Source organism: Danio aesculapii, chromosome 22, assembly GCF_903798145.1.
Source record: "Danio aesculapii chromosome 22, fDanAes4.1, whole genome shotgun sequence".
NCBI classification, from domain to species: domain Eukaryota; kingdom Metazoa; phylum Chordata; class Actinopteri; order Cypriniformes; family Danionidae; genus Danio; species Danio aesculapii.
The window spans coordinates 33,019,791-33,091,879 of NC_079456.1; the positions used below are offsets into that span (position 1 = coordinate 33,019,791).

Consider the following 72,089-nt stretch of genomic DNA (forward strand, 5'->3'; position numbering starts at 1 on the left):
CAAACATTATTTTCTTCTACATTAATATAAAAACCACTGCCTCCATGCCTTCTTCACCTCGGGGGGGCTTTTTCAGCTTATTCATGACAGTTTGCATTAGTATAATGTTGTTGTTATTATTATTATTATTAGCAGTATTATTTATTATCTGCAAATTTCTATTTGTTTTAATAAAAACTAGTTTAGATTTGTCCACCTGTGGGGTTTTGGAGACATCTGCATCACCATATGGGGCATCAAAACAGGACGTGTGTTTGGATAGAACTCAGTTTTTTGACCATACTTAGTTACTATTGTTCATTTATTCCTTTGCTGGAAATTAGAACTGAAATTATAAATAGTTTTGAAACAAATCTTTGCTTAACAAACTAAATTAAACATGTAGGCTAATGGCTGTCTTCAGCGGAGTGAGTTTCCACTGTTTCCTTACTCCACCAAAGTAAAGGAGTAAAGTGAAGAGTTAAAGTAAAGTAAAGAGAAAGTAAAGAGGCTGAATGGAGGAGGATCGTTCTTTATCCTCACGCTGCAGATGCTCTGTTTAACTGTTTTCTCGCTAGTGAAGCGTTCAGTTTACAAAGTCCGTCATGTAAATAGCAAATGCGCCACGGCGTGACTCAACTGACTCTTAAAGGAAATGGGAGATGAGACTCTGATTGGTTTAATGCACGTTATGCTCAAAACACACTCAGAACTCATTAAGAGAATAAGCACAACCCTGTTAGACCATGCGCCGGGGCGCAGAGCATATTTTTCCCATCCTTAAAATAGCAAAAGTGGATTCAGACACGCTATTAATGCTTTTGTGCCGTGAGCTTTAGACTTTGCTTAGATCGTTAAAATAGAGCCCTAAGTGTTTTATCATTTTCCGAGACTAGTATATTCAAGTATATTAACTGAATGATAAGATAATTAAATAAAATTAATCATTACTAAACTTACGAATGGCACAATTTATTATATCCGAATGCGTTTAAGGTCATTATACAATCACAGGCATCAAAAACATGCAAATTATCAATTATAATCCAGATTCAACATTGTGTATGCTTGCAACTTGACTTGCGAATGATCACATTGCGATATCGATGCTGAAATGATACACTGTGTTAGATGCTAGTTGGATAGCTTTAAGAATATCTATAAGCTAGTGTGCTCAAAAACAGCGACAAAATTCTCATTTAAAAAATATAACACTGATACAAACATGTAAAGCTTGCAGTTTGTCACTCAGGGTCAAAGATCAGGGATTTTGCTGTCATCTCATACTTCAGTTTTTCATTAAAACTTCTGACCAATCAAATGCTCTTTAGTGTCTGACAAGCCCCGCCCCTTCTCAATGCCTGTTCATTTGATGCACTTGAGCTCAACCCCTCTCACTGGCAAAGCTATGAGAAAAACTAAACCCCTATTGGCTGTTATTTTAAAAGAGGAGGACCTTCTCTTCATGTTTCAGTTGATATTACGTCAAACATCGAATAAGAAAAACATGAGCATTTCAGAGCACTTCACAGGACCTTACATCTGCAAAATGACTAGTCCCTACTGTAGTACCTGTCGTTTAAGGGACACCAGCTCCATGTCGAGCTGCCGCAGCACAGAGTTGGCGGCGCTGGAGCTGCAGGATATGGCCACCACGTCCTCCTGCGTCAGGTACATGCCTTTAGGAGGACGGCACTTGGAGCGCTGCGTGTGATGCCGGTGCTGTAGCGTCTGGTGGTCCCGTCGACCCATCCCGATCTTAGAGCTCAGAGTCTGTGGTTCTGCTGGAGTCTATGAGAGGAAGAATAAACCAATACAGTGGTCTTCAACAGTCTGCAAATTTCTCTTCATATTTAACCCTTGTGCATTGTTCAAATTGACTCCCCTTTCATTATGCTGTTGGCCGTTTTTGACCGTTTTTGAAGTGGCAAAATGTTTTTAGTCTCTCATCAAATCTTCTGACCAATCAAATCCTCTCTAGTGTCTGACATGCCCCGGCCCCTTTTTCTCATTGGCTGTTAAATTCGAGCTTCACTGGTAGAGAAGTGATGAAAAAAAAAACCTATTGGCTGCTTTTTTAAAGGGGGAGGGGCTACTCTATGCCCCGCCCTTTCTTCATGTTTGGTTGAGATTACGTCAAAGCACTTCACGAGCCCTTTAAAAGCAGGTCAGTCCAGTACAATATGTTTTACAGTAAGAGCAATTGTGCAGCACAAACACTGAATGACGTCTTCAGCTTCGAGCAAAAAAAATCCTGAGTTAATCTTGCATGTCCAATACGACATCTTTAATGATGAACTTAGTAATTGGGCAAGTTCCCCAACACTGCTCTGGATATTGTGTGTTTGTATTGAACTCACATTTACCTCCTTCTTTGCCTCTTTTGTTGGGTCATAGTCGCTGTCGTTGGCCTCCACAGGGTTAGCCTCTTCCATCTCTTCCTCACTAATATCACAGAAATATACACACAGTGAACACCAGAAACACTACACTACCTGACAAAAGTCTTGCCGTGGTTCTCAGTGGTAGGAGCAACAAATAATAATTTGACTTCTAGTTGATCATTTGGAAAAGTGCAGAAGGTGGATTTTTCCCATGAATCATCTGTTGAACTGCATCCCAATCATCCCAAATACTGTAGAAGACCTACTGGAACCCACATGGACTCAAGATTCTCGCAGAAATCAGTCAAGTTTGGTAAAGGAAAAGTCATGGTTTGGGGGTTACATTCAGTGTACGCCCCGTGCGAGTGGATGGCAACATCAACAGCCTGAGGTATAAAGACATTTGTGCTGCCCATTACATTACAAACCACAGGAGAGGGCAAATTCTTCAACAGGATAGCGCTCCTTCTCATACTTCAGCCTCCACATCAAAGTTTCTGAAAGCAAAGAGGGTCAAGGTGCTCCAGGATTAGCCAGCCCAGTCACCAGACATCAACATTATTGAGCATAAGATAAAGGAGGAGGCATTGAAGATGAATGTCTGGGAGTCCTGCAAGAACGCTTTCTTTGCCATTCCAGATGACTTTATTAATCAGTGATTTGAGTCATTGCAGAGATGTATGGATGCAGTCCTCCAAGCTCATGATGGAGTCAGACACAATAGTTATTCTGTATCCACTGTTGCATGACTTTATATTCTATACTGGACATTATTTCTGTTCAGTGGCAAGACTTTTGTCTAAGCAAAGTCAGAACTTACTGTCATAATGAAATCATTAAAAATCAAGGCATGATCATAATTTATTGTGGTCAAATAAACGTAATCTAGAGGCCTTTGCCTTTCATGTAAGCCACTTCTGACACCAAATAATCAACTAGAAGTCAAGTTATTATTTGCGGTTCCTAAAACTTGGATAGGCAACAGGACTTTTGTTAGGTAGTGTACAAACCAATAAAAGCACTTGTTACTAGGCCTGCCATGATAAGGAATTTTTGTTGTGCGATATATTGTCACAGAAATTGTTGCAATAAGCGATATTATTGTCATTCTGAGATCATTTGTTTATATAATGATTATATAACAGCATAATAATGCAAATAGCCATAAATACTTATCATTCATTCATTTTCCTTAGGTTTAGTCATTTTATTCATCAAGGGTCACCACAGAGGATTGAACTACCAACTCAGCATATGCCCTTCCAGCCGCAACCCAGCACTGGGAAACGCCAATACACACTCACATTTGCACACACACTCATACATTACGGCCAATATAGTTAATCAATTCCCTTATAGCGCATGTGTTTGGACTGTGGAAACCGGAGCACCCGGAGGAAACCCACACCAACACGGGGAAAACACGCAAACTCCACACAGAAATGCCAACTGGCCCAGCTGGGACTCGATCCAGTGACCGTCTTGCTGTGAGGTCACAGTGCTAACCACTGAGCCACCGTGCCACAATGTCCAATTATACATATTATTAAATGTCCTATTAGGTAAATGTCCAATTATAATCTTTGACATGGGTGAGGTAGAAAGTAAAAGTCATTGTAAAATGGCTTTAACGTTATTTGTGAATTTGTAAATATATATTGCAATGCCAAATAATGATTGAGGTCATCTCCGAGTACTGCACGATGAACCCATATATTGATTACTATGACAGGCCTACTTGTTACAGTGCTCAAATATGGTCAAAAACTGCACCTTTCGTCTTGATTATTGCGGTTAGCCAGCTTTCTTGCCTGCCGGTCCATCAGGCTGGTCCTGGAGCGGGTTTTTTTCCATGAATAGTAGTACTTCACAAGACTGGATATGGATTTGTCCGGCAACTACAAATAAATTCAAATATTCAATCAACAATAAAAAAAAAATTTCCTACATACATTTATTTGAGAGTATTTAGATTCATATCAGGTGAACGGTGTAGAAAACAGTTTGCATATGTGCTTCCCACTTGTTAAGGGACCAAAAGTAATTGTACAGAATCATAAATCAAACTTTCACTTTTTAAAACTTGGTTGCAAATCCTTTGCAGTCAATTCCAGCCTGAAGCCTGGAACGCATAGACATCACCAGACGCTAGGTTTCATTCCTGTTAGTGCCCTGCCAGGCCTCTACAGCACCCGTCTTTAGTTCCTGCCTGTTCTTTTTTGCCTGTGCATTTTCCCTTCAGTTTTGACTTTAGCATGTGAAATGCATGCTCAATCGGATTCAAGTCAGGTGATTGACTTGGCCATTGCATAAAATTCCACTTCTTTCCCTTCAAAAACTCTTTGGTTGCTTTTGCAGTATGCTTTGTATCATTCTCCGTCTGCACTGTGAAGCACCGTCCTGAAGTATTTGGCTGCATATAAGCAGAAAATACTGCCTGAAACACTTCATCCTGCTGCTTTTGTCAGCAGTCACATCATTAAATACAAGAGAACCACTTCCATTGACAGCCATACATGCTCACACCATGACACTACTATTACCATGCTTCACTGCTTAGGTTCATAAGCAGTTCCTTTCCTTCTCCCTACTCTTCTCTTCCCATCACTCTGGTACAAGTTGATCTTGATCTCATCTGTCCATAGGATGTTGTTCCAGCACTGTGAAGGCTTTTTTAGAACTCTAATCTGGCCTTCCTGTTTTTGAGGCTCACCAATGGTTTACATCTTGTGGCAAACCCTTTGTATTCACTCTGATGTAGTCTTCTCTTGATTGTTGACTTTGACACACAATGACTGTATACGAGTTCACCCCTCACAAATCTCTCATTTAGATTAACATTTTCTATAGGCAGCTTTACAATATTATATTTGTGCATACATTAGCTCCAGTTTGGCTTCAGCACTGACTAATCTAATCTAACAAAAAATAAAAATAAAACTTACCATAACTTTTCAAAAATAGTAAACATTAAATAAAACATTGAAAAAACATAGCAAAATTCAAGAGAAACAAAAATGTAGCAAATTTTCTAGTTTGTAATTTTTGTCTCCAATATTTCGCACAAATTTAAATGCATTCTCTTTATGTTTTATTTCTAATGCATGATTTTGTAGCCCGCGCTGTTTCAAAAGCTTCAAAACAATGAATCATTTCACAAAGCAGTTGATTCTTTCGCTTTGAAAAGCTCCGTCTCTCCTATCAACACTTAATTCCAATCTCCCAGCAAGTCACGATTTAGTTTTCTTGATCACACAGGATGCTAATTAAGCAACATCTTACGTTTTTCACGCAAGTTAAGTCCAGTGTTGCCAATTGGGTGGGTTGACAAAATTTGGGCGGTTTTGAAACGTAAGTTTTATATGCAACTTTTTTAACAAAACATAACTTAACATAGATATTGTAATATACACAACATTAAGTGCAGTGTGTGGGAGAGAGGGGGCAGTGTTTCGATGTGATCTGGTTACGTTGTGGTTCTGTGACTGCTGGTTTGGTTTGTAAATAAACTTAAATTAAATATAAATTATATATTTTTGGTCTTTTTTTTGTGCGGGTTTTGGACAGCTTTTGGGCTGGAAAAAGTCAGCTATATCTGGCAACACTGGTTAAGTCTATAGTTTGCTACGCAACCATTGACTAACCATCTGCTGGATCCTGTGAAAACTCTTCCCGTGAAAGCTGAAGGCTTGTTCAAACAGCACCTTGTCCTCCACCGTCCATTCGTCAGGGAATGGCGTGAAGTTCGGGAGATCAGCAAGAGACTTCTCAATGTTGTGTTTATGCCAGAAGAGCATGCCGAGAGCCTGTGGAGACCAGAGACGTCCATACATTAACCTCCAGCCTATTTTTATGCACATTTTGGTATATCAGATTAATAAAAATGGTGCAAAAAAATGCACTGTTGCCTTGGTGATGCAAGCGTAATGTAAACAGAAGTAATCAATACTAAAGTGCTCAGTCATTAAGATACGTTGACAATTATAATCTGCATAATTGGTTGAGATGTTGAGTCGAGATGTAAAATAGAAAAAGGGAAAGTTTAAGCTTTTTCTCTTCATTTTTCTTAATTTATTTGAAGCCTGCACGGTTTTAAAAATACTCCTCTGTTGAGTTTTTCAGGCAAGAACGTAGTTGTTTTAACCTGAATCGGCAGTTTATTTAGATAGTGCGTCTTTGGCGATGTGCTTCAGCTTATGCAGACTCTGACCCCCAGCCTGTCAGCAGGAGCTTCGTCATCACCTCTCCCACCGAGAGCAGCTTTAATTGGCCAGTTCATCTTGAATCTACCGCTGGATTGCATCTGTCCATTGTAGTTAAAACATGATATTTAATACATCTTGTGCATATCTAATGGACAGTTTTTGGTCTTTTAAATCTATTATTTGTTCTTAGATGTATTATTTTAACAGTGTTAATAATCGTCTTTATGTTACTGTGCTATACTCTGTTTGTCTTTGTTTACCAAATTGCTTAAAGTTATCTTTATTTCCTATTGTGTACGTCATGTATTTTATACTTGTATAATATAAAATAAGGTGAATTAACTAAAACATAAGAAATATCCTGGATCCGTTTCTTCGCTCTTCTTCATTTTTTTTTATGCATTATAGAAGTATCGGATCGGGTATCGGTAGATACTCAAAATCAAATGACTCGGACTCGAGGGCAAAAAAACCTGATCGGGACATCCCTAATATATATTGTTATTGTTCAACATGAACGAAAGAATTAATCGTGATTGCATTTTTTGCCATTTCCCCCAGCCCTAATATAAACTACAATGGAAACTAAGGCTGCACGATATCGGACAAAATCTGATGTTTAGTTTGTCTGCGATATACATTGCGATATGAATATAACTTCACAAGATGACTTATAACTCTATTTGGAATGAATTATTCATTTTACATTGATTGGGATTATTTTGTAGAGTAGTATCTGCATAAAATACAATATAATTGAACAGATGCATATTAATTTTTATGGTTTTCTGTGGAATGTAACAGTATTGATGTGCAGAAATTCAATAATAATAATATGTAAAATAACACTGTATATTGCAGTCTCCATTTTATAATAGTTAAATACAATTATTTTTAGTTTATATACCATTATAAACCCTCAATTTAGATTTGCTTAAATCTTACACAGTCAAAGACCTTAAAAACACATTTAAATATGACTCTTCGGGAAGACTTTATTGTAATGGCCCCTATTGCACATTTTGTTGACTCAAAGTTACATTGCAACTACATGCCATTTAATTCTCATTTGAATATTAGTAGACTGTCTGCTTAATATCTGCTGATACTGCTCCTTCAACAGACATTTAACTGACCAAAAGAAACTTTGCAAGTACATGTCAACTTACACTAACCCTAACCCCAACCTAAAGGTATCCCCTTTAGGTATCCCAACGTTTCCCCTACCATTATATAAGGGGTCGCCCCACCCTCCCAACGGCTGGATACGTCCCCCTTGAACTCACGATAATTGTATTTTATTTATATATATATATATATATATATATATATATATATATAGTGCCAGATCAGAATTTTTTAATAAACAAGCTAAATAACCATATTTAATATCTTATTTACAGAACAGCATGTCATTGTTGTTCTACGTTCGCGTCACAGCAGCTAAAATATATACAGATGCAGACAACCCAAGTCTTCCGGAAGTTCAGAGAGTCTCCCGCAAATGCATAGAGACTCCCAGATGCCCGCAAACAAATGATAATCTCCAGAAAAACCTGTGTCTCCCACCCGGTCCTCAAATACGTTCCGCATTCCTCCCTGCTCTTTAGATACGTCGCGCACACATCCCATGCTGTGATACGAGCGGAGCTATCTCCTCTGTCTAATATCCAGTTATGACCTGCTCTGCGTGTCTTCCGCAAATTCATACCGGCTCCATGATCCCCCAAAATGTATTTAAAAGCCCGGAAATCATAGCGACGAGTGAATGAGAATGAACAGATCACTAGAGGAGCAATGATGGTCTAAGCATAACATTTGTTATGTTAAATGAATAGAGCAGTAAAGATATCGCGAGTGCAAACGCCTCTCTCTCTCTCAATAAGAGATCTGCTGTCAATAGTTGAAGATCAGCAAATTATTTGAATGGTCCTGCATTTATTTAGGCCTTTTTAACATATAACAAATAAAAGTTCTGTGTTTTGACAATATTTCAAGCTCACTAAAAGTTGGCTGGAATTATTAGATAAAACTTTAACATGAATATTTAATAATATAACTTCTTGTAATACACTTATTGCTATAATTTGTTATTTATGGGTCTATTTCCTTTTAGTAAACAAGAATTAGATTTATAGACGTGCATTTTAACTCATTTTTATCTTTCATCATTTGCAATGTTTCCAAATTGCATTGTTTGTAATTTTCTGTAGTTTTTCTGAGCCTCTTGCTTTGGGAGGTCAGAAATGGGCCAGACATTTCTGACTTTCCATACCAAGAGGCTCAGGAAATGTTCTTCCAGAAGCCCATAAAGATACATTGCAGTGACAAAAGCTGCACAGTTTGTGAATAAAAAATATATAAAATAAATGTTAACTTATAATTTACAAACGGTTGTACAGTTCAAATAGTTGTTCAGTTATTTACTGCTGTCATTAAAGATGACTCCTTGCGTCAGTGAGTCTGAACAGCCACAGCCCCGATCCCATCCCCCAGTAAACCTAGGGGAAACACTGTGAGAATTAGTTGGCATGTAGATGCGATGTAACTTAAATTCAACTAAATGCGCTAAAGGGACCATCAAAATAAAGCGATACACAATCTTTCTCTTTCTTAAGGTTAAACTTTGCGATGACCTCAAATAAATCATGTTCTGAAACTGTGCCTTGATCAACTACAATCCCTACTTGACATTGCTAATCCTGCTATGCGACTATTGCATGTTCCCACATTGCGAAAGATCAATGCTGAAACAATATATTGTGCATTTACGCCCCATTCACACAGGGCATCAGCATCAACGCTTCCCATTCACTTTGAATGGGTGACGTCAAGCGTTGCCGAACTGAATTGTGGATCTGTCGGCGCTGCTTCAATGATGTTGCTCGCTGCAGAATTTAGGACATTTCAAGTGCCAATTGACGCGTCAGCCAATCAGATGGCTATGCAAATACTCCAGCTCAAACAGTAGCCGATTGTGGACTAATTTCATTGGCTGACGCTGATAGACACGCCCTCCGTCAAGCGTTGACGCTGAAGCCCCATGTGATTGCAGTTAGTGAATAAACTCCAGCATGTGATGTGATTTAGTTTGACAGATGCTGATCAGATATAATGTGTGTGATAAGACGCATTAAATGTAGTTTGCAGATTTACATGTTTCCAGCATTTTTTGTTTTATTAGGCTGATTGTAAAAGGCCTCAACTGTCTCTCCGTCATCACAGTGCTTCAGTATCATATTCTTCTATTATTATTATTCCCTCCAGAACTGTCTTAAGCATCTGTCTGCGCTCCCAAAGAGTGTCTCATGCCTCCAAAAGCCACCGCATTCATTGCGTTTCATCTTCGTCTTCTGAGGCGCAACTTGTTTATTAGAGGAGAAAAACACCACACTGGCTTCTCCAATGCATCAAACCACACTTCTCTGACTGACTAATAGTTTCCCAGGAAGTGATCATGTTATTCTCTTTAGTTTATCATAGACTATAAACGCTGCTTTATTCAAAAATTATTTATGCCATATTACAGTTTTGCGCATAAATCTAATTCACACATTTGGATGGAAACAGAGCTATTGATGAATGACAGAGAGATCTCTGCTGTAACTCACCTGCTCAACATTGTATCCATGCTTTTCTTTCGCAATCGCAATGTACTCGTCCACTGTGGGGGGGAAGCATTAATAAAGATACATACAACACATAACGTGGTCAAAAAATAAATAAAAATACACATTAATAAATTAAATACAATCTAAATAGGGCTGCACGATGCTGGAAAAATAGGCAAATGGATATTGTGATATTGATATTTCATACAACATAACATTTCCATAGAAAATTCCGATTTTAATTAGCTATTAGCTTTTAAAATCCTTTATTTAATGTTATTAAACAGCTAAAAGAGATTTTTCAGATCTAATTAGTTAAAAGAAACTGTGTAGAGGAGTCTGTAAAACCCTTTGACTGAGTGAAAACTTGATAAACAGATTATCTGACTCTGATTGGCTGTCGTCATTTTCATCTCATCTCGACTCCGCCCATTAGTGTTTATTTTCAGCTCTGGGTTGAGCTCCAGCCAATAGCAGAACAGAAACTTCTTTAAGGGTGGGGCTAAATATAATAAGACCCCATCTGATTGACCAATGCATAAAATAAATAAGTTATCACACACATCCGTGATATGTACATTGCACTTACAATGATCACCATAACTTTGTGATAAATTGTGCAGCCCTAATACTAATACATGAAAAAGTTGTATATACTTACATTTAGAGTCAACTATTGTGTGATGCGGAGACCAAACCAACATGCCCCCACTGTCTTTATCACTGTATTTTGTGGATCCTACAAGATAACCATGCAAAAAAGTTAACTTTAAATGCAATAACACACGTATTATACACTCACCGGCCACTTTATTAGGCATGCCTGTCCAACTGCTCGTTAACGCAAGTTTCCAATGACATGGCAGCAACTCAATGCATTTAGGTCAAGACGCTCTGCTGCAGTTCAAACAGAGGATCAGAATGGGGAAGAAAGGTGATTTGAGTGACTTTAAACGTGGCATGGTTGTTGCTGCCAGACGGGCTGGTCTGAGTATTTCAGAAACTGTTGATCTACTGGGATTTTCACGCACAACCATCTCTAGGGTATACAGAGAATGGTCTAAAAAAAAAAATATCCAGTGAGTGGCAGTTCTGTGGGCGCAAATGCCTTTTTGATGCCAGAAGTCAGAGGAGAATGGCCAGACTGGTTCCAGCTGACAGAAGGGCAACAGTAGCTACATTTCCATAAACCTATTTTTATGAGCATTTTAGACATGAAAAAAATAATCAAATTAAATAAAAAAAATGGTTGATGGAACATGCGCATAACTTTTGAAAATGTGCATGAAACATATGGGAATAACTGAGTAGGATAAACTTTTTATTCAGTAAGAAAAGACCCGCATAAACTACAATGGAAACACTTTTACCAAACAAATTCCAGTATGTGCATTAAAAAGGCCATGTGGTTCTGTTATAAGAGATCATGTCATGATTAAAAGGTGTGTTCCACCTCCCACACCTTCAAACGCAACTACGCACAAATCATTTATTAAATAAGGAAAGGATTCACGCAGCTTCTCCAACTGCAGCAAATTCAATTTTTACTTTTGGTATTTGGCGCCAGATAATCAGGAAGTGGCGATTTTGTTCTCTTCGACTTGTTGGATGGAAAAGCTGCTTTGTTCGCATGTCTTTTATGTGATATTCCAGTTTTGGGCATTAAGCTAATTCACATTTTTGGATGGAAACATGGCTATTAAGTCAAATAACCACATGTTACAATGGAGGTCTCCAGAAGAGCATCTCTGAAAGCACAACATGTCCAACCATGTGGCGGATGAGCTACAGCAGCAGAAGACCACACTGGGTGCCACTCCTGTCAGCTAAGAACAGGAAACTGAAGCTACAATTCACACAGGCTCACCAAAACTGGACAATAGAAGTTTAGAAAAGCGTTGCCTGATCTGATGAGTCTTGATTTCTGCTGCCACATTCGGATGTTAGGGTGGTGTAATGGTGCGGGGGATATTTTCTTGACACACTTTGGGCCCATAAGTACCAATTGAGCATCGTGTCAACGCCACAGCCTACCTGAGTATTGCATGTGGCGTTCACTCCTGCCCTTAATTATTACTTTCAATTGATATTGTTTGTCTTTTTTCCCTTTTCAGTTTTCTATTGGTGGATTTGGTGGCATCAGGCATTTAAAACAGACGGAACCGAACTTCTCGCAATCCCTCATTCCTCCACGCCACCACAGTTTTTGACGGCTTTATTGTTGTTTTCTCCTTTATGCTTTCCTTTGGATATTTGTTTGGAGTGGGGAGTTCCAACCCGCTTCAGGTTTGTTTAGTTGTTATTTATTATGTTGTTGGGCTCCACATCTCTTGTCATATTGGATTGTTTTGCTGGTTATGTTATGTTAATAAATTATTTAGCTGAAGCACTTTGGACAATGTTTATTTATGTTACGTTGTCTTTAGTTCACGAGTCGTATTAAAAATAGGGACCATAACACCGAGTATCGTTGCTGACCATGTCCATCCCTTTATGATCACAGTGTCCACATCTGATGGCTACTTCCAGCAGAATAGCGTGCCATGTCATAAGCGCGAATCATCTCAGACTGGTTTCTTGAACATGACAATGAGTTCACTGTACTCAAATGGCCTCCACAGTCACCAGATCTCAATCCAATAGAGCACGTAGTAAGAGAAGATTCGCATCATGAATGTGCACCCGGCAAAACTGCAGCAACTGCGTGATGCTATCATGTCAAAATAGAGCAAAATCTCTAGGGAAAATTTCCAGTATCAAGTTGAATCTATGGATTTAGGCGGTCTAACCCGGTACTAGTTAGGTGTACCTAATAAAGTGGCCGGTGAGTGTTATTGTATTCACTTTTAAAACACTACATGAATTAAGAAACCTACAATTATTAGATTTTGAACTGTTAAAATAAAACATTTGAGTAAACGCAGACGTCAATAAACAACCTTTCATTCAACGCTAATGTCTAGATCTGTCAACATCGTGACGTAGATATGAGTTATTTAATTATTAATAATATTTAGTATTAAGCACTGAATGTTACATTAAGTACCTAAGGATTAAATAAAATTCAGTTTAAAAACTCAATTATAACTGACAGCGTTTAGAAAAAGAAGTGAAAACGTAGTAAATTCAGTAGTGAGTGGCGCACAAAACTGGAGTTTAAACAACTCAATTACATTGTGCTTTCTTAATATATCATTTTTTTAAATCAAGTAAGCTTGTATCTATGAGAGCATAAAAACGCGGTATTTATTAATATGTCAAATTTTCGGGGTAAATTAGCTGACGCGCGGCTAAGCGCGAAAGCTAACATTTTTACCGAAAGCTATTCATAAATACTTAAACATACATTGACATTATAAACCGATTTTAAAATAATTATTGACTATTCGATTATCAACTTTTGTTAAAAGTAACTTCAAAATATTAATAATAAAAGAAATGATTAGCGGCGATACGTGATCCGAGGCTACCCCAGTCAGTCAGTCAGGTTCTTAAAGGCGGAATGCGGTGCTTTTTCTTACCTGGATCAAATTCAGGGATGTTGGCTTGATAATCCGATCCCACACGCATGCCTACATCTTAAAAAACAACAACATCCTCGTTAGATTTGGAAAATGTTTACCTTTCGTGTTTCATTAAAGCATAAACAAGCTCCGCAGGGATGTTCGAGGCTATACCGTGCTCGTCGTCGCTGCCGCTTTCGTCTGAAAAATGTCCGTTCGAGGCGTTAGACGGGCTTTTCGTCCCATTCGAGCGACCTTTGCCCAAATATTCCGAGCCTTTGTCCATCATTCCCGGCATAATCGAGATAAGAGAGATTTTTTAGAGCAGAAATTAAATATGTCAACACTAGAGCGTATATTGTGTGTGTGCAGCGTCTCTGCGCAGCTGCGCCGCTGTGCGCTCCGGTATTCCTCCGCTACATCGCTCTCCTGTTCCCTTAGCTTTACCTATTATTATAACATCACAAACATCAGTTAAGTAATTTGATTAAACGTTTAAAATAAACGTAGAGTTTTGCGGGATTTTAATTCTTTGGTTTATGGTTAAATGAACTGCGAGGGTCCTATTTTACTCTCGGAAGGAGTTGTTACGCATGTAAACAAAGGTGGAATGCGGCTCTTGTGTGCGCCACTGTTGCATCAGTTTTGCCATTTATCTTTGTACATTATAATAAAGTAGAAAATGTTTATGCCTCGCTCAGTTATATTTATAGCTAATTAGCTTATTTGCATTTTCTGACCAAATGTATAATATATATTTCAAATATATGTTAAATATATGTTGTATCGGTGTTTGAAATAAAAAGATCAATTTATTTCAACCAAAATATGTTTCTAAATATGTTTTAGGTGAATAAAATACATTTATACATGCATATATATATATATATATATATATATATATATATATATATATATATATATATATATATATATATATAATTTTTAGTATGTTGATAGGTTTTTTGCAAATAAAGATTTTCTTAATGTTTTATTATTAATAATTTTCTTAATATTTTCTTGGATTGAACTATATCGACGGTACATATATACATATATACATATTATTTTAAAATATGTTTTTTAAAAATGGTCAAAATGTGTTTGTAAACTATATTTATGTTAGCATATTAAATATATTTTAAATATATTTATCACATCTATCTTTTGGAAAGGATACACTTCTAGATAAATGTATAAATCCTAGACTTATTTACATATTCATATTTAACATAAACATTTGAATTGAATTTAATTACATTCAATTACAACGTGATTTTGAAAAATTGTGTAATATAATTTTATTTAATAAAAGCTGCTGAAAACATAATGGTGGGATCAAGCACAGTATTTTTGCTTGTTATAGCCTTATTTGAGATGGATTATTGTGTTCTGACACACATTGTTTATGATTCACCATGACACCAAATGTCAAATGGATCCTGCATGTGTTTTTTTGGGAAAAAGATTATGATAGAAATTGTGCGAATGATTCAGTTGAATCAGAATAAGGTTTTTTTAATAGGATATTACAGTGCTTATCATATATAAGTTCACTCCTCACAAATCTATCTTTTAAATTCATATTTTTAATAGGAAGCTCTACAATATTATACAGGGTGATTCAAAAAGATGACCACAATTTTGAACTCTGCAAAGAAGAAACGGAGAGCTCTTTCTGTTGCTGATTTAAGGACGCTCTGAAGTTTTGAAAAAAAACTGTAAAGTACTCTTTACATTGATTATTTCCCCAAGGTTTCATTATGTTTCTTTGATTAAATACAAATTTTCAAAGTTGTGGTAGTCTTTTTGAATCATCCAATTGTGCATAAACATTAGATTAGTCAGTACTGAAGCCAAATCTGGAGCTTATCTTACAAAATAAGCTACGATAATGGTTCAAAAACTAGTAGACCCAAATTTATGTTATAGAAAAATATTAAATACAAATTAAAAAAGAGGAAAAATCAAGAAAGGCAAAAAAAAAAAAAAAAAAGGAAAATTTTTGCAATATTTTGCTTGAATTTATTTGTATTATCTTTCCATTTCTAAATATGTTTGGTGACAAAAATATTATTTTAATAAATATTTCTGTTTAATAAATCTGTTATGTTGAAATGCACCAAAATGCATTGCCTATATTCACTGAGAAAACTCATTTTCCAAATGGGGTGTACTCGATTATTCTGAGCACTGTATACCACAGATTACTGACCAGCAAAGATAATGTAACATGTTGATGAATTTCAACATATATTTCAAAATATTACTAAAATAACCCTTTACAGACATATTTAACCACTGGAATTACAAATATACACATTTATATGATCAAATATATTAGCTCTAATTTTATATATCTTCATATATGGCCATTTATCAGATATGATGTTCTTTTCGCAAACCTGTATAACTGCCCATGATGTTAAACTAGAACAGTTCAGACAATCATTCAGTTTTTATTTTTATATTTAGTTTTTATCTAATATTTTCAGAATCAGAATCATTTTCTAATAATAATCTGCTGTTAATATGTAAGTAAAAGCAATGCTCCTTTTGATCAGATGTCGTCGTCGTGTTTTGAATCATTGAATCGGCGAAACAACTAATTCAATTTGAATCTGAAGTCGAAAATAAATGTATATTTTATGTTTTATTGTATTAATGTAGTGTAATAAGCAGTAAAGACGATATAACATGTTGATACAGAATCCACGTTTCGAGTTTTCATGAATCCACTCTTTCACGTTCTCGTCGGAAACACCCACAAAGAACGAACAAGGTAGTCTAGAAAGTCAATAATTACTGTTTTTACATTACTGCGATAGCTGGGTTTAGGGTTGAGATAGACGTCAATAAAACACATTTAATGGACAATTAAATAAATAATATAAATAATAATTCTCGTAATTACGCATCTGTATCCCCTGTAGTAACTGCCCACAAAGAATGAACAAGGCAAAGACTAAAAGGGATACAGCTCCGGACACCATACAGCAATAATGAATATTTTTACATTACTGTAAGGGTTGGGCTTAGGGTGATGATAATTATCGTTAAAATTATTAAATTGGTTATAATCATTTAAATCATTAAATTATTAAAAATAATTAAATAATATTTGTCGTTAACTTTAGGCCGCACACAAGCAATCGCACACAAATAATGAAGAAGGCAAAGACTAGAAGGTATACAGCTCCGGATACTTCCGTCAATATAGCTTAATTTTTGTCACTTTGTATAACAATAATTAATATTTTTACATTACAGTGAGGGTTGGGCTTAGGGTTGCGGTAGAGGTAAATATCAATAAAAGACCATTTAATGGGCGATTCAATAAATAATATAAATAATACTCGCTATAATTACTGTTTTTTTACATTACTGTGACGGTTTAGGGTTGGGGTAGACGGTAATAAAATACAATTCATGGATAATTTAATAAATAATATAAATAATAATTCTCGCTAACTTTCGGCCGTTAACTGTATCCCCAGTAGCAACTGCCCATAAATAATAAACAAGGCGAAGACTAGAAGGGATACAGCTCCGGATTCGTCCGTCAATATGCCGTAATTTTCAGACCTTTTTTACAGTCATTGTTTGTGACACTGTAAAAGAATAATTAATATATGTACATTATTGTGAGGGTTGGCTTTAGGGGTAGACATTAATAAAATACAATTGATGGATAATTTAATAAATAATATAAAAAATAACTATCGTAAACTTTAGGCCGCATCTGTATCCCGTCTAGGAACCGCCCTCAAATAGCGAACCAGGCAAATACTAGAAGGGATACAGCTCCGGATACTACTGTCAATTTAGTATCATTTTTGTGACACTGTACAACAATTATTATTTTTATATTACTGTGAGGGTTGGGCTTAGGGTAGGGGTACGTGTGAATAAAATACAATTTAATGATTAGTTTAATAAATAACACAAATAATACTCTGTAATATAATGCAATTGATGGATAATTTAATAAATAACATGAATAATACTTAGAATAATTAATGTTTTTACATTACTGTGATGGTTCAGTTAGAGGTAGATGTTAATAAAATATAAGTTAACGGGTAATTTAATAAATAATATGACAAATAATCGGTATAATTACTGTTTTTACATTTCTGTGATTGTTAGGGTGGAGTAAACCTTAATAAAAATACAATTTTTATGGGTAATTTAATAAATAATGTTAACGCAATAAAATTAGTTTTGACATTACTGTGATGGTTAAGATTAGGGCCACGGCTGTATCCCTTCCAACGAACAACGCGCAGTCCGAGTTGAGCGAGTGAACCAGTGCGCATGCGCTCATCACACCTTGATCCGCATCACCTGCCGGTCCAGAAAGGTCCCGCTCCCGCGTGCTTCAGCAGCCTCTCATTGTTCAATGGCGAGCGAGCGCGCCGTCACGGAGCTCTCTGATTGGCTCATCCACATGCCAGTTTATTTAGACGCGCTTTTTCCCGCCATCGCCCCCCTTAACGTGAGAGCGCGCGCATCAGCATACGCCGTTAATTTATAAACCGAATTAAGGTAAGAAAAACGCTTTTATCCTCTCATCCATCCTTTTGATTAAGCCTTTCCCTCAGATGTTGTTGTTGTGTGAGTTATTAAGCTTGTCACGAATAAACGACACGAGGTTTCAGTTATGTCGGTTTGTTAATGGTTTTCGTCGCGATTTCTGCTCTTATTGAATGTTCAGTGTTTATAAACTATGTAGTTAAACAGCAGTTTTGCTCATTTTATTGACTCACTCCGAAGTCTAGCTTTATTTAAATGTCTGGGAGTGTTTATTTATCCGTTTACTCGCGTTTATCTGCAGTTATGAGGCTTTACACGAGTTTTACTCGAGTTTTTCGGTGTTTCTGCTTTCGCTAGCATTTAATTTAGTTGTCTTCAGGTACATTGTCCATGTTTAGTTTATATTTAGTGTTAACTGAGCGTATTGTCGTTAACTTACGTTTGAGAGCGATTGCGTGCTGTTGACCCTTGACCTTCCGGCTTTGAGGCCACGAGGTATCTGTCTGTCTATGCTATTTGTCGACTGATTTTTAATTTTCGTGTGTTCATTGGCCCTCTGATTACCTTTTTGTTTTGTTGAATGATTCATTTTGATGTCAAATTAGATATTATAATTTATTTGTATCAAATAGTATAGAATCACCGAGGCAACACTGTTGCTATTTGGGGAACAGCCACTAGATGCCACCTAATATACGTTCCAATAACACGGACAACAGCCCGGATAACTAACGTTAGACACAATTACTAAAATATTAGGCCTATAGCCAGCCTGGTGAAGGCGGTAGTTCTGTTTTTCTCAAAAAGTGGACCCTTTTTAAAGTTGTTAGCCTAATTTTCTGTTGAGTTCATATACTGCATTTTAGTAACACTTTAAGCACTATTTTTAGATTGATTATATTGTCAGATCGTCATCATAGCCATAGTTTTTGATGTACCAAAAACATTTCCTTACTGTTTAGAATGAAGAAATGGGAGCAAATACTTTTTAAAATACTAATTTATTACATGTATCATTAGAAAAAAAGGGAAACTGTTAAAGTTTTAAGTTATTGTTGTCATTTATTAAGCAAATGACAACCTGGCCAGCACATTCAGCTTTCCTCAGTCAGAATTTGGCCCTTTGAAAACATAATAATAATAATAATAAGAGTGAATTTTTTTTTTTCAGCCTGTCTTGTAAAGTACATTTGAAAATTCATGGATGACGACAACCAAATTAGTATTTAAATAATTTAATATGGGCCGCTTTTGGTACTTAACTTTTTTTTTTTTAGTAATTTTTTTTTGTTTGTTTCAAAAAATGTCCAAGAATTTGCATACAAGTTACTTGTAAAATGTTTTTTCTATTTAACAACAATATAGTTGGTCAGCAGCGAAAGGTGACGTCGCTTGCGTCAGATTGAATGTTTTCTTGCACAGCTCAATGTTGGACTCATGAAAAGAATTTTTAGCATTGATCAAGACTAGCTGAAGTTACACCGAAGCGGCAGCAAACAGGATTCCACTTGGCCTTAAGGCTGCTCGATTATGGGGAAAAATCATAATCGCGATTATTTTGGTCAATTGTAATCACGATTATTCAAAATGATTATCAGTTGAAGTCAAAATTATTCGCCCTTCTGTTTTTTTTATATATATATATATATATATATATATATATATATATATATATATCCCAAATGATGTTTAACAGAGGAATTTTTCACAGTATTTCCTAAAATATTTTTTCTTCTGGAGAAAGTATTGTTTTATTTCGGCTAGAATAAAAGCAGATTTAAATATTTTGAAACCTATTTTAATAGCTCAATATTATTAGCTCCTTTAAGCAATATATATTTTTGAAAACATCTAGTAAAATATTATGTACTGTCATAGCAAAGATAAAAGAAACCAGTTATTAGAAAATTGTTTAAACTGAGCTTTAGGCATCTTCACTGTAGGAAAAAAAACTTCTGCTACAAAAGTCCTTCAGTCAAGAGCAGTGAGGGATTTTGTCCTTTTGTTGTTTGATTAATAATTAAAACAGGCGGCAGCAGGAATATAACGTGCTGTCACTTTAAGAATAGTGTGGCTCTGATATGGTTTCTCTTTCACATGTCTTTTGATTCTCAACTTGTTTATTAGACAAATGTTTTGTAGCGACTTTCCAATTGCCGCTATTGTTGCTAGAGTGAGCAAGTTTTTAACGCGTAAAGTCAGAGTCCGTAGGCAAAATAGATGCAAGTAAAAATGTTTTTATTTTCCAATCAACAGAATTTCTTCATCTCTTTTCCTTAATCTATATGTACACTTCTCTGTTACCTTAAGTTGTTACGTTGAGTTGTTACGTTTTGTTACGGTCAAACTGTGCTTCCTACCAACGGTCTCTTGCTCCATGCAGTGAAGCCACAGTTATATACTCTCCTACTGACACCTTGTGGCCAATCGCCAATATACAATGTATGGCTTCTACATGAGGGTTAATATGAATATTCACTAAACACCGCGCTCTGCCACAAAAGTGCATGTATTTTGACCATTAAAGTGCGCTCATTAAGATGACGTTAGATGTGTGTGCTCTGCTCGTCTCCGAGCCTGTCCGAGGCGAAGCGCGGCACGCACACACACACAACAACATGCGCTTTTAAAAATATGAATGATTCGAACGTCAATCGATGAATGCTTCGCATCCCGTGCTGCAAAAGTCACATCACAGTACATGCTTTTAGTCATTTTCACGTGGAACTGAGCTTTGCAGTGCAACAAATGTGTACAACTGGAAAGGGGGCGGTATGCAATAATCGTTTATCTCGATTAATGATTTTTCATAATCGTTGAAAGCCGAATTTTTGATTAATTGCACAGCCCTACTTGGCCTTAAAGCAGGGGTCTCAAACGCCAATAGAGTGGAGGAACCATGACGTCACCTCGTATGCCAATCGGCTGCTAGCTTAAAACTGGTTCCCTCGATAAAATCCCCATAGGATTTTCCCATAGGCTTTTCGAAGATTGCAAATAATAAGCTCTGTGTTCAAACACTGTTCATTACACTTGCATGTTTTGTCCAACCGGATAATCCTCACACCAAAATACAACTTTTAGCACTTTTGGATTTTAAATGCGAACGCAAGAATTGAAAAGCTAATGTTAGGCTATAAACGGACTACAGTGCCTTCAGGGCGCTCGCCTGTGACGTCAGCACCACCCTGCGACAGACAACTTATCAAGCATAGTTTTAGAAATATGGTTCATAACAAAGATTTACCAACTCGGTTTATTATATTATAATCCACACAATATATATTATAAATAAATAAATGCACAAATGTATAGATCCTACGTGCCTTTTGGTCAGTTTTTTTATGTGGGAAATACATTTTTGTTTTGCTTAAGTTAAAATTTTTGCAAAAGCTTAAAAACAGTGTATAAATATGCCTACATAGTATTATCATAAGACATATTTAAATAAGTGTATTGCTCGCATGCACACCTCCCGCTTACTTTAAGGCTCATACATACCGGGATGCTTTTCGTTTGCGTTTATCAGCAGCGTTTTTCAAGATGTTTTTTATTTTTTTATTCAAACCCAAACAATTTTCACTGGCGTCGAGCAGAAGAGTATGCAAAATCCCTCCTTGACGTTAGATGGCGCTACTCAACTTTAAGCTTCTGACACCCGCTTGTAACACAGAAGTAGAAGAAAGTTAACACACTTGTTGTTAAAGTTACTGGCAACTCGTACAAGCATGGATGGTTCAAGTAGCAGCTCTAGCGATGATGAAATGATTATTGTTCACCAGTGCAATAAGCAGCTCCATATTCATATCACCTCTGGGCGGCTTCTTCAATGTGCGCTCACATTGACAGTTTTTGTGCTTGAGCGCCTCCAAGTACTGTTTACTGTAACCTCAGCAGTGAACAAAAGTGCTTATTTGATTGGTGGAGAAGGAGCACGAGGCGTTTCTTTAAAAATGACGCTTTTGTGCGTTGGTGTGCACAATCACATTAGCACCATTTATTTAGTCACGAGGCATCAAGCGTCGGCGAAAAACGTGAGCAAAAAGCGTCCCGGTGTGCACGGGCCTTTAGTAATAGACGACAGAAATGAGGCGTGAGGAACAAGTCCTGTATGCCCTCAAGTTCCATCATAGATGGAGAACAACATTCAATATTCTTTTTTGCCACGAAGTACAATGAAAAGCAGCCCATACAGTCAACAGTCACATCTGCTGTAAATTGAGGAGTGTAAATATTGCAGTTATGACAAAGTTAAATGTGTTCAGATGAAGAAAAAAAACGATGAAAAATCTATTGATGACGTTAAGATGACAGTTAATATGTTTGTACATGGTTTCCGCTACATTAATTCCATGGTGGGGTGCCACACCAAAATTCATCTCGGCACGGCTACATTACAGCTTCTCATTCAAAACATTCAGTCTTTGTTTTGTTTTTTTAATAGCGGGTTATAATCACATCAAAACGTATTAAAAGGTAAGTGAATTCTAACAGCGCGAACTTTTCTGTAATCGTAGTAATGCTGTGCGTTATTTGTTTAATCTTTTAAGGTGACATGCTGACTGACTGACTGGTGCGTGATGCGTGAGGCCAGCAAAAACGACGTAGCTTTCAGTTATGACGAACACAGTTTCCATAATTTTATTTATAGATCGGTCTATGGCTCTGCAAACAATGACTTTAACTTGCTGGAGTTTATAGCCGTGTCACTTTACTTCAGGATGCATCAATGCCGCTCTGTGGGTCAGTTGGACACATTCATAAATATTCCTAGCAAATCTAATAAAAGTTGGAGACATGTTACATAAACCCAGTAAATCGCACTTCAGCAGCGTTTATTTGAGAGTGCACATGAAAATCTGCACATGAGCAGGGTATATTTGAGGGCGTGCAAGAAGTTTTGTGCACGAGCAGAGGAATTCGCATGCTCGAATTACATGAATGTGATCTCGAATTGTAATAAAAAATAATGCCGCAGGTAGTAGACCTGTGTAAAAGGCCCAACAGAAACTGCCGCCACAGCTGGAAAAAAATCCTAGAAGATAGGGCTGTGCGACAACACGATATTTGATCGTGGACGATAAAAATTACTGCACGATCCACTTTTTCAGAAAAGTCGTTGTATTGCCATATATACAGGGTTAGTACGGGTGCTGGAAAATTCTTGATTTTTTTAATATAGTGTTTTCAAGATTTTCAAAAAATGGCAGGGCTTGAAATTCATTCACCGGATGCACAGATTTAGGAGACATTCACGCAGAATGCATATTTGCACCTAAAATGCCAAACGCAGCTCTCAGGAACAGTTTAAAACAGTCATGTCGTCTTGCTGCAGTAAACAAAGCCCGGAATGCCTGCCCCGCCTTAAAGCTCTTCTGATTGGCCCACTGCTTTTGAACTGAATGCAAATTGATTGGTTAATATCAGCTGTCATTCACTCAGTCAACGCTTTCCTTTAAATGACAGGGAGCTACAGGCTCGAAAATGTAGAGGTCTGAGTACGAGAGAATGAAACAACACTGACAGATGTTAGTTTTACAAACCACCTGAAGTTACAAATAACGGCACATCTGATCAGTGATCATGTGGGTTAAAGTTCGCTATGAAAATTACTAAAGCCATTCACTTTAAAGCCTGAGAGAGTTTGCTTTGCAGGTAACAACAGCGTTTGCCACACATCAAGCACAAGATGTTCTGTTTAATCCTTCATTTAATCCTCATGATGTTGTCAATTGAGATTGAACTAATATTGTAGCTCATGAAACGATTGTTACTGTTATTAAGATGACGTCTGCAAATATTAGGTTATATTATGTTTGGCCTAATCCTGAATAAGCTAGGTAATATTTTTGCACTGGTTGTTTTTTTGTTTTTGTTTTTGTTCAGTGTAGTTTCAGTTTTCATTTTCATAAATTTTTTCCTAAACTCAACCGTCTAAAGGGCACTTCCTTGCCCTTGATTATTTGTCATTTATATGTAAGTTATATAGAATGTCAAGACTACTTACAGAGAGGTGATACATTTTCAGCCATTAAGCACAGTACCTTAATTAGTCCTAACCCAAAGTAAATAAAAAATTATAAAAAGTAATATTATTGAAAGCTTGCAAACTGTGGTTTCCTTATTTGGTGATTCTATTTTTAAAACAGATGACATAGGAACAGTTCATTAATTTGCTATAAGAATATTCTCGGGCTGAGTGGCAAGGATTTAATTTGTTACATGTATTTTGAATAGCAATGCACATGAAATATCATTCTGGTCTAGAAAGTTTGGTACTACACCCAAACAAAATCTGACTGTAAGGTAATTTTTGAGACATCAACTCTACATTGTATAAGCGCTATACAAATAAAGGTGAATTGAATTGAATTGAATCTAGGTAGAAAGAGACCAAACTTAAAAGATACTTTATCCAATGACTGAACTTTTTTTTTTAATATTTTTTTTTAGCATTTTTGGGTGAACTATCCCAATAAATCTATGCTCCAAAGTATTGAACAGTTAAAGTTGAAATGTCATTGTGTTTTTTAAAATAGCACAATGGATTTATAGGTGCTGGAAAAGTATAAAAATGCATCTTGACAGTGCTTCAAAAGTGCTGGAATTTGAAGTTGGAAAATGTGTAAAAACTCTGTATATAGCAGGGCTTAAAAATGGAAAAAAAAAATCTATTTGGTTCACGTTTCTGTTCTTGCGTTCCTTATTAAAAAAAAAAAAAAAAAAAACAGTTTTCTTGAAAAACACACCGGTTAATTTGGTTACTTTATTACAAAGTATTGCAGAACGATTAAAGTTGATCTTGTTTTCGTTTTTGTTTTTTGTTTCTGTTCCTGCAAAATGTCATTCGTTTCCATTTTCCGTTTCCGTTCCTTGAACCGTTTCAGAGCCCTGATTAAAATATTCTTAAACATACCAGTAAGCGTATATGTTTATATGGGGACATTAGTTTGGTTGTATTGTACCTTTTGTAATTTGCAAAATAGATTTAAAAAACCAACTTGAAAAAGTATGGGGATAAAAATGATTTCCCCAGAAAAAAATCATGATATGATATTTTTTCCACATCGCCCTAGAGGAAACACTGATGTATCTTTTACACATTCATTCACATGTTGCATTACTGAGAGCAGGAAAGAGACTGGTAAGCAGTATTTTCATAATATCAAATTAATCTGTCTTGATGGAGGTTAAAAATCCAGAGTGTGATGTAACTGGTGTGTTTTATGTCATAAAATAAAACGTGAAAGTATCTTGAGTTTGTGTTAGCCACAAACTTTGAGCGATTTAACTGAAATCCCATTCAAAATACCCATTGACTTTGGGACGAGGGAACCAGAGCTGCTAAAATGCTAACTCGCTTTCGAGTTTTTGCATACAAATTGACATCATAGTTCCTCCACTCTATTGTTGGGGGAACCATGAGCTGTTTCTCAATTCCAAGAATGCAAAGAACGGACTTGCCTTCTTGTGAAGACCAGTCTTGCCTGGTGTTCTCTGAAGAATGAACTCAGGAGACCACAAGAACAGAGAACACGTCCCGTGAGAAATGAGATGCTGCGTTCTTCCTGATGGTCACATGACCTTCACTCGTTTTTAATGGAAAATTTATTTAAACATCACAGCATTCATACAATGATTTATTGTTTTTCCCCTTTTCAAAATGTATACCATGCATAAAAACATTATAAATATATGCTGTTAGGCATGTGCCGGTATCACATTTTCATGCTGCGATTAATTGATTGAGCTTTTATCACGGTATACGGTATTATCACGATATTGTAATTTTACTAGAGAAACGGGTAAAAAAACACAAAAAACTTCAGTTTCGTCAACTTAGTAACTTTAATAACTTTTTAATTAACTTAAAGTACTTCAAACATTTAAATACAAATAAATATAAATAAAACAATACACAATATAAAAGTAAACTTGAGCAATTATATCAAAGTGAATGTGCAAAGGGAAACCGTCTTCGATCAGCAATCGTGGAATGAACTGCCAACTATTCCAGCATGTTTTATGCAGCAGATGCCTTTCCAGCCACAACCCAATATTGGAAATCACCCATACACACTCATTCACACACACTCATACACTACAGTCAATTTAGCTTATTCAATACACTATTCACTCAGCCTATATTCAATAAAAAACATAACAAAAACTGCCTGCTAATGCATGGGTAAATCTTCAAAGGGAACAGTGTTACATTTTAACCTCTTTCACCTCATCCTGCTTGCTGTTTCACTATCTAAACAATGAAAACATAATATAAGTCAAATTTGTTTCATTTTGATATTTGATTTACACTGTCTCTTTTGCAGAATATCAGTTTTAATAACCAATAATGGCCATTATAACAGTATAACGTACATTAAATTTAAACGATAAAGGTAAGCAATCAGTCAATGTGCAGAATCAGTGTATGTGGTTACATAAATTAATATATTAGCTTATCTTTGCACTCAGCCAAAACAGTTAACTAAGAACAAGTGATTCAAAAGACATAGGAATTGTTAGATAGAGACAACAAGATGAATTCAATATCACGCTTAACAACTATAGTGAGATGAGATCATCCAGCAGATGAACTGTCTGACATGGACTAAACTCTCACCTGGGGTTTACCCGCTGAACTAGTGGCTGCAGCTCTGGGCAGAGAGTGTGTGGTCACGTGATTTGCGTTTTTAGCCGTGTACTAGAATGAACAGAGAACTTTTCAGAATCGCTAAATGAAACGCCGGTGTATTTCCCGCGATTTCTCTGCGCCTCCCTTGCGTTTCTTCTCTCTGACTCTCGACTATTTTGACAAATACACACAGACGACGCACGCTCACACGGAGTCCAAAATAGGAGTTTGTGATTGGGCCAGCCCAATGTCAATACCGAAAAGAGCCAATGGGCTGCAGAGTGTCACATGGGCCGGCCCGGTCTGTCTGTCTGGGAAAAAATGCATCTACTTTCAGAGAGTCACAGATCACAGCAGCGTCAATCAATAAGGCAGAAAAAAACGATAGGCTGCTAAGCCTTTTATGGGCCGATCAAATCATAAGACGATGATCAGCCCGGCCCAAAAAGTACGTCAGCCCACCGGGAAAGTGCCCGGTCTGCCAGATGGCAAGTCCGCCCCTGCGTGTGAGGATTATAGCGCGGTGGCAGCGGCGCCGCGCACACAGGGCTTCTACATGTGGGGATTGTTTACATCAGAGTGCGCATCAGTTCTGCGCAGCATATACGCAGTGTTTCTTCAAGCGGTTGATTGAAAATAAGCTAAGGCGCGTTCTAAGAATATAAATTCGGATCTATTATTTTTCACGGTATTTTGAAGTGCCCGCGATAACAATATCGTGCATATTCATTACCGTGATTTATCGCATTACCGAATACCGGCACAAGCCTAGTCTCCAACATTTATTAGATTTGCTTGGAATATTTAGGAATGTCTCCAATAGACCTACAGAGCGGTATTAATGCGTCCTGAAGTAAAGTGAAACGGCTGTACATCGTGTTTTCTGGCCTCACACATCACGCACCTGCCAGTCAGTCAGTCAGCACGTAACCTTAAAGGGTTAAACAACGCACAGCACAACTACGAATACAGAAAAGTTTGCGCTGTTATAATTCACTTACCTTTTTAATATGTTTTGGTGTGATTATCAACTGTTATTAAAAAAAAAACAAAAAAAAAAAAACACACGACTGAATGTTATGAATGAGAAGCTGTAATGTAGCCGTGGCGGGATCAATTTTGACATGGCGCCCCACCATGGAAGAATGAATGTAGCGGAAACCATGCATGAGTTATTATTGGGGATTACAGATAGCCACATTTAGCATTTTATTATTTAAAAAGGAAACATCACCGTAAATCACGAATGCCGCTATGAATGTATTCAATCATATGCTTGCTTGTTGTAATAATGAAAAAAAAAATCCAAATTTGTGCATCTGTGTGTAGCCATGCTGCCATTGTAGATAGTGTATTCTGGGACATTTTCGTACCCCTTGGTTTTGAGTGTGGTCCTGGAAAATCTGTTTCAAGGGCAATCTAGCCCTTCCACTTAGCCCTACACCTTCAAGCTAAAGAGAATTGGGACATCCCAACCCCTTCACGTGAACGCGCAAATTGAGGGGTAGGGGTAAGAGGAAGGGCTGACGATAAAATTGGGATTGGGTCTTAATGTAAATATTAAGTGCAAGTGAAATATTAAGTACAGGAAGGACTTTTATTGCAATTACAAAAGTGCTTGATTTAAAATTATTGTGGTTTTAAAAAGCAATTTAATTTGGTGTCTATAAAAGAGTGGGAAACCTGGTAAACCAAATCAAACTGAAAACCGTGACCACAGAAGTGTGATGCCAACCAAACCGACAATTTAGTGAACTGCCCCGCTTCTAGTGGTGAGTGTGGGCAGTGTTTCCCTCAGGAGACGCCGTGTGGATGTGTAAGTGACTGACTCTGATGTACTCTTGTTTGCAGACGTCCTCTCCAGCCGTCATGGCAGTCAGGCTGTGTGATGTGGCTTCTCTTCTGAGAAGTGGCTCGTGGGCAGCCGAGCCGTGGACTGGGGTTCGTGGGACTTTTTTTTTTTTTTTCTTCATTTTCATTTTTTCATCACTGTCACAGGGCTCGCAAAACTGCTAGCCTGATGTCCTGTTTTCCAGTCGGTCTACTATAAATTAACCTGACGTTCCCGTCTGACTATTTTAATAGGATGAAAAGAACAGCCCATTTCAGTGCTTTTGCATTTTCTCACAATTGGGTCATTTTGTATGTAATTTTCATGCATCGAGGAGCTGCTGTTTGTATATGCTTGATTTTGCACTAACCGGTGAAAAGAATTGGTGTTTTGGTACCAAGTTGATTAATTTTTTTCAGGTACAATTAAAAAACTAAAATTATTAATAATTATAATAATAATAATAATAATAATAATAATAATAATAATAATAATAATAATAGAATAAATAATAAAAATAATTAATGTGGCTATTAAAAAAATATATGAACGCCTATAATGAATGCCATTTACCAGAGATTCAGAAATTTTGCAAGCCCTGAGTCAGTTCGTTGTCACTGTGTCACATGTCTTAGAGCTGTGCTGGTCACTTCATGTTTTGTTTTTTTTAGTTGCTCAACAAATTCATCTAAATCTCAGAATCTGAAGCAATTATTAGGGCAAAACCTAACCTAAAAAAGCTGATATCAGGTTTACAGTGCTGTTATATCAAAGATGAGGAATTTGGTTTATTACAGGCTGTAGATTGTGATACTGCTCTGACAGTAGCAGTGAGTTCTGGCACTAAGCTGTATTTAAGGTAGTTTACTATTGAACTGTACTTAAAATTGTTCAAAAGTGTCAATGAAAGTGGGTAATGATGTGTTGAGGGTTGCAGTTTTGTTATTTCAATAGATTTTTTTTTTCACTTAAAATTCACTTTTTCTTTTGTCTTGTACACTTCCCACTGTGTTTATGTAGTTAACTATTAACATTTATTCAGTTTTTACCTAATAATGTAAGTCCTTCCAACAGTAGGCAAGAGTTGATGAGATGGTAAAATGCACCATTCAGTAAAGAAGTATTGGAGATCGGTTTCAGGGGATTGAGTTCGACTTGCTCAAATCAAAGGCCTGTCAAGAGAGTGCTGCAAAAGTAGAAGTAGCGTCTGTCTGGGCACTGCAAGACGAAGTGTAACATGAAGAGGCATAACTTGAAGTTATAGAGACCCACATGTCAAAACTGTTGTCGGCAAGATATTAACATCTACACCTTCCCCAAACATAAACCCAACCATCACAATTATTAACGTCCACCTCTTCTCCAACCCTAAACCCAACCATCACAGTTAATTACGTTTACACCTTCCCTAAACCCAGCCCTCAGTTATTAATGTCTACAGCTCCCTCAACTCTAAACTCAACCATCAGTTATTAACGTCTACACCTTCCCCAGCCCTAAACCCAACCATCAGTTATTAACGTTTACACCTACCTCGACCTTAAATCCAACCATCACAGTTATTTACGTCTACACCTACTTCAACCCTAAACCCAACCATCACAGTTAATAATGTCTACACCTTCCCCAACCATCAGTTATTAACCTCTACACCTTCCCTAACCCTAAACCCAACCATCAGTTATTAACCTCTACACCTTCCCCAACCCTAAACCCAACCATCAGTTATTAACATCTACACCTTCCCCAGCCCTAAACCCAACCATCAGTTATTAACGTTTACACCTACCTCGACCTTAAATCCAACCATCACAGTTATTAACGTCTACACCTACTTCAACCCTAAACCCAACCATCACAGTTAATAATGTCTACACCTTCCCCAACCATCAGTTATTAACCTCTACACCTTCCCTAACCCTAAACCCAACCATCAGTTATTAACCTCTACACCTTCCCCAACCCTAAACCCAACCATCAGTTATTAACATCTACACCTTCCCCAACCCTAAACCCAACCATCAGTTATTAACCTCCACACCTTCCCCAACCATAAACCCAACCATCAGTTATTAACATCTACACCTTCCCCAACCCTAAACCCAACCATCAGTTATTAACCTCCACACCTTCCCCAACCATAAACCCAACCATCAGTTATTAACCTCTACACCTTCCCCAACCCTAAACCCAACCATCAGTTATTAACCTCTACACCTTCCCCAACCATAAACCCAACCATCAGTTATTAACCTCTACACCTTCCCCAACCCTTAACCCAACGATCACAGTTATTAACGTTTACACAACGTTTATTGTGCCTCATTTTGGAGTCTGCTACTGTCCACCGGAGATTGCATTTTGGTCACGGATGCATACTCTGAGAGCTGTCCTGACAGACTGAGTGAAATGCGCAGTTTTCCACCAAGGCAACCCGGGGTGCTGAAATATAATTGGCTAAACTGGCATTGGGCGGGTTACATGACCACATTTGAAATATACACAAATACACATTTGAATATCTGACTTTAGCAATGTTTTTCAGATAAACAAGAATGTTCACCTAGCATGTTTCTGATATATCTGCAAACATATTATGGTATTTTTGTTTAAGAGTCAAAAACTTGCATACAGCACCTTTAAACGTCTGTATGTACGATTTCAAGCTAATTTGAACCATTTGGGAACTAGAAATTATGCAATTTAAAAACAATAAACAAAGGTTAATTGTTTTTGATTATTTCTATAATAAAGATTACAGTAGTCGACATTTGAGGCAGATCAAAAAAGTATAGAGGTTGAGTCGTTTTAGGACGTCTTTGATGAAAGATTTAATCCACGTCAAATGTTGAGCACTGTATAAAGTGTTATTTTGATTATTTACCTACACTGTTAGACTCTCCAGAACCATAAAGCACTGCTTATTTAATTTGTGTTTATTTGTTCTATTTTATTAATTATTTTTGTAATTTGTTCATTATTTTGATGCAGACTCCCCTACAAAATCATCATAATCAATGTAAAATTATGAATTATTTCCAAATGTGAAATGATATTCATATTGTAACGTATAATGTAGCAAAGCAAAATATTGCAAGGTCATATTTTTCCAATATGTTGCAGCACTAATTCTCAGAGTTTGTGTGTGTATTTGTGATTGTGTATATATGTGGTTTTCTTCGCTCACGCACTGTGTTTGGTCTGCAGCAGGTGATTGCTGCCATGGAGACGCAGCTGTCCAACGGGCCGAGCTGTACCAGCAGCAACGGCCCCAACAGCGTCTCCAACACCTGCACGTCACCTGTGGAGATGCCCAACGGCTCAGAGGACAGTAAAACAAACCTGATCGTCAACTACCTGCCGCAGAACATGACCCAGGAGGAGCTCAAGAGCCTGTTCGGCAGCATCGGAGAGATCGAGTCCTGCAAACTCGTGCGGGACAAAATTACTGGTACTTACTGGTTTAACTGTTCGCTTGTGAATGATCTGTTGTAATTTGACAGATGTAAATTTTTATTTATTTGTATTATTTTTGATGGGTGATACTAATGTTTTAGACAGCAGGATTACTGTATTCTGTGCAGCCACAATATAAAAACTTAGTATTATTATTAAAGGGGACCTATTATGCACCACCTTAAAAGATGTAAAATAAGTCTGATGTCTCTAGAGTGTGTGAGATAATTTTCAGCTCAAAATAGCACACAGGTAATGTTTTCCAACTCTCTGAAACTGACCCATAATTGTGGAGTTTTTGGTGACTGTCACTTTAAATTCAAATGAGATTGGGCTCTTTTCAGAAGAGGGCGGAGCTTAGGCCTGCACAATATATAGTTTCAGCATGGATATCACAATGTGTGCATCCGCAATTCCATGCAAATGTCAACCTTGCCATGAAAAAGTTTTCACCAAAATACGGAAACCGTTTCTAAGTTTGTGTAAGCAAGTATTTTACAGTACTTTAGAAATACTCAAAATGTATCTGTCAGTGTTTTCAAACTATTATATGTGATTTTACCAAAGTCACACAAGTGGCAATTTCACATCCATCACATCCATCACATCCATAACGGAGAGACGTCACATCCATAACGATACTTTCTTTTTTTTTCTCATAAATGCAAAAATCTTAAATAAAATAAAATCACTCATTTTTGTTTTATAGAGAGCAGACTCTTATCCTTATGATGATCATTTTTCCTTTTGGATTGTGCAGTTTTATTCACAGAATTTCTACTAAGTATGTTGTATACCGTAAACTCGCATACTTTTTTTGGTCACATCCATGACGCATGTTTATTTTCTTTATTTAAAGTATAAAAAATGTTTACAGATTGATATTTTTCTGATCCCATAACTCTTGTCAGTTGTTCTGGAAAATATAAACAGATGTTTCAATATAATGTTAACATATACTTTTCATGTGAATTTATGTTTTGAGTTTTTACTGCAATTATAACGTCCATAATGCTGGAATTGCTCATATTTTATTTTTTGAAAGATATAAAATAATTTAAAGCAGTAAACATGTCAGGCTAAAAAAATGACATTTCATTACAATTTAAAATGGCATATTTTCAATTTTTCTTAAAAACAAACAAAAAAGGTAAATAAAAATCTTACACATACCTTAGGAACGGTATTACAGAAAATGTTGGTAGTTTTAAAACCTTTGCTTTTCCATACCGTGGAATACCTTGAAAACGGTCCCATGCCTAATGTTGAATAGGAGCTACAGAATTGCATTATTACTGTAATTACACCGAATTTATACAGTTTATGAAAAAAATAATAATTTTGTCTAGTCCAAATTTCTACATTTCAAAGCGAAAACAAGATTGTTTCACTTACCCCACTGGCAGATCATTTTGCTTTTCTTTTGAGAATTGCTCTTAATTTTGCCATGTTTTCCTACTGAAGGTGAAAGCAAAGCAATATTTTTACTTTCTCTAAAATGTATTTATTTATATTATATATATATATATATATATATATATATATATATATATATATATATATATATATATATATATGTATATATATATATATATGTATATATATGTATATATATATGTATATATATATATATATATGTATATATATATATATATATATATATATATATATATATATATATATATATATATATATATATGGAATAGAAACGAGACAAAGCAAAGTAAGAGAAGCATTTTTATTTTTTTTGCATTTGTGATTATTCCATTTCTCTAGCTGAATGCTTTTCAGATCCTCTAGTTTTTCACCATCTTATTTACCATATCAGCTTACTATGTTAGGTGTGCAATCTGACACAATGACACAAATCATAAAGAACTTTTATTCTGGTCTCTTGTCATGATCTAGAACAGTAGGGAAGCCAAAGGATGGTTGTATAACTTATTTTTATCCACAATCTTACTGTAACGTGAATTTGACGCTGACTGCAGGGAGTGAGAAACCAAACGCAGGGTTTATTAAACCAAGATGGTCAGGCAAGCAACGGTCACAATCAGGAGCGAACAGATGCATGTAGGCAAATCCAGAGTCATAGTCGAATACACAGGCAGATGGTCAAAAGGCAGGCAGCAGACAGAAATAAACTAATAAAACAAAGCAAAGATTGGTACACGGCAAGACTAGGCAAGGGAAATGTGTCATAATGTTCACAGTATCCTATAACAAGACTGTGTTTGTGTGCTGTATAAATAGCCCAACTAATCAGTCTTTGAGCAGCTTCAGCTGTGTGAGTGTAATCAATGGAGACTTTTAGCAGGTGTGCATGCGTGTTGCATGACAGGACTTGTAGTCCATATACTGGCAGATTTGTAGTTCTTCAGTGAACTTTTTACCGGCAATATGCACAGGCTAGATCGCTGGTGATCGTGACTCTTTCTCAAATTTCACTCCCAGGAGCATCTGATTTCATGTACCTCACTCAGGACATGTGTTAGGGCTTCCTCAACTGTAATACACCTAAAACACAGATTGCCAAAAAACTCCTCAATGGCAGCGTTTTGTCTCATTAACTGCAGGGAAAGAGTTAAACGAAATCATTTATCGATTCCATGCACACTATAATTCCAGCCATACATGTAAAGCACAAATAACGTCCTTCAATTCGGTCACGTCCTGTGGTTGTCATCCTTAAATCAATCTCCATCATTGTAAACTGCTTGCTTTTCTGTCTGTTTCACTGATCCATTTGTTAGATGTTTGTTTCCACTTTTTTTTGCAGTCTGAAGCGTGTCAAATTCCCCAAACGCCAAATGTCTAATCGCATCTCTGCATTGACTTCACATGTAAATCACTCGCGCTTCATCCACGTCTGCTTACTGCACAAGCAGCAAAACATTTCCCTTCACTCTCATGTAATGTAATGATTGTGAGGGCGCAGATGAGACATCATTTGTCAAGAGACGCTCAAATACATCACGTGCACTGCGTATGCAGCGTCATGTAAATCAATTAATTGCAAACTTAAATATAGTGTGATTTTTATATGGTTACGAATTGGATGTTGTAGGAGATGACTTTTTTTTGTGATTATTTTATTTCAAGTGGAGAATTTTGCAGAGTTAAAAAAAAAATTGCGCCTTTTTTGTTGATTTTTGCGTTGGATTCAGCGATTTTGCAAAATCGCAAAAAACTACGAGGTCTGACTATTTCGAAAAGCGTCAAATAGTTCTATTCAAAACATCATTCATATCGCAATATTGCAATATCAGATTTTTCCAATATCATGCAGAGCTACAAATACCTGTCAGCATAGCCACAAATTCAATAACAGGACTAACGTTATGTGTGAAAAATGTGTGTGAAATGTGTGTGAGAATGCTTCTGTTCAATTCAACTCATCTTTATTTCTATAGCGCTTCTACAATGTAGATTGCGTCAAAGCAACTTAATATACAAGTTCTCGTTAAATTATTCTGAATTATAATTGAATCTTTTTTTTAAAACAAAATATGGAAATGGCTAGGTCTGTCTGTCAGTCTATGGAGACTCCTGTAGCTGTTAATTTGTGCTTCATATAAAACTCCACATGTATAAGACTCTTAAGAAGCACGTTTGTCCCCCCTACCCTCTCCCCTGACGGCCCGCACTCATATTGTACGCTTGCGTCATCGATGATGCGCTGTTCAGGATCAGAATGAACTCTCTCTTTCTCGCTCATCATTTTGAGTTAATTGCTACATGTGATAGTTTTAACAGTAGCTTTACCCAACACTGGTATTCAATAATGGCGCATGAAGATTATTCAATTCTGAGTCAAACAAATTCTGTATTTTGTAGCAGGAGATGATTATTGGTGTTTGTGTGTCTGTGTGTTGGTTTTCTTATTACTTGTAGTGCATGACCCCCAACACTGCTTATAAATGATGATTCAGAGGTGTGTTTGTGTGTTAGGTCAGAGTCTGGGTTACGGCTTTGTGAACTATATGGAGCCCAAAGATGCAGAGAAGGCCATCAACACTTTAAATGGGCTCAGACTGCAGACCAAAACCATTAAGGTAAGATCCGTCTGATATGAGGACGCTGCAGCTCAAGAAAACAAACAGGGAAAAACACCCGCAAATTAAGAAAACAGCGGCTTCATGGGTTTGACAGCACACGAGTTGAAAATTCTCACAATGCAAATAAAAATAGAAAATGTGCTGCAAATCCTCAGCTCGTGCACATTTTGATATGAACATAAAAACGTGACAAGCAAAGTGACTGCAGTTAATTGTATTATGTTGTCCTTTCCATCATTAGTCATTATTAAAAAGGGTCATTTAAAAATATTCTTATCTGCACTTTATTTTGACCTAGTTTTAACATTTAATGAAGCATTGAGTTTATTTTAATTCATTTTAAAATTTAAGTAAATTTAGCTTAAAAGTATTTATTTAGCTTAAATTTAGCTCTTAATGGTGACTTTACAGTTTATTTGAATACCCCGATTACACCATTCATTTGTCTTTTGCATAATATTAGGCTAGATAAACTGATGACTAACCATGAAATGTTTTATAAGATGGCTGAATTAACTCAATACATTCATTCATCTTCTTTTTGGCTTAGTCCCTTTTTTCATCAGGGGTCGCCACAGCGGAATGAACTGCCAACTTATCTAGCATAAGTTTTAAACAACGGATACCCTTCCAGCTGCAACCCTGTACTGGGAAACACCCATACACTCTTGCATTCACACACATCCACTACGGCCAATTTAGTTCATTCCCTTATAGTGCATGTGTTTGGACTGTGGGGGAAACCCACGGCAACATGGGGGAATATGCTAACTCCACACAGAAATGCTAACTGACCCAGCTGGGACTCGAACCAGCAACCTTCTTGCTGTGAGGTGACTGATAACCACTGAGCCACTGTGTTGCCCAATTAACTCAATATTCTCAACTAAATATGTTCAATGATAAATGAATTTTACAATGCTTTATTAGTTGTTAACGAGGTCAAATTAAATAGCAGATAAGAATACTTTATTATTCAGGCCCTTTCAGTAGGCTAATGATGGAAAGAACAAATTATACAAATACAACGTGCTAACTTTTAAAATTAAAAAATAAACATTTTATATGGATCAGAATGTGCATCAGAATTCCATTTGGGTTTGCATTGTGAGCATTTGCAGTGTGCTGTCAAACCAAAGATGTTTTTTTTATTTGCTGCTGTATTTTTAATTTGCCTATGTTTTAGGTTGCAGTGTGTTCTCTCAGCCACTGTAGGTTTCTGCCAGAGACGTGCTGTACGTGTGTTGCTGTGTGCTTGTAATAAAACCCATTGCACTTTAGTTGTGTTTAGAGCTGCACGATATTGAAAAATTTGACATTGCGAAATTTAGTTTTTCTACGATATATATTGCAGTCAGTGTTGTGGAGGTTACTTTGGAAATGTAATAATTACAGATTACAAATGACCCTGTTTAAAATGTAATAAGCAGTGTACCTTTTCGATTATGTTATAAAAGTAACTGCTTACATCTGATTACTTTAAAATTTCTAATGGATATTTTCAACTAAATCACTTTTAAGCCTTTATATCAAGCAGATGTGACCTTTTAAGTTGCTGTGTTTACTGTTAGAATTTCAACATCACTTGAATTAAGATTATATTAAAGTATAGCCACCACCAAACCAGACCTTATAACAAAATAATTGTTCACTGTTGTTCTAAAATCCAAATTTTAGTTAGTTGTGCAGCCTGATTTTGTTATTTGCAATAAAAAAATACATCTAAGTTATTTTTGCAATTTTCATTTTAAATCGAAGCAAATGAAATCCAAATCAATCATATTAGAAATCAATAAAATATATTAGTGATTAATAAAACTGTCAAAGAAACCATATGAGGGATAACTGTTCAGTTCAGTTATTTAAAGTACTGTAAATAATATGCTGTACTAAACTGAAACAAACTATAGTATATAACCGCAAACACAATAAATCCAATTAATTAATTAAAAATACTATAGTAATTTATATTAAAGGGAAATAATTAGGATTAAGCATTATATTGTGTGTGAGTATGTATTTACAAGTCTTCATTAATAAATTACACTACATAATGTATTATCATTAGTAACTATCGTGAACTTATAGTAATTACCATAGTATACTTTAGCCTTTACTACAGTAAAGTGTATATACATAGACCTTCTCTCCTTCTGTCATCTTTCCATCAAGCAAATTTCTTGTGTTAGCCTAATTGGTTGGCGACATCACCGACCAGAGCTTGTCAACCACCAAAAAACAGGAAGAAGTAATAGTCATTCTCGCCATCATATGGCTTTGTTTTCATTGACTAGACACCGGCCTCACAGCTACGTGAATGCCGGTGCAGTCACTTATTGATCCGCGATCGGTAGATGTAGCTTGTGTGGACGCTACTGCCCTACTTGACATAAGTAACTGTAATTTAATTACACACTTTTTCTCAGCAACTGTAATGAATTACTGTTACATTTATTTTGTAATTAAATTACGTGAAGGCGTTACATGTAACTAGTTACTCCCCAAGACTGTTTGCAGGATACTGTATCTATACAATTTTAGCCAATGGTTGAATAGCACTATTTGGAAAGAATTTGTTCGCATTTTATTTTAAGGTTCAATTCTTGGAATTAGCAAACAAGTACCTATGACTTTTGCTTCAATAAACTCCTAATTAGCTCCTTATTAATAGTTTTTAGGGTATTTTAGGTATTGCGTAGGATATCTAATAAGATCATGCAGTATATGTAGATAATAGGTACCAATAAGCAGTAACCGATATCTCAATAACATCCATGCTAGTAAGCAACGAGTTAATAATTAGAATTGGTTCCTAAAGTATTAGCAGAAGTATTCATTTTGATTGATTGACAATGATTTTGTAGGGGAGTGAATCATGCAGAAAATGTAATAAATTACAAGTAAAGATCAATACAATAAAGCAAAGATACAAGTTAAATAAACAGTGGGTCCTTTATGGTTTTGTATAACTAAATGTAGAAATTACACTGCAAAGTCATAATTGTATTAATAACGCAGTACAATTCTTTACGCTTCCAATTGGTACATTTTTATTTATTTTTTGTGCTGAATACTTTAATCTCTCTCAAGCCTTAAAGACCTACAAAGTATAATATTTCACACAATTGTGGTTAAACTCTGCATCAACATTAAAGCAACATTCCCTCCTCAACATTGCAAATCTCTGTGATGTGACTATTGCAAATGCACACATTGCGATATCGATACTGAAACGATATATTGTGCAGCCTTGACTGTTTGTGTTTGTCCAGGTGTCTTATGCTCGACCGAGCTCAGCCTCCATCCGAGATGCTAACCTGTATGTTAGCGGTCTTCCTAAAACGATGACCCAGAAAGAGCTGGAGCAGCTCTTCTCTCAGTTCGGACGCATCATCACCTCTAGGATCCTTGTGGATCAGGTCACAGGTGAGGGGACGTGGGAAAAACCGCACTGCTACGTCATGGTGCGGTCAGCCTAAAAATCTATGGGATTTGGAATTTTGGGAGTTTCACCTCAAAATACCACACAGATAATGTGTATAACTCTCTGAATTGGACCTTTTTAGGCATTTATACTAATTGTGGCAAATGAGAATGTGCTTTTTTTTTTTTTTTTTTTTTTTTTCAAAAAAGGGCGGAGCTACAAATGCCAGTGTGTCAGCATAGTGGCAGATTCAAAACATTATCTAACATTACCTGTTTGAAAAAGTAAAACATTGGCGTCAATGTGTGAGAATGCATCTGTCTATGAAGACTCCGCTGTTCATTTGCCCTATCGTTTAATTAAGTTCAATTATATTCATATCAATGTAATGCAAATGTCACCATTTAATTCAGTTAACTTTAATTCACATTAGTGTAATGCAAATGTCACCGCTGAATTCAGTTCACTTCAATTTAGATCAGTGTAAAGAAAATGTCACTTTAATTCAGTTCACTTCAATTTAGATCAGTGTACTGCAAATGTCACCATTTAATTCAGATCGCTTTAATTCAGATCAGTGTAATGGAAAGTCACCGTTTAATTCAGTTCATTTTAATTTGGATCAGTGTACTGTAAATGTCACCATTTAATTCAGATCAGTGTAATGCAAATGTCACCGTTTAATTCAGTTCACTTTAATTCAGATCCGTGTAATGGAAACGTCACTGTTTAATTCAGTTCCCTTAATTTAAATCAGTGTACTGCAAATGTCACAATTTAATTTGGATCAGTGTAATGCAAATGTCACCATTTAATTTACATCACTTGAATTCAGTTCACTGTAATGCAAGTGTCACGGTTTAATTCAGTTCCCTTAATTTAAATCAGTGTAATGCAAGTGTCTCTTTAATTCACATCAGTGTAATGGATTTGTCACTTTAATTCAGATACTTTTAAATCAGATCAGTGCAATGCAAAATGTCATAGTTTAATTCAGATTACTTTGAATTAAATCGTAAAATTTGCATTACACTGATCTGAATTAAGTTTGCTTTAATTCAGATCAGTGTAATGGATTTGTCACTTTAATTCAGATGACTTTAGATCAGATCAGTGTAATACAAATGTTAACGTTCAATTGTTGACTATATTTCTGATCAGTGTAATGCAAATGTCAGTTTAATTCAGTTTGCTTGAATTGAGGTCAGTGTAATCCAAATGACAGTTTAATTCAGATCACTTTTAATTCAGTTCAGTGTAATGCAAATGTTACGGTTTAATTCAGTTTGCTTTTTAATTCAGATGAGTGTAATGGAAATGTCATCATTTAATTCAGTTTGCTTAAATTCACATCAGTGTAATGTAAATGCCACCTATTCAAGAACAGCTCCACCAGCCCCACATAACAGAATTGTTTTTGTGTTAAATTTATTATAGCTGATTTTCATTTATTAAACCTTTGATTGAACAGATCCATGTCTGATCATGTTGACAGTCCTCTTCTGTCGTGTTCAGGTGTGTCCCGAGGGGTGGGCTTCATCCGATTTGACCGGCGTGTTGAAGCTGAGGAGGCCATCAAAGGGCTGAATGGACAGAAACCTCCAGGTGCCACTGAGCCAATCACAGTGAAGTTTGCCAACAACCCCAGTCAGAAGAGCAGCCAGGCGCTCCTCTCCCACCTGTACCAGTCACCCAACAGACGCTACCCAGGACCACTGGCCCAGCAGGCCCAGAGATTTAGGTACCCATCAGCACACGCTCATTTACCTGGACATGGCTTTGACTTGAATGTTGTTTTATTGTTTGTGTGTTTGTGTATGTGTGTGTTTTAGGCTGGATAACCTGTTAAACATGGCCTATGGAGTCAAGAGGTAGGTTACTTTGAGCTGCAGCTTGAAGAAAATTGGCCTAGCGTGCTTTTTGGGTCACACTTTACAATATGGTTTCATGAATGTATTTACTAACATGACCTAATTATGAACAATACTTGTACAGCATTTAATGATCATAGTTCAACATTAACTGATGCATTATTAAAATACTAATTCTTGCTTGTTAACATTATTAATAATATTTAATAATGAATGTATTAATAATTAAAGTAAATGCATTAACTAACTAATACAACCTTATTGTAAAGTGTTATCTTGATATGACAGAGCTCTAGATAAATGCATATGAAGTCCTTGTGAAATCAAAGTTAGTTTTATTTTTTAGGTGTAAATATCAATATGTTAGTCTTTAAAGAGATAATTTACCCAAAACTGAAAATTGTCATTTACTGGAAACTGCTTGCATAGTAGGAAAAACAAATACTAGTCGATGTTTATGAAGTCAATGTTTACAGGCTTTCAGCTTGCTTTTCAAAATGTCTTCTCTTGTGAAATCAATTAAAATTAATTTGATATATGGGAATCACCAAGTGACACACCAAGCCGGTGTCAAAGAAATAAGGCGATGAAACCCTTCTTTTGAGTGCATATGGTCCAGTCCAATGCAAATAATGCAAAAATATTTTGAAATAGGCACCATCCTTATAAATCAGGGGTTCTCAAACTTTTTTCACCAAGTACCACCTCAGGAAAAAAAATGGTCTCAAGTACCACCATAATAACTGGTATTGAAATACAGTAGGCCTAATAAAGCAGCTACTGCACAGTTTAAAAACAAGGCAGATTAAATACTATTATTAAGAATATGTATTATTGTCAGCCACTTTAAACATTATAAATAGTTTGAACATTAACTGCTTGCAGACAATAAAAAATGGCACTGTTATTAAAAAGTAAAAAGAAAACTGCTGAACGTTTAAAGTATTAACGTATGGTAGCCCATTCATCAAAATCTGGAAATGTTGCTTGGACCTGATAACTAAAGGCTTTATGTAATACATATACAGTTGAAGTCAGAATTTTTAGCCCCCATTTTTTTATTTTTTTTATTTCCCAAATGATGTTTAACAGAGCAAGGAAATTTTCACAGTATGTGTGATAATATTTTTTTTTCTGGAGAAAGTCTTATTTGTTTTATTTCGGCAAGAATAAAAGTAGTTTTAAAAACATTTTTTTATGAACCATTTTAAGGACAAAATCATTAGCCCCTTTAAGCTATATATTTTTTTTATTGTCTACAGAAAAAACTATCCTTATACAATAACCTGCCTAATTACCCTAACCAGCCTAGTTAACCTAATTAAGCCTTTAAATGTCACTTAAGCTGTATAGAAGTGTCTTGACAAATATCTAGTCAAGTATTATTTACTGTCATCATGACAAAGATCAAATAAATCAGTTATTAGAGATGAGTTATTAAAACTATTATGATTAGAAATGTGTTGAGAAAAATCTCTCCATTAATCAGAAATGGGGAAAAAAATTATAGGGGGCTAATAATTCAAGGTGGCTAATAATTCTGACTTCAACTATATATACAATTTATTATTCATTTTGAAATATAAAAAGACATGGCATGTACATATGACATTTGTATATCTTTGAAATCTAAACATTAACTTGTATTTTAAATATATGAATCACATTTAAATGGGAAATTAGTCATTTACAGTAGGCCTATGTGTATCAGAAAAGCGAATGATTAAATGCATATATACAGTGCTTGACGACTTACATTAGTGCGAATGAGATCACATCTTAAGTGAACCGTGAAGTTTGTGTTAACTGCGCACTTATCACTGTTTTCAAACAGACTCTGGTATGGTTCACTGTTCCACCGTCTGTGCACACGGACACTAACTTTTAATTATATTCTGCCTCTTAGCTTCAAGCATGTCAAAGTTGCTTGAGTCTGTTATGCGTCACGCGCCAATTAAATCACATCCAAATTGATTAGCTTAAATCTGAGGTAACAAACTAAACCGAAAGCCGCGTACGCTGCTTTACAAAACAAATAACTTTATATTTTAGAAACATTTTAACACGTTTGTAATAAGTAATTTACCAATGATACAGCATGGGGAGATTCCTGAGTTTACAGTAACTGAAATGACAACACTACTGGACTGGTCTGCAGAAGCGCTTCTCTAGCGCGTATCTGCTCCGCAAGCGCCGCACGCCTCTTCCTTAGGCTCCGCGCCAAGCAGACTAATTTTTAACATCTGATGACGCGATGCACTAAAGTATACATTCGAAGCACACCGGTGTAATCGTACACCTCAGGGAACAACCAGTCTTGTCTGATCACATCAGTTATCGTACAAAAGGTTAAAAGTGTTCATTTTATTCTTTTAATATTCAGTGATTCTTCCGCGTACCACTAGAAGGAAGTTTGAGAACCAGTTATAGATAAAATGACTACATTATTGCCTAAAGTGTCACAAGTACATTATCTTGTCCAACAGCTGCAATGTTTGTCGAATTATGATGTTTAGTCCTGCGCTTGGCACTCCATGTGTTCTTATCAGCCAATAAGATTCGAGAACCACAAAGAACTGTTAAGAAATGAGTGAAAAGACAGGCTTTGTGTCCAATAGCTCTAAAATGCTGGCTTTTTGGGCATGTTACGGCCCAAAATCCAAAACTGGCTTTATTAAGGACATCAGGATTTGAGCTGAACATATGAAAGACACAGACACTTGAATATGACAAATTGGCGTCTGTCAATATATTTGTAATATCATTTAAATCAACATTACAAAAAGAGATGAAAATATTGATAACAAATAACCGTAGGCCAGCTAAACAAACAAAATCCAAAACTGGCTTTATTAAGGACATCAGGATTTGAGCTGAACATATGAAAGACACAGACACTTGAATATGACAAATTGACGTCTGTCAATATATTTGTAATATCATTTAAATCAACATTACAAAAAGAGATGAAAATATTGATAACAAATAACCGTAGGCCAGCTAAACAAACAAAATCCAAAACTGGCTTTATTAAGGACATCAGGATTTGAGCTGAACATATGAAAGACACAGACACTTGAATATGACAAATTGACGTCTGTCAATATATTTGTAATATCATTTAAATCAACATTACAAAAAGAGATGAAAATATTGATAACAAATAACCGTAGGCCAGCTAAACAAACAGTTCCCTGACTATAGCTGTTCTTCCAGGAGAGACCTTACCTAGCTCCCGTGAAAAAGAATAAAACCTGGAGAGTCTTGTAGGCCACTGCTTGCCTTGCTGAACTAAATAAATAACAAAATGTGACTATGAAAATGAATATCCACTACCTGCTACAAAAAAAATCAAAACAAACGAGGCAAAATAGTTAACACAATGCGAGTACTAATGAATGAAGAGTGCTATACGGAGTGATTTTTGGCATGCACAGAGTACTGCTAGCTAGACAGTGCGAGAGAGAGACTGAGCCGCCATTGCCATAGGCCTTATATACAGGGAATCCCAATGACATCATTTGCGCCAACCAATTCAGACAAGCCATTTGCAAGCTCCACCTAAAACTCAGACAAGCGCAGAAAAAAAAAAAAAAACACAACCATACCTAAAGCAAGAAATCCCACAGACCCATGTAACAGGGCAACATTTCAAGGTGTGAAGACATTGATATGGTGGCCGGGAAGTGCAAAACAACATTACTAAGAGTGAAACCTGACGAAAGGCAACGTCTGAAATACAACAAACAAACTAGCCTGACAGATGCTCAATGATGGCCAGATCATCTGCTTGGTGTGTCCCAGCTAGTGTTGGGAGAAGTTACTTTCGAAAGTAATGCATTACAATATTGAGTTACTTCCTAAAAAAGTAGCGGAGGCTTGACCTCTATTAGAATCTGCAGGAAATTATTATTTATTTTAAATAACGGAGCTCTGCAATTACCAATGCTCTGTACTGCCTACACCTTCATTAACCTTAAACACACACACACATCAAAAAATAATAATGTAGGATAATCGTGTTTTCTGAGAACTTCCTGACCCTTGAGCTATACATGACGTATATACAGATTAATGAAAGTGTAAAGCAATGTGCTACTTTTGTACTTTTTTGTCTTAGTTCAGTGAAACCACTGTCCATTGAGGCTATAGTCCCCTTTTCTTTCATGTGTTCAGAATAATGCGAATACTTCCATTGCAGAAGTGTAATGCTCTGCTATCTTAGGCCCCGTTTACACTAATATGTTTTCATTTCATTCATAAGTTTTGTTACGGTTACGCCATCTGGCCACACTAGCCCGGAGTTTTCGAGCGCCGAAAACAGAGCATTTTGGAAACGCTGAAGAGGCCTTTTTCATTTTAAAACGCTGCTACTCTGTGTTATTGGGGATGGATGAAAACCAAGACATCTGAATACAGAGGCATGACTGCAGACATTCACCTATCTGATTGGGGCTTTTTCCTCAATATTAAGTTGCCTACACAAACTTCAGTCTTGCATCCTCTCCTTGCAAGTTCAGACTTCGCAAGTTTGATATGGAAAACAAACTCCCGAGGATACATTGGGTAAATCTTCAGAGTGAACAGTGTAATATATAACATCATTCATATTACCCTGACTATGTTGTTTCACTTTCTTAACAGTAAAATGAAAACATGATATAAGGAACGGCCTATTTTTACTTTGATATTAACAGACACAAAATGTTGAGGCGTCGTGTAGCTGCATTTTTTGAGCGTCATCTTCACTGTATGCATATTTATAACAAAATGGAGCCTATAACATAACTGCCTCCTTTCATTTTCAATGAAAAACACAAAACACACCCTCTCTTTTGCTGAATATCAGTTTTAATAATCAATAATGGCCATTATAAAAATGTAACGTACAATAAGTTTATACAGTAGAGGTAATAAAGGCAAGCAATCAGTTAAATGTGCAGAATCAGTGTACGCGGTTACATTAATATATTAACTTATCTTTGCGCTCAGCCAAAACACATTACCTGAGAACAAGTGATAGATTCAAAAGAATAAAGAGTCGTTAGATAGAGACAGGATGAATTAAATGTCACCTTTAACGACTATAGTGAGATTAGATCCAGCGGTATATCTAATGAAAGGCCAGTGTTGATGTGGATCGTTTTCACTCAAACACCGTTTTTAAAACTAAACCGTGTTGGTGTAAACGGGGCCCCAGTGTCTGTCTGTTCCCGCACTCAGTGAAAGAATGCAGGATTCAAGATGGCTGTTGCTTTTAATTCAGCTATTTATTTTTATAAGCCAATTAATTAAACTAAAAAGTAACTCGTATTACATTTTAAAAACAAAAAAGTAACTCGTATTACATTTTAAAAACAAAAAAGTAACTCAAATATTATTATTTATTTTTAAAATAATGCTTTACTTATTTAGAAAAGTAATATTATTACGTAACTCGCGTTACTTGTAATGTTACCCCCAACACTGGTCCCAGCCTTTGGTAATCATATTATTGGTTTATTAATATAATTCTGTTGCATTATAGATAAAAGGATTATTTTGCCAGAGTTTTCAATAAAAACTGTTAAACTTTTGAGATGTTCAACTTAGGCATGGGTAAAGGCGTTTCAAGGTTTGCCGCGGATTGGAAAAGTGGAGGTTTTTAAATTTGAGTTTTCTGTTATGACATGCCTACGGTGTTATGTGTGTGTTTTTATGTGGTTTTTACAACTATTTAGCGTTTTAGGGCATCAGTACCTCCAGCAGAAAAGGAGCCTCCAAATCAAAAACTACTGTTCCAAAATATTTAATGTTTCTTTAAAAAAACTATCTATCTTTCTATTGTTCTATCGGTTTATCTATCTATCGTTTTATATATCTCATTCTAGCATTCTATCTATCTATCTATCTATCTATCTATCTATCTATCTATCTATCTATCTATCTATCTATCTATCTATCTATCTATCTATCTATCTATCTATCTATCTATCTATCTATCTATCTTGTTCTAGCATTCTATCTATCTATCTATCTATCTATCTATCTATCTATCTATCTATCTATCTTGTTCTAGCATTCTATCTATCTATCTATCTATCTATCTATCTATCTATCTATCTATCTTGTTCTAGCATTCTATCTATCTATCTATCTATCTATCTATCTATCTATCTATCTATCTATCTATCTATCTTGTTCTAGCATTCTATCTATCTATCTATCTATCTTGTTCTAGCATTCTATCTATCTATTTATTTATCTATCTATCTATCTATCTATCTATCTATCTATCTATCTATCTATCTATCTATCTATCTATCTATCTATCTATCTATCTATCTATCTATCTATCTATCTATGTTGTTCTAGCATTCTACCTATCTATCTATCTATCTATCTATCTATCTATCTATCTATCTATCTATCTATCTATCTATCTATCTATCTATCTATCTATCTATCTATCTATCTATCTATCTATCTATCTATCTATCTATCTATCTATCTATCTATCTATCTTGTTCTAGCATTCTTTCTATCTATCTTCTATCTAATCTATCTATCTATCTATCTATCTATCTATCTATCTATCTATCTATCTATCTATCTATCTATCTATCTATCTATCTATCTATCTATCTATCTATCTATCTATCTATCTATCTAGTTCTGTCTGTCTTTCTTTCTTTATTTCTAATGGGGTAAAAAAGTGTTTTTATTTTATTTATTTATTTTTTTACCCAGACATTGTTTTAAAGCCGTTAGCACATTACTGTGAAATTGGGATATTTTTATCCAAGGTTATCATATCGTCAGTATCATACTGGCCCACGCCTAGTTACACTATAGATTTGACATACATTTTGCACAGTGAGCAATCCATCTATGCTGCGTTTGTGATCGTTGAATAAATCACTTCTTGGAGATCAGCTTGAACAAAAGCATGCGAGTTTACAGTCTACAACGAACGTACTTTGTAGAAATGGAGTGAATGACGCGCAGTGCAAACAGACATTTTTGAGAATTTTTACACAAACACAAGCTGACACAAACAACTCTGTTAGCTTTTTTTGGGTGAAAACCTAATTCGTTTTTATGGCAAGAGTTCTTAGAGGCCGTGCATTATTGTACTTTCTTGTTTTCTCGTGATCTTGACACAACAACAAAAGTTTTGTTCTCATTATCACAGCTTAATTTTCTTGTTATCTCAACATAAGTTCATTTTCTAAAGTTTCTGTTTTAAAGGCCAGAGTGTCCATCTGAGAAATTTCGGTGGCCTGTTCATACATTGGGCATGCTTAAATAGCCGAATAATTAATATATAAGTAAATGCAAAAAGTCCCATACTGTACCACTCAGTGGAACGGGCCACAAGTTAATGCAGTTTCCACACCATTGATGAATGGATTCTATGTACCACACACCCATCCCCATACTACAGTTGTTACCATTTGCTTAAGAAGCAGTCACCTCAAACAATGCAGAGACCGCAAACTGTTGACTTCTCTTTTCTATCATAATTTAGCCCTTTTGGGAAACGAGCATCAACACATTGTTTAAAGTGGAAGTCGGGTCGAGGACTTAATTTCTTATAGTTGAGATCACGAAAAATCAAAAGAGAAAAGATCTCTGAGTGTATGGCCTCATATGGCTCTGTAAGATTGACGTTTGCATGTGATTGCTGGTGTATTAAATATGTTTTAGCTGAAATGCTGTTTTTCTTTTTTTTCCCGGCAGTAGGTTTTCCCCAATGACCATCGATGGGGTCACCAGTCTGGCGGGCATCAATCTCCCCGCTCACGCTGGCACAGGCTGGTGCATTTTTGTGTATAATCTGGCACCGGATGCTGACGAGAACGTCCTCTGGCAGATGTTTGGCCCGTTTGGCGCTGTGACCAACGTGAAGGTCATACGAGACTTCAACACTAATAAATGCAAAGGATTTGGCTTTGTGACCATGACAAATTACGACGAAGCCGCCGTAGCGATCGCCAGCTTGAACGGGTATCGACTCGGAGACCGAGTTTTACAGGTCTCCTTCAAGACAAACAAAACGCACAAGGCCTGAAGGAGTGCTGACGTGCAGCGCTTTGCAAACGTGACTTTGCAATAATGACGGGACGCGTATATTATATTATTTTCTTTCTTAAAGTACTTTATTATTATTTTTTAAGCATTTGTTTAATGATTTAAGTAGGATATAACAGCTGACTGTTTAAGTGTTTGTTTTTGGCGTATAATCCTGAAGGCGTGATGCTGAGATGGAGAGCGCTGGTGTTCCCGTCTCTCCTCATGGGCTTCTGCGGTGCAGTCCACTGCATAATCTTTGTGCATGAATCTTTAGTTAAACCATTTCAGTTCGCTTTCTGTGCTAAAGGCTCTTTGTGTTAAAAGATATATCTTTATGTTAAGCATTTAAATGAGACAAGATGTACATGTTGTTTTGTGTTTGAAATTTGGGATTTTTTTTGTTTTTATTGTTCAGTACATCAATAAATACTTTGAAAGGAAGACTTGGTGGGTAATGCTAACCTTTATTTTGATTGTACATGTACAGTACTGCACAAGTGAAGTGGTGGGGGGGTTAATATATAACTTGGTGTAAAAATTGTGGTGGAAAAAACGGCAAAAATTCATTTGCTGTGTCCCAATTTGCATAGTCACACTCTTCCTTTACAAAAAAAGTACATACTTTTAGAGTAAAGTATATACTTCTGAGTGTGTAACAGAAGGGTATGCAAGCATTGGGACACTACTTCCTCATTACCAGATCGATTTGTTGCTTGGTTATGATGAGCCATGTCAATCATCCATGCATCCACATTTCTGTCAGATTTCATTTCCCTACCTTCTTGGAGAAGCTTCAGCAGGTTAATCTCCCATTCACGAGTCTTTCATGCACAGAAATCTCCTCAGGTCTTTGCGTAATTCTGCATTCAGACGTTAATATCCAAACACGTCTTTATATTAGTTCAGTATTGGGTAACACTTTATAATAACTACACACTCTAAATCATTTATTAAGCATTAGCAAATAGTGAATTCATTATCTGTTAAGCATTAACTCTACATTAATAAGCGTTAGTAAGCAGTTTATAACTGCAGCTACAAATGCTGTATTCTTGACTTACAAACATATTTATAATGTGCTTAATACTTGTACTTTCATACTTAGTTTAGTAATGAAAAATAAATCATTAACAAAGTATTGCATTATTTACAAACCAGTTGTATTTAAAAGCAGTTGAGGGTTTTTAGGATGATTCAGAACGAGTTAGTAAATGATTAATAAACTATTGAAATCAACGTTTATATGTCTTATTATTCAGGCATATGTTAAGGGTTACAATGCATGTTAATAAATGCTTTATTAACTCAACTTCACGAAATTTTGTGACCTAATCTAAAGTGAGGACTATTTATGCTTTATAAATCCCTTATAAATGACAAATAAAGGCTCAGTTAAATTCTAAACAAGAAAAATGACATTATTCATTCCTTTTCATTTAAAGATACACAAATAAAACTGTACTTCAAATGAAAAATAAATCTTTGCAACCTTATCTAAAATAAAATAACTGTAGAGTTTAAACATTGCATCTTATTATATTGTTAAATTATTATATTGTTGTTGTTGTTTTATCCAGTTTTATGTCGTATTTTGACACTCCTGTTCTTCAGCAATGTTTAAACTTTACAGTTTACAATTTTATTTTTTAGAAAAGATTGCAAAGATTATTGTTCATTTGATTCTGAGCCTTTAATTGTCATTTATAAGGGATTTATAAAGCATAAATAGTCCTCACTTTAGATTAGCTCACAAAATTGCATGAAGTTGAGTTAATAAAGCATTTATTAACATATTAGTTAACTATTAGTATATGCCTGAATAATAAGATATGTAAATGTTGATTTCAATAGTTTATTAATCATTTACTAACTCATTCTGAATGATCTGAAAAACCCTAAACTACTCTTATATACAACTGGTTTGTAAATATTGCAATACTTAATTTAGTAATGAAAAATAAATCATTAAGTATGAAAATACAATTATTTAGCACATTATATAGGTACTTATAAGTCAAGAATACAGCATTTGTAGCTACAGATATAAACTGCTTACTCACGTTTATTAATGTAGAGTTAATGCTTAACAAATAATGAATTCACTAGATGCTAATGCCTAATAAATGATTCATAGTGTGTAGTTATTATAAAGTGTTACCCAGTATTGTTGTTGCAGATGAAATATAACAGCGCAAACGCGCTTGAAATATTTTCCAGTTGGCTAGATATTAACAGTTATACAAACATCTTTACCGAAGCCTCTCTACGTGACGGTTGGTCTCGCGCTTCCACCATATTTGTAGTTTATTCACACTTTTCACCTGTATTTGTAGTTCTAATCAAATTCACTTCCAACATGCAATGTGCTGTGGCCGATATTGGCAAGGCAAGTTTATTTATATAGCACATATACACAGTGTTATATTTATATACACAGCTGCAATTCAAAGTGCTTTACAGAAACAAGAATAAAAAAAGAAAAGAATAAGAAAAACAAAACAATAAAATGATTAAAAACAGATTCAAATGTGTTAAAACAGGTTATAAAAGAATATAAAAAAAAGAAAAAGACATAATAGGGCGATCTGTCGGACGTAGCACAGTGTTTTCACTAAGCAGTTAGAGTATGGACACTTCTACACTTTGGCGTACTCTTTTCAAATACTATTTAGAATGGATAGTATGCGGATTGGGACGCAGCAATTCATGAATCAATATGATTATATGACAATATGATTATCAATATATTTTATTATATATTTTTTATTTTATTGTAATAAGTTGTGAAAAATAGTGAAAAACTTTTATTTTAATTTAATTTTTATTTTTAATAGTGTTCAGGTGATGCTGGTGGAGGAAAACCTTTCCTGACTCGCTCCTCCAAAACACCTCAAAGTGGCTCAATAATATTTAGATCTAGTGACTGTGCAGGCCATGGAAGATGTTCAACTTCACTTTCATGATCATCAAAACACCATCACCAGTCTTATTGTAGGTATTTAGTGCATTATCATCCTGATACACAATACAACGTTTGAAGCATTGGGCGCGGAATGGTTGGGTAGTCCTTGGCAGTGACCCAGCGCCGATCTAGCACAATTATTGGGCCTCTGGAATGCCATGATATTGAGCCCAAACTATCACTGATCCACCCCCATGTTTCACTCTGGGCATTAACAGTCTGGGTGGAATGTCTTTGGGGCTTCTCCACACCGTAACTCTCCTGCATATGGGAAAGACAGTGATGGTGGATTCATCAAAGAACAATACATGTTTCACATTGTCCACAGCCCAAGATTTTCACTGTTGACACCATTAAAACCAATGTTTGTCATTTGCATGAGTGACCAAATTTTTGTCTATAGCAGCCGGCCATGTATTTTGACCCTGTGGAGCTCCAGACCAACAGTTTTGGTAGAAACCGGAGTGTCAAGCTGCACTTTTAATTCTGCAGTGATGTTTTTTTTGGTAAGCAGCCGGTCATCCCTTTCAGACAGCTTCCTCTGGCGTCCACATTTCCTCCTGTTGGATGTGGTTCTTCTTGGTGGTTTGCTGACATTACTCTGGATACCGCAGCTCTTAGTTATCACAAAGACTTGCTGTCTTGGTCACTGTCTTGCTTGCAGCCGGAGTAGTTTATCTTGACTGTGCGACTGGTATTAAATACTGCAAAATTGAGGATAACGATATAATATACTTAAAGGTCTGCTTTAATCTAGGATAAAATGAAAGCATCGACTACGCAACTTACTGTAGTTTCTCCAGTTTACACTGTGGATCCTCCAGTAGAGCTGAGAGCAGCTTCACTCCTAAATCTCCTGGATTGTTATTCTTCAGGCTTAGTTCTCTCATATTTGAGGGGTTTGATCTCAGAGCTGAAGCAAGGGCAACACAGCCTTGCTCACCAATGCTGCAGCAATTCAACCTGCAGAAAAGAGAAATGACAATCAACAGGCATTTGCTAATTTATATTTTAATTGTGCAGACATGGCAAGTCTTATGGTAGGATTGGGGGAAAATTAAAATTTTGGGGTTTAAATTGTGGAAAATAGCCTGCGCCGACTTGTGATTTGATCTTTGATCATGTTAACAATGTGCAAACTCCACACAGAAATGCCAACTGACCCAGCCGAGGCTCGAACCAGCGACCTTCTTGCTGTGAGGCGACAGCACTACCTATTGCGCTACTGCATCACCTGTTTGCTTTATTGTTATTGTTAAAAGCTAACTGGAATAAAATGTTTCAATTTAAATGTGTAAATTAATCAGATTTTGTCTAAATGTACATACTGTCACCCGACAATGCAGAGAATTTGGTGAGCAAATCAAGTCCAAGGCAGATTTTGCTTGTGATTGCTTGTCTTTATTGTAATAAATTATAATTTAGAAAGTTATCCTGCATTAGTTAATACAATTTAAAGTAACTTTTTCTATTTATTTTGAAATATTATGAAATAAATTAGAAAATGACCCATGGCAACTTTAATGTAACATAGTTTGGTATAAATACCTTCGGCCCACAGCTCTCTGTAATACTTGGTTTAAACCCTGGTTTAAACGGACGGCCATCCTAAAGTCTTAGCTGAAGTTAACTAATATCTCTCAATCTCAGCAAGGGATCGTTAAACAACTAATCACAACAACAATCGAACCACACACTCTCAGAATGAAGTACAATCTCATCCTCCCTTCTCACAGAGGAAGAAGTATCCCAACTTCTCTCTGCTCATCCCTAAAACAGTTAAGGCTGTGACTGAAGTCAGATGTAGTTTGTGTTTCTCTTCAGTTATTGTGCTTGTTAACAGCACACGTTCATCATTAATGTCCATTTTATTAATCACTTAATTACAGTACAATAGATCAGTATTATTTTAACACTGTTTTGATGTCTGTACACTACCTGACAAAAGTCTTGTCACCTATCCAAGTTTTAGGAACAGCAAATAATAACTTGACTTCTACTTGACTATTTGGTGTGAGAAGTGGCTTATATGAAAGGCAAAGGCCTCTAGATTACACTTATTTACCACAATAAAATATGATCATGCCTTGATTTTTTTTTGAATGATTTAATATGGACAGTAAGGTCTGAATTTGCTTAGATAAATGTCCGAACAGAAATAATGTCCAGTATAGAATATAAAGTCATGGTGCAGTGGAAACCGAATGAATATTGTGTCTGACTCCATCATGAGCTTGGAGGACTGCATCCATACATCTCTGCAATGACTCAAATCACTGATTAATAAAGTCATCTGGAATGGCAAAGAAAGCGATCTTGCAGGATTCCCAGAGTTCATCAAGATTCTTTGGGTTCATCTTCAATGCCTCCTCCTTCATCTTACTTCTCAATAATGTTCATGTCTGGTGACTGGGCTGGCCAATCCTGGAGCACCTTGACCTTCTTTGCTTTCAGGAACTTTGATGTGGAGGCTGAACTATGAGAAGGAGCACTATCCTGCTGAAGAATTTGCCCTCCTGTGGTTTGTAATGTAATGGGCAGCTCAAATGTCTTGATACCTCAGGCTGTTGATGTTGATCATCCACTCTGCAGATCTCTCGCACGCCCCCATACTGAATGTAACCACAAACCATGATTTCTCCTTCACCAAACTTGACCGATTTCTGTGAGAATCTTGGGTCCATGCGGGTTCCAGTAGGTCTTCTGCAGTATTTGTGATGATTGGGATGCAGCTTAACAGATGATTCAAGGGGGGGGGGGGGGGGGAAATCGACCTTCTGCCACTTTTCCAAACGATCAACTACAAGTCAAGTTATCATTCATTGCTCTTACAACTGGGATCCACCACAAGGCTTTTGTCAGGTAGTGTAATTGCAACTGTTAAATATTTTTACTAATCTTCTTATTTTATTTTGCCTTCTCTTTTATAAACTTGTGTCATGGTGTGGTAACATCTACATTTAATGTAAAATGACCACATTTAAATACTCTTCTCTTGTCATTCATGCTGTCACCTTGTAGCTTTTTTTAAATGTGTGCTGTCACATCTTGTTTTTGCTCGGCACTGTGGTGTGTGTGGAAGTTTTAGATAGTTTTGTCTATATATTTTAAATGTTCGTTTAAGGATCACATACTGTTTTGAACATAAGTTTTTTTCTTATTTGCCAGAATTATTAAAAATTCACACGAGACTGACCATAGTTTCTCCAGTTTACAATGTGGATCCTCCAGTAGATTAGAGAGCAGCTTCACTCCTGAATCCCCTGTGTTATTATTGCTCAGATTCAGTTCTTTCAGGTGTGAGGGGTTTGATCTCAGAGCTGAAGTCAAAGAAGCACAGCCTTCCTCTGCAAACCCACAGTTGATAAGCCTGCAGAAACAAAAAAAACTAGTTCAAAATGATGCCACATCCTTAAAATCTGGTTTAAATCTCCAAAATTATCTTATGTTGTCACACAGCCATATCACCCTGCAGTCAAAGACCGGTTACTCACTAAAGCTAAGCAGGGCTAAGCCTGGTCAGTACCTTGATAGGAGACCACATGGGAAAACTAGGTTGCTGTAGGAAGGGGTGTTAGTGACCATGCTGTCAGTGAGCACCGTCTTTCAGATGAGACGTTAAACCAAGGTCCTGACTCTCTGTGGGTGTAACCTCGGTGTCCTGGCCAAATTCCTTCCATTGGTCATTACCCATCATGGCCTCCCAATCATCCCCATCCACCGAACTGGCTGTATCACTGCCTCTCCACTCCACCCATAGCTGTTGTGTGGTGAGCGCACTGGTGCCGTTGTCCTGTGGCTGTCGTCACACCCTTACTCTTTACGAGAAGTGCCATGAGATTTTTAATGAGAGTCAAGATCTCGGCTTACTTCTCATCCGAAATTCAGTTCACAGCAATATTTTTGTTTTTATGCTCAAAGAAATCAAAGTAATGTCTGTATTTCCACTTGGAGCGCTATCCTGTTCAAGAATTTGCCCTCTCCTGTGGTCTGTAATGTAATGGGCAGCACAAATGTCTTGATACCTCAGGCTGTTGATGTTGCTGTCCACTCTGCAGATCTCTCGCACGCCCCCATACTGAATGTAACCCTAAACCATGATTTTTCCTTCACCAAACTTGACTGATTTCTCTGAGAATCTTGAGTTCATGTGGGTTCCAGTAGGTCTTCTGCAGTATGTGTGATGTGTCATTGCTCTTACAACTGGGATCCACCACAAGACTTTTGTCAGGTAGTGTAATTGCAACTGTTATACTGTATATTTTATCCCCATCCACCGAACTGGCTGTATCACTGCCTCTCCACTCCACCAAAGCTGGTGTGTGGTGAGCGCACTGGCGCCGTTGTCCTGTGGCTGCTCTCACACAGAAGTGCCATGGGATTTTTAATCCCACAGAAAGTCAAGATCTCAGTTTTAGTCAAGACCATCAGATCTAATCTGAAAGACGAAAAACTACTGAAATTCAGTTCAAAGCAATATTTTAGTTTAGTCGCTTAATGAAATCAAAGTAATGTCTAGGGCCAGACAGAATCTGCGGACGTTTTTTGCTATTTCTGCAGAGAATTTTGGTAAAAATCTGCGGATTTATGTTGAATTATTTTAGGAGTATCATAACTAAAACCTTAATATGTGAAATAAAAAATAATACTATTTAATTTTAATTAATGTTTAAAATGCAAATCCAATTATATCCACTTTATTTGGTAAACAAAGCAAGTCTCTCATATAATATCTCTACTAAAAGACTGAAAATATTACTGTACAAACTTTATTGTACATAAATCAGATGAACATTTTCATATTAGTCAATAATATTACTGAAATTAATTAAAAAAACTGAATAAATATAAATTTACAGACATTTCCACAAGTAAATAAACAGAATTAATGATGGGCTGAAAATCTGCTGAATTCTGTGCGCGCAGATTCCGTGTGGGCCTAGTAATAATGTCTGTATTTCCACTTGAAGAAGCACACTCGTCAGCAGCTATTTCAGCTCTCGATATCCAGCAATGTAAAAGCACATGCTTATTAACTGACGGTGCAGCAGAAACCATCATTTAAAAGAAGTAAATATAAAAATAACCACTTGTTACAACCGAGGTCTGCAGAAGAGCATCTCCGAACACACAACACGTCCAACCTTGAGGCAGATGGGCTACAGCAGCAGAAGACCACACCGGGTGCCACTCCTGTCAGCTAAGAACAGGAAACTGAGGCTACAATTCACACAGGCTCACCAAAATTGGACAATAGAAGATTGGAGAAATGTTGCCTGATCTGATGAGTCTCCATTTCTGCTGCCACATTCGGATGGTAGGGTCAATATTTGGCGTCAACAACATGAAAGCATGGATCCATCCTGCCTCGTATCAACGGTTCAGATTGGTGGTGGTGGTGTAATGGCGTGGGGGATATTTTTTTGGCACACTTTGGGTTCAATAGTACCAATTCAGCATCGTGTCAACGCCACAGCCTACCTGAGTATTGCTGCTGACCATGTCCATCCCTTTATGACCACAGTGTACACATCTTCTGATGGCTACTTCCAGCAGGTTATCGCCCCATGTCATAAAGCATGAATCATCTCAGACTGGTTTCTTGAACATGACAATGAGTTCACTGTACTCAAATGGCCTCCACAGTCACCAGAGCTCAATCTAATAGAGCACCTTTGGGATGTGGTGGAATGGGAGATTCACATCATGGATGTGCAGCCGACAAATCTGCAGCAACTGCGTGATGCTATCATGTCAATATTGAGCAAAATCTCTGAGGAATATTTCCAGTACCTTGTTGAACCTATGCCATTAAGGATTAAGGCAATTCTGGAGGTAAGAGGGGGGTCCAACCCGGCACTAGTAAGGTGTACCTAATAAAGTGGCCTGTGAGTATAGTTTACCTTCGGGCCGCAGCTCTGCACAGTTTTGCTCCAACCCTAATCAATCGCAGCTGATCCATCTAATCAAGGTGTTGAAGACTACTAGAGACCATTAATCAGGAGTGAGTTGGAGGTGGTGGGAGCTAAACTCAGCAGAGCTGTGGCCCTCCAGGAATTGACTGCTGTAAAGGCTTTTGAACTGAGATGAAAACCTCATAGTTAATGTATTACAGACCTCAGTTTCTCCAGTTTGCAGTGTGGATCCTCCAGTAGAGCAGAAAGTACTTTCACTCCCGAGTCTGTTAAATAGTTCTCGCTCAGATTCAGTTCTCTGATGTGTGAAGGGTTTGATCTCAGAGCTGAAGTCAGAGCAGCACAGTCTCTCTCTTGAATACTGCAGTAACTCAGCCTGCAGACAGAAAGAGGAACTAGATGACACACCAATAATAAACGATCACACTGCACTATTTAATCAGTGTGTAATGTGTATATCTCACTAATTATCACACATTTCTCAATAACAGGGTGGCACAGTGGCTCAGTGGTTAGCAATGTTGCCTCACAGCAAGAAGGTCACTGGTTTGAGTGCCAGCTTGGTCAGTTGGCATTTCCATGTGGAGTTTGCATGTTCTCCCTGTGTTGGCGTGGGTTTCCTTCGGGTGCTCCAGATTCCCCCACAGTCCAAACACATGTGGTATAGGGCAGTGGTAGGGAACCTATGGCTTGGGAGCCACATGTGGCTCTGTGACCAAAAATATGTGGCTCTCCAGCTGTTTCTCTTCAATAAAAACTTAAAACTGTCACTAAAAATCAGTTTCCTATTGAAAATACAATTACAATTACCTTTTTATTGTATTTTTACACCAATAAAGTCCATGCAACTAAAGCCTAATTCACACTACAGGATTTTAAGCTTGATTTGAGCCCGATTTGGAAGTTATCGAGCTCGCCGACAGATCGGGCTGTGATCGGGAAGTAATCTGCGGGTGCACGGCGCTCAACAGTCTTTATGTGTGAACTACTAATCAATGCATCAAAGAGGCTCGCTGAAGCGTCGCCGACACCTCGCAGACGCAAATCCAATATCTAGCGTGCGGTCAGATGTAGTGACGAGCTGCAGCCAATGAGAGAGCATATCAGCATGAGCTAAACGTGTGCTCAGGAGTTCAACAGAAACGTCTGTGATTGGCCAGAGTGGGCATCGATGCACTCGCTTCATTCTGCGTTAACACGGACACGAGAGTAGGCTATATTAACAGGGGAACTAGAGTTCTGTAACTATTAGAATCACCATACTGGTCATTCTGACCGTTCTCATATTAAACATCATATTGTCACGTCATATTTACATTCAAAGCTTCTATTGAGATATTAAAATTAAGCTCTAAATGTGTGTCCTCATATTTTGACACCATTACCCTAAAAATATGATCTATTTTGGTAGTACAGCCTATAAATATGTAGTTAAGATACTAGAACACGCAAAGGTCTGGGCCTTGCTTTCATTTTCACTTTCAAACAGGAGCTATTTCACAGCACAGAATATGCTGTAAATTTATGTTTTTGCTATCAGAAAGTTTTGTTTATGTTAGCAGGAAGTTGCTAGGCAAAAAAATTGCACGAATATTTAATCACAGTGATAAGTAGCAGACATGCATGCAGTCATGTGGACCAATATGGTAATCAAAGGTAGAAATGCTCAGTTATTTACAGTTTGTAATTTAAAATAACAATGTTAGAAAGAAATACACAGATGTTTAGGAAACGTCGGGGTGTTATAAATATGTTAGTTTTATTTCAAAGAGTTATTAAATTACAAAAATTGAAAACTCTATGTGTATCAATCCACTCGAACCTTGCAGGTGAGCGATTGATCTGCTGATGCATCAGCTGACTGACGATGTTTTTAAATGCTTCCTTGAAAGCTTGAAACGCTGTCGGTGATGTCATCAGCACACAAGCAGCCAATAGTGTTCAGCTTTCTCTGACGACTCCTCCCTCAACATTTCATTGGCTGTGGTTTGGTAGCTGGACTGAGCTGTTGGGGAACTACTTGTTGTCAGATCTTGTAGTGTGTCACCCCCCTCTAGTGGATCATTTACGTAGTGTCGCGTAGTGTGAACACCACCGCGATTAAAAGACACAAAATCAAGTCATGTAGTGTGAACAGCACAGCGATCTGCCGACGTTTAAAATCCTGTAGTGTGAACTAGGCTTTACATTTCTATAGTAACCTTGCGCACGTAAATTCAATTAACATTCACGAGTGTCGATGGCGGAAAGAAAGAAATTCTATAAACTGTCCTTTCTTAATACACAGACATCCTTAACATGTGATGCTTCATATATATCTCCAATGGCTCTTTAAAAAAAATCTGAAATGGCTCTTTACTAAAAAAAAAAAGGTTGTTGACACCTAATATAGGGGAATATGCAAACTCCACACTAAAATTGGTCGCTGAACTGTTTTTGACAGGGTAAGAATGGATGGAAAAAACTTGGCATCCGATGTGACCATTAAGCAAACTTGTCAGCTTTGTTTTCTTTCTTCTAGCAAAGAATGTTGTAATGTATAAAATAAAAATGTTGTCGTCCAGAGAGATATCTCGTTACATACAAAAGCCTTCATTATCACGATAACACTCACTGTAGTTTCTCCAGTTTGCAGTGTGGATCCTCCAGTAGAGCCGAGAGCAGCTTCACTCCTGAATGTCCTGGTTTATTATAGTTCAGATTCAGTTCTCTTATGTGTGAGGTGTTTGATCCCAGGGCTGAAGCAAGAGCGGCACAGCCTTTTTTTGAAATACCACAGCTGGAAAGACTGCAGAGAATATAGGGAAAAATCTGAAATGAGTTATTAGTGCAACATGGTCATTTTGTTGGTTTTATTTAGACTGAAAGGAAGACTGGATTATCATTACCTTCCAAATAACCCAAGGTTTATAAAATGCCATGGTTGATTTTTTTTAATAAACCAGTTGTAATTTGACACAGGTAGGCATGGGAGCAAAACTGTTTTCACGGTATACCGCGGTTTGTAAAAGTGAAGGTTCTGCAAACCGTTCCTAAGTTGTGTATACGATTTTTTTATTTGCATTTTTTTTAGGACACCAGTATCTCCAGCAGAAAAAGATCTCCAAAGATGCCATTTTAAATTGTAAAGAAATCTGTGTTTTTGAAACTAATGCAGACAGCAGAAGTCAATGATTCATTTTTATTATTTAGTCTGACATGTTTACTGCTCAAACATATTTTAAATCTTTCCAAAAAAAAAAAACACTTAACTTACACTTAGACATTTAAAAAGAATATATTTTAGAGCAGTAGTCATGATACTGTGAAACCGTGATATTTTTATCCAAGGTTATCATACCGTCAGAGTCTTATTCCGGCCTATGCCTAGACACACACACTTTTTTTGAAAATCTAAATATTGGGGCTCTATTTTAACGATCTAGGCGCAAAGTCTAAAGCTCATGGCGCAAAAACATTAAGAGCATATGTCCGAATCCACTTTTGCTATTTTAACAATGGAAAAATACACTCTGAGCCGCGGCGCATGGTCTAACAGGGTTGAGCCTAATGAGTTTGGGTAGGCCCACACAGAATTTGCGCATGCAGATTTTTAGCCCATCATTGATTCTGTTTATTTACTTGTGTAAATTTATATTTATTCAGTTTTTAAATTAATTACAGTAATATTATTGACTAATATGAAAATATTCATATGGTTTATTTACAATAAAGTTTGTAAAGTAATTTTTTCTGTCTTTTAGTAGAGATATTATATGAGAGACTTGCTTTGTTTACCAAATAAAGTGAATCTAATTGGATTAGCATTGTAAAAATTAAAGTTAAAAAGATATTATTTTTTTGATTTCATAAATTAAGGTTGTAGTTATGATACTCACAAAATAATTAAGCAGAAATCCGCAGATTTTTAACACAATTCTCAGCAGAAATAGCAAAAAGTGTCTGCAGATTCCATCTGGCCCTAGTTCTGGGTGTGTTTTGAGCATAACCTGCATTAAACCAATCAGAGTCTCATCTCTCATTCCTTTTAAGAGTCCTTCCAAATCGCTGGTAAACACACAGATCACATAGAACTACAGATCTGCCGGTATATGGACTACAAGGTCCAGTCATGCAACACACACACACACACCTGCTCCAAGTCTCCATTGATTAGACTCACACAGCTTAAGCTGCTCATGGACTCATTACTGGACTATTTATACAGCACACAAACACACAGAAGGTGCTGAGTCTTGTTAGCTGTTTCTGTGACATTGCAACGCGTTTTCCTTGCCTTGCCGTGTTTTTGAACCTTGCTTTGTTTTGTTTGTTTTATTGTTCGTCCCTCTCTGCTGCCTGCCTTCTGACCACTTGCCTGCTAATTTGACTACGAATCTGGATTTGCCTGTATACATCTGTTTGCCCCTGTGTTGACCGTTGCTTGCCTGACTATTCTGCTAAATAACTCTGCGTTTGGATCTGCACCCGTGTTGTCAGTGTCCCTGTCACCAGGGCTGGGGCATCCTTAAGAGGCAACCTAGGCACTGCCTAGGGTGGCATAATAGTGAGGGCGGCAAAATAGTGAGGGCGGCAAACCAAACTTGCTCCCCCCCACCCACGACGGCAGAATTGTGAGGGTGGTTCAAACTTCTTGAACCGGTAACTTTCGGGTTGAGGGCGGGGTGATAGTCCTTTGCCTAGAGCGGCAGTTCAGCTTCCTCAGGTCCTGCCTGTCACATTACATTACCCCTTCCCCTAAGCTCTTTGCCTTCAAGCTAAACAGAATTGCGACACCCCTACCCCTTCATGTGAACGCGCAAAACGAGGGGTAAGGGGAAGGGCTAAGGGGTAGAATTGGGATTGGGCCTAAATAGCAAATCCATTTGCGCCACTTTGTGGACACATGGGTGTGCTGGTCAGACGAGTTGTGTTAAGGCGCATTGTTGGCACGTTGCTATTTTGAAGAACTGAAATAGACCACACCATTGACCAACTAAAAGCTGCTCTAAAGTCCAGCGCAGAGCGTGTTAGTTATGTGCCTATGGAGGTCCAAATGCTGACACATTGCTTAATACACACAGAATGTACAGCAATACACAAATATCTTTACAGATGAAAACAATTAAAGGATTAAAATGATACAACAATTATTATTTTCTACATTAATATAAAAACCACTGCCTCCATGCCTTCTTCATGTTGGGGGGCTTTTTTAGTTTATTCATGACAGTCTGCTTTTGTATAATGTTATTATCAGTTATTCATTTTTCATACAAATGGTTTTAAGAATAACAAAAACAAAAACTCTTCCAAAGAAAAGCAGTGTTTAATTCAGTAAAAATGTAAGACTCACTGTAGTTTCTCCAGTTTGCAGTGTGGATCCTCCAGTAGAGCCGAGAGCAGCTTCACTCCTGAATCTGCTGGATAATTATAGTTCAGGTTCAGTTCTCTCAGGTGTGAGGAGTTTGATTTCAGAGCGGATTTAAGACCTGCACATCCCTTTTCTGTGATGCCACAGTTGGAAAGACTGCAGATTAAATAAATGTAAAGATATTAGCATGTGACAGATTTACTCAATGTAATTGTTGCCTTCAGTAACACTTTATTTTCATTTAATGGTCACACTTTATTTTAATGTACAATGTAATACACACTGCAATGCGGTGGTGCAGTGGGTAGCGCAGTCACCTAACAGCAAGAAGGTCGCTGGTTCAAGCCTCAGTTGGGTCAGTTGGCATTTCTGTGTGGAGTTTGCATGTTCTCCCTGTGGGTTTCCAACGGGTGCTCCAGTTTCCCCCACAAGTCCAAAGACATGCAGTATAGGTGAATTGGGTAAGCTAAATTGTCCGTAGTGTATGTATGTATGTGTATGAATGAGTGTGTATGGATGAGTGTGTATGGATGTTTCCCAGTGATGGGTTGCGGCTGGAAAGGCATCCGCTGCGCAAAAACATATGCTGGATAAGTTGGTGGTTCATTCCGCTGTGGTGACCCCTGACTAATAAAGGGACTAAGTCAAAAAAAAAAATGAATGAATGAATAATACACACTGTAACAAACTATTAATTTAGACTTTTAACTCTAAATAACTAATTACAGTTAGTAAGGTAGTAGTCGGGTTTAGGCATTGGGTAGGATTAGGGATTCATTCATTTTCCTTAGTCCCTTGTTTATCAGGGGAATGAACCGCCAACTATTCTGGCATATGTTTTACGCAGCGGATGCTCTTCCAGCTGCAACCCAGTACTGGGAAACACCCATACACACTCTCATACACTACGGCCAATTTTGTCTACCCAATTCACCTATACCATATGTCTTTGGACTGTGGGGGAAACCGGAGCACCCGGAGGAAACCCACGCCAAGCTGGGGAGAACATGCAAACTCCACACTGAAACGTCAACTGACCCAGCCGGGACTCGAACCAGCGACCTTCTTGCTGTGAGGCAACAGTGCTAACCACTGAGACCCCAGGATTAGGGATGAAAATTATTGAGGGAGAATTATACTTGAACAATTATTATCTTAATAATAGGCAGGTAATAAGCCAGTATTAAATTGTGGTAACTGCAGACCAGTATTGAATCAGCTGTGAAAAGGTTGAAACTTTAAAAAAACATCAAACTACTCTACAAGCATCATCACCAGCTGCAATTATCAAAGGTCCCATTAGATTAAAATAACGTTTTTTAGAGATCAGGATCAGTATTGTTAGACTTTACAGTATCTGTAAGCTACTGCGCTCCAAAACAGTGACAAAATTTGCGTTTAGAAGATAAACTTATAATAGGACTGAGTCTTTCAGGCTTGTTTGAAACCTACAGGTAAGTGTGTTGAAGCAGGGTTGGAACTAAAATACTCACTCAGCCTTTCTAGATGCTTTGACCACTGGAAGAAGCCCCAAAAGACATTCCTCTGATGGGTGGTATTTACTCAGTGTAAACTCCTCCAGCTCTTCTACTGAGTTCAACAGCACAAATACCAGAGCTGACCACTGAGCAGGAGACAGATGAACTCCAGAGAGACCGCTGGCATCTGTTCTGCTCAGGTATTGTTGGACTTCATGCTCTAGTGAATGATCATTTAGTTCATTCAGACAGTGGAACAGGTTGATGGATTTCTCTGAAGCGGGATTCTCCCTGATCTTCTGTTTAATGTACTCAGCTAGTTCACAACTGCTCTGAGAGCTGCTTGCTCTTTTTCTAATGATTCCTCGTAAGAGAGTCTGATTAGACTCAAGTGAGAGACCTAAAAGGAAACGGAGGAAAAGATCCCAGTGGCCATTGTCACTCTGTAAGGCCTTGTCCACTTCCGCTTTCAATAAACTGGTCATTGGTGACCTAAACACGTTCCACAGACCTGTGTTTTGCTCAGAAGTGGATAGAAGTTTGAATAAAGCAGCAAGAAACTCTTGAACACTCAGATGAACAAAGCTGTAGACCTTCGCCAACTGCAGTCCAAACTCCTCTCTGAAGATCTGGGTGCAAACTCCTGAGTACACTGACACCTCTCTGATGTCAATACCGCTCTCTTTCAGGTCCTCCTCATAGAAGATCAGGTTCCCTTTTTCCATCTGTTCAAACGCCAGTTTTCCTAGGGACAGAATAGTCTTTCTAGCCTGGTGAGGATCAGTTTCACAGTTCCCATCATACTTCTCTGTTTTCAGTTTAGTCTGAAAGATCAGGAAGTGTGTGAACATTTGTGTGAGAGTCTTGGGAATCTTTGCGATCTCTACTTTATCCATCATCCTTTGGAGAACAGTGGCTGAAATCCAGCAGAAGACTGGTAAGTGGCACATGATGAACAGACTTCTTGATGACTGGATGTGTGAGATGACTCTATCAGCCAGACTCTCATCATTTATCCTCTTCCTGAAATATTCCTTCTTCTGAGGGTCGTCAAAACCTCGTACCTCTGTAACACGGTCAACCAATCCAGGGGGGATCTGATTGGCTGCTGCTGGTCGAGAGGTGACCCAGAGGAGAGCCGAAGGAAGTAGATTCCCCTTGATGAGGTTGGTCAGCAGGACGTCCACTGAGGCTGATTCTGTTACATCAGACAAGCTGGGATTGTTGTGGAAATTCAGAGGAAGCCGACACTCATCAAGACCATCAAATATGAACATTAGTCTGTAGTCATCATAATCAGCTGATTTCATTTCTCTTGTTTCTGCGTGAAGTTGGTTTAGAAGACCCACAAGACTGAGATGCTTCTGTATCAAGTTTAGCTCCCTGAAAGGAAGTGGGAAAAGAAAATGAACATCCTGATTTGCTTTTCCTTCAGCCCAGTCCAGAATGAACTTCTGCACAGAGACGGTTTTCCCAATTCCAGCAACTCCTTTAGTCAGCACTGTCCTGATGGATTGGTTTTGTCCAGGTGAGGGTGTAAGTATGTCATTACAGTTGATTGGTGTTTCATGTGTCTCTTGCCTTCTGGCCTCAATCTGTCTCACCTCATGCTCATTATTGACCTCTCCACTTCCTCCCTCTGTGATGTAGAGCTCTGTGTAGATCTCATTCAAACACGTCGCGCCTCCATAACTGGACAGTCCTTCACTGATTTTATGATATTTTTCCTTTAGTCTAGATTTGAGTTTTTTCTGATGAACAGGCATCATTTCTGAGCAAAAAACATACATTCATTTAGAATAAACAGAATATACAATACAATTTCTATCATGTTATAAAAATATATTTATAGCAAATGCTGTAATTCACTAATCCAGATCTCTTACTGGTTTGTAGCATCTTAGCGAGGTCTGTCTGCTTCATCTTCCTCAAGAAGTGCACTGTGACCTTCAGAAGTTCCTCTCTGACTCTACTATGACCCACATCCTCAGGATGGTCTCTTTCAGAGCATTCTGCGCAATCTGGACTCAGTAGTTTCTTGAAACCTTTTAACTCATTCTTCATTACATAAATAATTTTGTGCTCGAGCTCCTGAAACCATAGTCAGCGAAATCAATATTCAAACAATGAAACTCCATTTAGTCACACAGAAAGAGAGTGAACAAATGGATCAGAACTCAAGATAATGATTTAATGATAGTTTAGTGCATGACATTGTGGCTAATAAGCATTAGAGAATTTTATACATTTCTGTCTGGTTCTCAAATCTGATTGGCTGATAGCTGTGCTATATTCTGCAATATCAGCACTTGTACAGCCTCTTTACCCTTGTGTATTACTCCGCCCACATAGAGTGACAACAGATCAATAAACTCACTACAGTTTGACAAATATTGCAGCTGTTGGACAACATAATGTACTTTTGAGGCTTTTTAGTCAAGAATGTAGTTGTTTAGATTGCAACTCTGCAGTTTATTTAAAAGGATAGTGCCTACTTTAAACATGAATCATTTCTGTTATTCAGCAAATCGGCGGCCATTAGCCTGCCATTCAGCAGAGCAAAGAAAGTTGATGTTGTTTATCTACAAGATGGCGACAGAGAATGCATAATAAGCCCTAGAGGAGGAAATCTCAGCGTAATTTCTAACTACAACTGATCAAATCATTATTAAACTGGTGAGTGATATTCTAAGTCGATCTCTCTCTTTTGTGTATGGTTTAGTGCTGTATTTATACCATAGTAATTGTAGTGTATTGAGTGTGAGATGGTACTTACAAATCAGGAATGTGTGTATTTTGTGTTGGCCACTCTTTGTATTAGCTCTGAGTTACTTTTTGGTTGGCCATCTGTTTGTTTCTAACGTGTCTTCTGTTTTCATGCAGACTAGTTCAGTAAAGAGAAAGACAGAAGAAATGCCCGCATGTGTTTAGCGTTTTTCCTTATCGCAAATACAACAGTAATCTGATTGTGATATCCTGATTGCATCACAGAAATACTAGGAAATCTCTGTAGACTGATGGCATTTCATGTTGTTCAGCCTTATAATCTCAAAGTGGGAGCAAAATCACCTGTTTTGTCATCACTTTAGACATAACGCTAGAGAATCATTCAAATATTTGCTCCAAAGTGACGTTGGTGAAGTAGCAACCGTTTCTGCTGTTCTGATGTCAGCTGCAGATGTGAATCAATGGCGGAAGAAAGTAGTTCATCATACTACTGCATCATTTTCTTTTTATACACATGATTATGCCGTCAAACTGTTGTATAAACGCAATATCACACTCGTAGCAGTGCGATTATGGCTGTCTCTCGTCACTGGTTGGACACTTAGGCACTTGGCCTGCACGCCTCCCACCAGTGCCAATATACAGCCACATCGCACTGCTACTTGTGTGACATTGCTCATATATCACATGTGCTAATAACTTCCAATAAAAAAATCAGACAGGTAGTGAAGGTAAAGGGGAGGGTATAAACTGAACTGGCTGTTTGCTGGCATTATCATCACATCTGATTAGGTAAGGGAAGGTAAGATGCAGAATTAAGTGCAGGGTTAAGGTTTATTAAATCCAAAAACAAGGGCACGAAGGAACAGAGGGCAGGAACAGGGAACATAAGACAACAAACAATGACCGACAAACCAACTGAAGGAGCTTAAATACACAAGGGTATACAAGGTAACAATGGAGTGAAGACAAAATATCTTCCTGGACAGAGTAGACATCACTGCTTTTCATCAGCTTTTTAAAATCCTGATCTTCATGACCCTCCACATTTCTCTAACCACAGCAGAGGTTTGTTCCATTCAACCATACTGTAAGTGCCCTTTGAAGTAAACATCACAGGATTTTGTGCCATGATTACAGTTTGATAGAAGCTTGTTTAATTGTACAAATTACAAATTTTAGCTCTTACTACCAGGGAAAGCCAGCAATGGTCATGAATGCATGATTATAAGCTGTCATGGCTTTGCAATCTGTCATGATCACTAGAGATCCAGCCTGTGCAAACTGCTAATATACAGATTGCTACCGGACTACAATCTACCATTTCAAGAACTACAAGATCCAGTCATGCAACACACACACACACCTGCTCCAAGTCTCCATTGATTACACTCTCACAGCTGAAGCTGCTCATGGACTGATTACTGGACTATTTATACAGCACACAAACACACAGAAGTTGCTGAGTCTTGTTATACTGAACTGTACGATGCGTTTTCCTTGCCTTGTCTTGTCGGTTTTGACCCTCGCCTTGTTTTGTTTGTTTATTCCTGTCTGCTGCCTGCCTTTTGACCATCCACCTGTTTATTTGACTAAGATTCTGGATTACCCGTATACATCTGTTTGCTCCTGTGTTGACTGTTGTTTGCCTGACCATCTCTGTTAATAAAACCTGCATTTGGATCTGCACCCCTGTGGTCAGTGTCATTTTACATTACACAATCAAAACATGTCATTATAATGGAAGTCAATGGGGCAACAACAGCCCCAAGCATAATGAAAGGGCAGTCCATTTTTCCAGAGTGTATTGTGGAGTTTTTTAAAACATTTTCCCAAAATACTTGTCAAAATAAGATTTGTCACCATAAATCATTCCATTTGCTGAAACACAGAGAAAGTTGTGGCCAAAATAAGACTTAAAATCAGCCCAGGGGGAATAAAAACATCCCCAACAGCACACATTAGGGTTAATACTTTTAAAGAATAGAGAGCTTTTCTTTTGGGAAACACACACACATAATACCAACCTTGAAAATGGAGTCCAGGTTCTGTTTCATTACGTGTGATTTTGATCTTTCCTGTTTCTGACTGTAATTTAAATAAAACCCATATATTATTTTTGTAATTAATGAATGAAATACTTTTAAATTAAGAAAACAAGACCTGATATCAGCAGAAGGGACTCCTGAACTGAACTGGATTGGAGGATCCATCGACTGGTCGCTCTTCATGGACACACAGCTGGGCCCAGGAGAGTCATTCTCAAACACACTGCAACACAACACCAATAATGAAGCTGTGGGTCCATCTTGTGTTTGAATAGTTGAAATACAAATGCATTTTATAAGTAAATATGTATTATTGTATTTAATACACACCAATAAACTAAAGACCGAAATATTTGGCATAATCTAAACTAAACAAGACCTGATATCAGCAGAAGGGACTCCTGAACTGAACTGGATTGGAGGATCCATTGACTGCTCGCTCTTCATGGACACACAGCTGGGTTCAGGAGAGTCATTCTCAAACACACTGCAACACAACACCAATAAAGGAACATTGTCTTTTCTGAAGACCTTTTTGCTTTTTCCTGTTCAGACTGCGACACAGAGGAAGGCTTTCTGCAGTCTGCCCGAGTTATCCTTTTTTGACACTTATTTGAAATATATTTCAAAGACTTCCCTTCCCCTTTTGGGTCCTGTTTTCCCACTCCTCACAAATTTATATTCGAGCTACCAAAGACTGAAGAGTGCCTGCCCGAAGGCTTCCAGGTATTTAGAAATTTTGCGAGCCCTGAATATGTATTATTGTATTTAATACACATCAATAAACTAATAAATGACACATTTGGCATAATCTAAACTAAACAAGACCTGATATCAGCAGAAGGGACTCCTGAACTGAACTGGATTGGAGGATCCATCGACTGGTCGCTCTTCATGGACACACAGCTGGGTTCAGCAGAGTCATTCTCAAACACACTGCAACACAACACCAATAATGAAGCTGTGGGTCCATCTTGTGTTTGAATAGTTGAAATACAAATGCATTTTATGAGTAAATATGTATTATTGTATTTAATACACACCAATAAACTAATGACTAAAATATTTGCCATAATCTAAACTAAACAAGACCTGATATCAGCAGAAGGGACTCCTGAACTGAACTGAACTGGAGGATCCATCGACTGGTCACTCTTCATGGACACACAGCTGGGTTCAACACAACATTGTAAAAACAAAACTTCACACATGCAAATATTTATTCAGTTTGCTTGTTCACAGATATAAATATTGAGGTGACAACACTCATTTTTCAGTCTAATCATAATGTCATTGTTAATGAGCTTAATGCTGAGTTCAGACTGCATGATTTTCAAAGTATTTATTTTGACCTAGTTTTAACATTTAATGAAGCATTGTGAATTTATTTTAATTCATTTTAAAATTAAGTCAATTTAGCTTTAATGTATTTATTTAGCATCTGATAGACATCATAGTGGTAACGTCCACACAACGTCAAGATGTAACAACATTAGATGTTGATATTTGGTTGTTTTTAGGTTGTGTTGAAAAGTGACCAAAATCCAACATCAAGCCAACATCTTAAACCAACAGTATATTGATGTCAAATACTGACATTTATTCATCAGGTATGGCAACCAAATTAGCTTAAATGTAGCTATTTGATGTGCATAACACTGACGGTAGACAAATGGAGAACAGACAAATAACAACGGACATATACCAAATTGTAACACACAGAGTATCGGATAGCAACTTTCACTGACACACAACATAACACAGATATTCAGGACCTCTCGAGTAGCGTCCTGTCACCACTTTTATGCCACAGTGGCAGCGGCTGGATTGGAGACCGTGGGGTGACGTCAGGGGGGGACACGGCAAACAACTGGGCAGAGGTAGCCAATCGGAGCCACTGTATGGGTGGAAGCGGGAGAAAGGGAGAGAGCGAGCGAGCACAGGGAAAGAGGGAGAGAGAGACTAGCGAAAAATGATAATAATAATAATCACGCAACAAAGGAATGTAACAACTGGTGACTTTACAGTTTATTTTAACACCCCAATTACACCATTCAT

At 37.1% G+C, this 72,089-nt stretch overlaps 3 protein-coding genes across 13 annotated transcripts in view; 1 reads left to right on the plus strand and 2 right to left on the minus strand.

Annotated features, from left to right (window-relative positions):
- rcor3 (REST corepressor 3) overlaps window positions 1–14,062 on the minus strand; it is a 22,256-nt gene extending 8,194 nt beyond the window's left edge. The window contains exons 1-8 of one of the 2 annotated variants that reach the window (XM_056447834.1): window positions 13,857–14,062; window positions 13,701–13,757; window positions 10,841–10,918; window positions 10,180–10,232; window positions 6,008–6,169; window positions 4,137–4,261; window positions 2,346–2,424; window positions 1,552–1,770 (exon numbers count right to left, since the gene is read on the minus strand). In XM_056447834.1, coding sequence (XP_056303809.1) covers window positions 1,552–1,770; window positions 2,346–2,424; window positions 4,137–4,261; window positions 6,008–6,169; window positions 10,180–10,232; window positions 10,841–10,918; window positions 13,701–13,757; window positions 13,857–13,980 — 897 coding nt within the window. In that variant the 5' untranslated portion in view covers window positions 13,981–14,062. Of the gene's footprint in view, window positions 1–1,551; window positions 1,771–2,339; window positions 2,425–4,136; window positions 4,262–6,007; window positions 6,170–10,179; window positions 10,233–10,840; window positions 10,919–13,700; window positions 13,758–13,856 lie in introns of both variants that reach the window. The other variant, XM_056447833.1, reaches the window with a different exon arrangement.
- Window positions 14,063–24,832: 10,770 nt separating this feature from the next.
- On the plus strand, window positions 24,833–49,844 carry elavl2 (ELAV like neuron-specific RNA binding protein 2). Of its 10 annotated transcripts, none has more exons than XM_056447889.1 (7): window positions 24,833–24,841; window positions 31,892–32,135; window positions 36,092–36,195; window positions 39,471–39,624; window positions 41,138–41,363; window positions 41,455–41,493; window positions 49,219–49,844. In XM_056447889.1, the coding sequence occupies exons 2-7, from the start codon at window positions 31,907–31,909 to the stop codon at window positions 49,544–49,546; spliced, it is 1,080 nt and encodes a 359-aa protein (XP_056303864.1). In that variant the 5' UTR covers window positions 24,833–24,841; window positions 31,892–31,906; the 3' UTR covers window positions 49,547–49,844. The 10 variants fall into 10 exon arrangements, with proteins under 10 accessions (XP_056303864.1, XP_056303855.1, XP_056303857.1 ...); XM_056447880.1 differs by lacking the exon at window positions 24,833–24,841 and adding an exon at window positions 28,723–28,794 and having other exon boundaries at window positions 49,216–49,844; XM_056447882.1 differs by lacking the exon at window positions 24,833–24,841 and adding an exon at window positions 28,723–28,794.
- Window positions 49,845–52,373: 2,529 nt separating this feature from the next.
- si:ch73-168d20.1 (NACHT, LRR and PYD domains-containing protein 3) overlaps window positions 52,374–72,089 on the minus strand; it is a 23,884-nt gene continuing 4,168 nt past the window's right edge. The window contains exons 4-16 of the mRNA XM_056447858.1: window positions 71,124–71,201; window positions 70,860–70,967; window positions 70,411–70,518; window positions 70,147–70,254; window positions 70,011–70,071; window positions 67,143–67,347; window positions 65,272–67,027; window positions 63,761–63,934; window positions 61,040–61,213; window positions 58,628–58,801; window positions 55,707–55,880; window positions 53,300–53,473; window positions 52,374–53,214 (exon numbers count right to left, since the gene is read on the minus strand). Of these exons, the coding sequence (XP_056303833.1) occupies window positions 53,208–53,214; window positions 53,300–53,473; window positions 55,707–55,880; window positions 58,628–58,801; window positions 61,040–61,213; window positions 63,761–63,934; window positions 65,272–67,027; window positions 67,143–67,347; window positions 70,011–70,071; window positions 70,147–70,254; window positions 70,411–70,518; window positions 70,860–70,967; window positions 71,124–71,201 (3,301 nt within the window). The 3' untranslated portion in view covers window positions 52,374–53,207. The remainder of the gene's footprint in view (window positions 53,215–53,299; window positions 53,474–55,706; window positions 55,881–58,627; window positions 58,802–61,039; window positions 61,214–63,760; window positions 63,935–65,271; window positions 67,028–67,142; window positions 67,348–70,010; window positions 70,072–70,146; window positions 70,255–70,410; window positions 70,519–70,859; window positions 70,968–71,123; window positions 71,202–72,089) is intronic.

Coding starts and splice junctions, on each gene's coding strand:
- elavl2 (XM_056447880.1), top strand. CDS start 28,723: ATGGCAGTCAGGCTGTGTGATGTGGCTTCTCTTCTGAGAAGTGGCTCG. Junction 39,625..41,137: donor CCTTGTGGATCAGGTCACAG/GTGAGGGGACGT, acceptor TGTCGTGTTCAG/GTGTGTCCCGAGGGGTGGGC. Junction 41,364..41,454: donor CAGCAGGCCCAGAGATTTAG/GTACCCATCAGC, acceptor TGTGTGTTTTAG/GCTGGATAACCTGTTAAACA.